The following is a 72089-nucleotide window of genomic DNA, read 5'->3' on the forward strand; positions in this document are numbered from 1 at the left end:
CCTCAGAATTCACGTGACAGGACACTACAAATCATGTTGCTGTGGCACCCTCTGAACAGGATCCATGTACAATTTGTGGAAAGATAGTGGGTGTTCTATGATACGGAAAAAGTTGTATCCATTGACAGGCTGTCAGAAGTAAGACTAAAAAAGGTAATAAGCTATTCATTACAAACCACAAGAATAAGATCCCAGAAGACCATGGAAAACATGGATAGACTGAGTATGGCACCCACTCCCTGAAGTGAAGAAAAATATACTGCAGTAAAGACCGCACACACACACACACACACACACACACACACACACACACACAAAGAGAGAGAGAGAGAGAGAGAGAGAGAGAGAGAGAGAGAGAGAGAGAGAGAGAGGTGCATGGTGGTGTGAGTAGAGAAACAATAACAGCAGAAGGGGTCTTTCAGGAGAACTCAGTGACTTAGAATGTTGACTAGTCATTGGATGTCACCCAAATAACGCATCCATCAGGCACATTTCAACTCTATCCAAGTTAACTTTGGCAATGTCACTATGAAGTAGAAGCATGGCGAAAGAAACACACCTAAACCAAGAACAGGCAGACATCGTGTCCCGATGTACAGAGAACGCCAAGAACTGCAGAGGACGATTGTAAAAAATTCCACGAAATCAGTGGAAGGAATCACTCTTGCATTCTAAAATGCTACCAACTCCAATTATCACAGTGACTATGTAATGGGGGCTTAAAAATAATGAGGCCCATTGGTTGAGCAGTTCCTCATAAGCCACACATTTCTGTAGTAAATGCTAAGCAATGCTTGAGGTGGTGTAAAGAGCAATGCCACTGGACAGTGGACGACTGGAAACAAAGAATTTGAAGTGACGAATCACACTACATCCTGTGGCAATCCGATGGAAGACTTGGGGTTTGGTGAATGCCTGGAAAACATTACCTGTCATAATATGTAGTTCCAGCGACGTACAGAGGAGATCATGTCACAGTATGGGGGTGATTTTTGAGGTTACGGTGTGGTCCCCTTATTGTGCTTAAGAAAATACTAAATGCAGAAGCAGTCTGGACAGGGTAGAGCATACTAAGGAGGAGGAGGAGGAGGAGGAGGAGGAGGAGGAGGAGGAGGAGATTAGTGTTTAACGTCCCGTTGACAACGAGGTCATTAGAGATGGAGCGCAAACTTGGGTGAGGGAAGGATGGGGGAAGGAAATCAGCTGTGCCCTTTCGAAGGAACCATCCCGGCATTTGCCTGAAGCGATTTAGGGAAATCACGGAAAACCTAAATCAGGATGGCCGGAGACGGGATTGAACCGTCATCCTCCCGAATGCGAGTCCAGTGTGAGAGCATACTAAGTTTTTGGGTGTACACATAGATGAGAATAACTGGAAAATTCATATTTTGGATCTTCTAAAGCAACTAGTTTCAGCAACTTTTGCAATGAGAATAATTGCTAATTTTGAGGATATAGAAATTAGTAAGCTAATATACTTTGCATACTTTCACTCTCTGATGTCATACGGAATAATATTTTGGGGTAACTGAACATTTAGACAAAAAGTATTCACTGCTCAAAAGAAAGTGGTTAGAATAATGTGTGGGGTTCATAGTCTCACTTCTTGTAGGCATCTTTTTAAAAGATTGGGAATTTTTACAACAGCCTCACAGTACATTTACTCACTAATGAAATTTGTTCTCAACAACATGGACCAATTTAAAAACAATAGTGACATTCATGATTACAATACCAGAAAAAAGAAAGACTTGCACTATCCTTTACTCAACCTATCTTTGGCACAGAAAGGGGTAAAATATTCTGCTATAAAAATTTTCGACAAATTACCAGATGAATTAAAATGTCTGACAGACAGCATTAATAGCTTCAAAAATAAATTGAAATCATATCTCCTTCACAACTCTTCCTATACCATAGATGAATTCTTGAATAGGAATAACTAAATCTATAAATATAATATAACTAAACATGACTGACTGCATCAGCATGACAATATACACTACCATAAAGCAGCACCTGTGAGGCAGTGGTTTGCGAGAAATGTACTGGCCTGCATGGAATCCCACCCAGAACCCAATGGGACACCTCTGGAATGAGTCAGAATGTCAACTTTACTCTAGATCCCAGGACACACTACCTTCTCTTGACAAAGAATGAGCTACCACTCATGCACAGACATTCAAACATCTCATTTAAAGTGTCCCTCGCAAAGTTAATACGAGATTTGCTCAAGGTGGACAAATCTCATATTAATGTCCACTAACAGGTGTCCACATACCTTTGATCAGCTAGTGTATAAGGGAAGGTTGCAATGAGTGAACTAGGGTGGAGCAGAAAAATAACAAGGTTGTGAGGGGGCGGGGAGTGAGGCTGTGGTTGCAAATCCGTAAGTTAAGATGGAGAGGAAATTCCACTTGCTTAATTCTGGAACTCTGGTGCTGAGGAGAAGATTCCTAAGAACGGCCACCATTTCAAACACTAGGAAGTGTTTCAAATGTAGCATGGTCACTTGAATATGTTGCATATGTAGTGACACCCAGTCTCTTTCGAAGTATGTGAAGGTCTTCCAGAAGAATTAAACAGACCAAAATCTCCCTCCAAACCTCACCCAGAAACATGTTTATTGTGCTCTACTTCCACACAGACTTAATACACCTCTTACAATTGCTGCTCAGCTGCAAAGAAACACTACCTTTGTCACTTAATATTACCTGGACAAAGAACTAAATATTTTCTGTCAAGGGTTTGACTATTCAGCATCCTGAAATTGGGAACACTGTCCCCACACCTCATGAAACCCCTCTCACTACCCTTTGCCTGATGAAGATAAACTCTGAACAATGAAAAAATTAAACATATGCAATGTACCACAGATCAGACAAAAAGGTCATACTGATGACACACCTTTGTGTTGTAGTTAGATAAAATCAGGAATATTAATATTCCAGGAAGTATAGTCACCAATGTTGATGATACCTAGATTATAATATGAGTTGTTAGAATGTATAAGATGTTTTGGTATAATTATGCAGCAGCTTAAGTGTGAGTGTGTGTGTGTGTGTGTGTGTGTGTGTGTGTGTGTGTGTGTGTGTGTGTGAGGTGTGAGAGAGAGAGAGAGAGAGAGAGAGAGAGAGAGAGAGAGAGAGAGAGACACAGAGAGAGAGAGTTTGTGTTTCAAAGAGAAGCTGCTGTATATAGCACATAAAGGAACAATGGTAGTCAAATCGGAAAACAAAAAGAAAATGGAGAGTGTTCTTGGTTGTAATAAACAACTTTTAATATAAAATTAACATGATAACTTTAGCAGACAAAAATTACTTTGACAAAAGTGAACTGATTACAGCCTGAAATAAACAAGTATGTGGTAAATCCACAGATACATATTGGCCATGCTCTTACATAAAAAGTACAGCAAAATCTATGCAAATTTATTGGAAGATTCTGATGTGCATTAAGCATAAGCAAAAATTGATAATTGCATTCAAAAGATTAAAAAAATTAAACACAATAAAATAAAAAATAATACACTACCTTCTGTGAGATAATACAGAAATGTGTGTAATTTCCTTGAGAATTTTGTACCCTATGATAAAAAGGTAATAATACTATGTGCTTCTAAAAAACCACTCTGGTAATGAATGCAGTATCACAGCTTAGAAGAAATGTATTAAAAATAGCTTCTGGCAATAACTATAGATGTTTATTGAAATAATATAGCCATCTGGTATAAAGCTTCCATAATACAGAAGTGACTTCATACAGAACAGCTCAATGCCAAGCCTAAAAAGTCCTCAAATCCAATAGTAATTACACCCCTCATTTCCTTGTCGCGGGCTCGAAATGCCTCTGTAATAAAAGAAGATATTCTGTTAACAACACTACCTTATAGGACATATCATACTAAAAAGAAAACTTTACACATTTAGTATCTACCTGTAAACCTCTGTATCTGCACACATATAACAATGAACTGATCAACAGTTATACGTTTATGTTCTCTTGGATCACTCCTTTGTACTAGAAACTTCACAAAATCTGGAGAGAAACGGAATCCCATCTGCTGAAGAGCTGAAAAAGGCATTTGTTTCTATTTCAACAGTTCACAACTTCATGAACAATTGCAAACTGGTTTAAAACTAATAATGCAAACCAATTAATGGAAAATGAGGTTACAATATTCACTGAGGAGAAGAACAGTGAAGCTTTGGTTTCTCTGTTGCTTTTACAGTAAGAGGAAGATAGTACAGAGAGTAAGGGGAGGGAGGGAATGGCTATAACAGATAGTACATTCCTTCATCAAACATCTTACTGGAGTGATAAAATTGCAAGATGGCTGTCATCTAGAAAAGCTACTATTAAAAATCCACAATTTCTAGCACTGTTTTGAAGAAACCATTAATTTTCTTCAGTCTTGATAGGCAGTGTTCACTATATAACAAAAACTTTTTTTTTTATTCTTTTACCATTATTCTGTACAATCTACAACATTTCCAACATAATCCAGATTGTATTTATCGTAACACTAAATATGTTACATCTACTGATTTGTCTAGACCCTCCTTTGTAATTATTTTTCTAAATTACACTTTACTTTCTCTATTACAAAATGTGCAATCTACTGCACTCCAAATAATATTCCAGTTAATAACCTGTGAAACCTGTATCATCATCTTACAGTAAATAGTATTTAACAATGTAACAACACACATCAGCTTTGTTACCAACACTTACAATTTAAGTCAATCCTACCACACTCGTAGCACAGGTAAGAGAGGCAGAAAAGATAAAGTCAAACCTTACAAACATTGATAACTTTTTATCATCACCTTGCTTCCTCATCTACTTTCACAAACCCCTCTACTTTTATAAGTTTATAAGTTATCTACTTTTATAAGTTTACAAGTTCACTCTGCAGCTCTTCTCTCCATTTAATAAAATACCTTGCCTAACAATGCACGTCTTATTGCACATATCATTCAAATCCATCACACAGCATTTGTGTAACTGCTCATGTCTGGCACATGCTTAAGCTGTTGCAAATTTATGTCCTTTACATCACACTCTAAATTACTAACTTCACAGAAGTGTCCCCTTATTTGTGACTACAGTTATTACAGTCTGAAGCACTGTAGTCTAACTAAACAGTGTGTAGCCCGAGGATCAGGACACACAATGACCAGATGAAAGAGATTGTCTTGGATTAAAAATTATTTCTAGAACGAATATCTCTCTCTCTCTCTCTATATATATATATATATATGTGTGTGTGTGTGTGTGTGTGTGTGTGTGTGTGTGTGTGTGTGTGTGTGAGAGAGAGAGAGAGAGAGAGAGAGAGAGAGAGAGAGAGAGAGAGAGTTTCGCCTTCTGGTAAATTGAACCAGTGTACGTACATCACTTGCAACAGAATTACTTCAATGTTTTAAAATCCAAAACTTTAAATTAAAAAGGAAATTGTTCAAGACAGGAGGCATGGCTGCCCAAGACAAGCTAGTTTTTTCAACAGTTTCAAACATGAAGAGATCAGTAATGCTTTAACAATCATCTGTGCAACATTTAGGACTGTAAATTATAATTATTATGCGCCAACAAAACATTAATATGAAGAAGACTGTGGCTGTTTTCACTTTTTTCAAGAGAAATGAATTTCCTTGAGGACCAAAAAGGTGCAATGCTCTTACAGCTTAACAACATAGGACAGTAAAACATTTCTCAAGGACTTGGCCATGAGATAGCTAAAGTCATAAAAAACAAATTGGTTTTAAAGAACTGTCATCTGATGACACAAACTAAAAATGTTAACCTGTAAGTTATTGAATGTGTCACCATTTTAAGAACACTGGAATTATATGAGCTGGGAGCACTGGGCTGTAGATATTGCACCAAGACATTGTTAAGGAAAAGGGTAAAATTTAAGATGATATCAAAGTCTCTATCATACACAAAAAATGATAATTTTTTAAAAACTTAGTAAAAATGAGACAAGCAAGCATGAGTATTATCTCACTCAGTGAAAACCGACAATTAGGAGTAGTTGGCAAAAAAAAAAAAAAAAAATAAATAAAATAAAAAACCACAATTAATATGTTTATGCCATTAAACATTAAGTAGTTTATCTATGGACTGGATTGCAAGTGAAAGAATTAAGCACATACATAAATCACAAAAACACAATGAAAGCATTGAAAAATAGGAAATTGTCAATACGAAAAAGACAAAATAATCAGTATAGGAGTTGGTTATTAAGTCAGCTCAGTGTTTTTACACTTAGACAAAGGTCAGAGGGTGATGAAGAAAGAACAAACATTATGTAGAAAATCCAATGTTCCATGTGTTTAACACTGACAAATGACTAATACGCTTTTATGAGACATCTTTCATCTTATAGCCTGACACATACAGGAGGGGCATGCTATACTGTTATTAATGAGCGTTGATTTAATAATTTGCAAATGGAACTCACCTTGGTTCAACTCATGTTCTTCAATGCTTCCAGAACCATCTTTGTCATAACTTCTGAATGTTGCAAGCCACTGATTTATGTAATTGTATAAAAGCTGAAATTCTTTGACATCAATTGTTCCACTTTTGTCTTGGTCAAACATGCCTGTGACAAAACAACAATTATACATTTAACTCTCTCTCATTCAAGGGTATGTAGACTGATAAGACATACAACTATCTTCAAATAAGTGATAAAGGTATCTTCTGCCTCAGTCACTGGTTCACATGAATGGTATTAATCTTTCAAGGGCGGGTAGTATTAAATGCTTCAATGGTGCTTTCAGTTAATGCCATGTTGTAAATGACGGCTGTAAGAAGAGGGAGACAGATGAATGTAAAAAAAGTATTTATTTCAACTGTGCAATGTAACCTAACCATCCAAGAAAAGAATTACTGGACGAGAATGATTACGTAAACGGTGTCTTCACAAAAGAAAAAGATTATATGTTAACAGAGGAATTACGTCCCCATGCAGCAGGTGGATATATAAACCATTTTCACTAACACAATCTGCAAACAAACCCAACATATCAAACATTACTGACAACCTGATAACTTCCAGGAGTAACAAACTGTTATACATGAAGATATATATGTCTCTTTGAAAACGTAATAAAACATTAGATCTATGGAACTTAGAGAGAGAGAGAGAGAGAGAGAGAGAGAGAGAGAGAGAGAGAGAGAGAGAGAGAGAGAGAGAGTTCAAAGCCACTGTATTATTTACCGTTAGGCATTCATTTGGTTTATCTTGGTTCTGATAACACTTCTGATTTCAATCTCCATCTGGCTTTCGAGCTTTATAAGGGTGCTATTATTTTTCCTTAGTAGAAGGGTTGGTACAGGATACACTCAGCCACCTCAGCCCAACTGAAGAGCTACTCAACTGATTAGTAATGCTTCCAAGGTCAAGAAACCCAACAATGTCTGGGAGCACTGTGTGCTGACCACACGCCTCTCCATACCGCATCCAATGATGCCACTGAGGAAGGATGACATAGCAGTCGATTGCGCCGAACTTTCCTACCTATTGCCAGAATATGAACTGAACTCTGATAATTAATACCTTCTAATCCATTGGGTGATCTAAATTTTACAGACAGACTCATTAATCGAGAATTTGTGGATGTTCCACATAAATGCATTAAATTAGTTGTTAACACACCTACAATTTCAAATCTCTAGAGTTCTACTGACCTGAGTGGCAAATGCCATAATTTAAGATTTTTCTGATTCAAAATAAACTAATTACAATTTTATCTGTCAACATTTAGGAATACAATATGAAAGGTGGATCACTAAGACACAGCATGTAATGTAAGAGGATCACACACTGATGTATACTTTCAGAGCAGCAACTGATATCATTTTACATAAGAAAAAGAAAAGCTATAAAATATTGGTTCACATGGTGCACACTTCCATCAGACAAGAAAGCCATGTGTCTAGATCACAGAATTTGCAAGAGGTTGTTTTCAATGCATAAACCAACAGCCAAACTGGATTGTCATTTTATGAAGTGGCAAAACAAGAAAAACCATTCATTAAATCAGGAAGTTACAACGGTGGGAATCCCATCTATCATTTTCACATGTTCATGGGTGGCACAGAAAGCACAGAAGACTTGGTACAGCAGTACAGTCACTAACCAACAAAGTTACTGTGGCAGATAAAAATCTGTTGCTCTAGAAATGAGCTTAGCCATGGATCACACTGTATTATTTACGATGCATGAGTGTGATGATTACATCACTGCTCACGGTGATTTTGCCTGACTGGCATATCAATTCTAGACTACACACCCTTCAAACAAACTTTTTGATCATCCCTTGTAATAAACCTGGCACAAAAAATTAGGTGTTTGATGTCCTAAAAAACACAGAATATTCTGAATCACCAACCACCCACATGGTTCTCTGATGGTTTCAAGAGATGAATATGGCTGATGAAGTAGCAACTTAATTCAAAGCCACATAAATATTCCATAAACCACCATACTGTTTCTGCAAATGCATGTGTGTACCTATTGAGTATCTTCCATTTTTAGTACTCATGAAGCATATTTTTGGGATAGTCTGCTGGTTGTTGAAATTTAATACATGTCACACAGCGTATTTTTTGTAGAAACAAGTTGGTTCATGATAGTTCCTGATATTTACTTTTCAACCACTGTGATATGTTTAACATAAAACCAGTTTATATTCTGAATCACATTTTTATTCATAAAACATCAATTTTTAATAAAACAAGACACATTTGTTGAAAAGTCAAACATCATCCGCAGAAGGTTCTGACCAGTACGGACAATGTCACACAGCTAATCACTGCACATCAATTTCTGTGCTAATGAAATGCTATCTACAGCTTGCTCCCATGTCACAAAACAATTCTGTACACTTATCTATATATGAAAATAAAACCACACAGAACTGTAGCATAGCCAGATGTCTAAGTTAGGTTGGAAGGTGAAAACCTGGCGAAGCCAATGAATGCAAGCACAACGTAAAGGTTAATGATCTGTGATGTAGCATGTCATCTACATCCATGCCACATTTAAAACATTTTTAATTATAGAAACTAAATCTCCAATGTACATTCAGAAAACCTACAATATACAATGGACAAGTCTCCAATTGGTATGCTGGTGCTTGTTATGTATAAATAATGCATACAAATTACGAAAAATATAAAGGGAGTCCACTATGTAACTTTTACTGGTATGGGCAGTAATGTGGGAAACTGAAGCTTTAGTAAAGTGGGTCTGAACAGAAAAAGTGGTAGGCATACTTCACTGACCACAATTTGTGTTTGAATTCTAGGCTGGCACACGTTGTCAAAAATGTTTTGTTCAAATCAAGTTGCTGCAGTTTACAATGTCAGAAAACAATAACATCATATGCAGGATGGCTGCAGATACTGTGATGAAGTACACTCAATTACAAAATTACCAAGAGGAAAAACAACTTCTAGCATAAAGGAGAGGTCTCAATATACCTGTAACAAAGAGATATTGAAAGTATACAGAGAAAGACAGTATGAAGGGTCACAAGTTCTTTTGAGCCATGGGAGAATGTCACAGACAAGATTAAGAACCTTAACCGGCAGACTCTTGAAGATAGATGTAAACTTTACCGAGAAAGCCTACTTACAAAATTTCAAGAACCTGTTTTAAATGATGACGCTAGGAATATACTACAATACCCTGTGTATTGTTCCCATATGGATTGTGAGGATAAGATTAGATTCATTACAGCAGAAACAGAGGCATTTAAACACTCTTTCTTCCTGCACTCCATACATGAATGGACCAGAAAGACACCCTAATAACTGGTACAATGGGTCATATCCTCTGCCATGCACTTCACAGTGGTTTGCTGAGTATAGATGGGGCAGTGAATATGGGGATACAAAGACATGACCATTTCAGTACTATGGTATTCTTTCTATAATTTGAAGTGAAGATGTAGTTTTACAAAATATATTTGTTTGGTCCTTTAATGTAGAGTAATAATGATTTCACAATTTAATTTGTAGCTAATTATATAGTTTTAATCTAAATATCAATCTCTATGGTAGAAATTGTAATGCTTGCCTTCATATACAATTGTCTGATAAGATGAACATTTTGTTTCATATATCTGTTGCCTCTCTGAGCTCAGATTGTGTGACTTAACACTTACAAGGCAAGCCTACAAATGTCGTGTGAGATTTATTACCATGATACATTGCACAAAACTGTTTGAGAGTTGGATACTCTCAAAAGGTTATGTAATTTACAATTTTAATAACTTTACTTATGTCTTGACCATACTTTTATTTCTCATCAACATTACGCATTTTGACTTTCCATCATTTTCAATAGATACAAAAGTACAACACAAAACTGGTATCAGACAATTATGCACTTGCATTATTTTACTTAAAGTTAACATCTTACAAACTTTGTAGTCACAGTACTACAAACAGTTTTATAGGATTTTTAATATGCCAAGATTAATATCGTGCATTTCTTCCTCCATTCTTTAATTTGTGTCATGGCATTCTACAATGTTTGTTGTTTACAGGAAAACAATTTTATGGTCATATAAACATAGAACATCTTATGTACATTATCTTAAGCATGCCGATAGAGTATTTATAAGCACCTAACACTGCATGGCAAACGTTGAAAACTGTTGACAACAGCACTACTATAACTGTTTTACAACACTTTCACATTATTTTATTTCAGATGTCATTTTATAAATATTTGTAGTCACAGTATTACAAACAGTTTACAGCAATCGAACAGTGAAAAATCCAGGATGGAATGTAACAATATTATGAAAAGGAAAGTTGCAATTCACCAAACTGTTTCACACCATATAGTGGAGATGCTGAGTTACAGATATGCACAACAAAAAGACTGTCACAAATAAATGAAGCTTTCGGCCATTAAGGTCTTCGTCAACAATAGATGCGCTAATGGTTCATTTACTTGTGACAGTCTTTTTGTTGTGCATATCTGCAACTCAGCATCTCTGCTATATGGTGTGAAACAGTTTTACAGGATTCTTTAATATTTTAAGATTAATATTCTGTTCCCCTTGACCCTTCCCCCTTTCCATAATTGCAACATGGCAATCTACAATGTTTTTTAGTAGCAGAAAGCAATTTAACGGTTGTACAACCATAGATGATTTTATGTACGGTATCTTAAGTGTGTCAACTTTAATCAATTCCTTTACAACCCTCTAGCAATCTATATAACTTCAACTTTTATTAAATATTTATGAACTTTCACTAATGGTAGTAATTTCTGTGCTATAAGTTGTAAATAAAACAATAAGATTTGTCTGTTAACAGACAGTTGGCCCCAGCACCTATCAGCGCATTCTTCCTGTGTATTAGATAAAAGAATCTGTAACACACTGTGATTGTAAACAGATACTGTACCACATACTGACTAGAGATGGGGGATCCGCTGCTGAACTGATACATAGAGTTGAGTCTTTCAAAGGAGTGAACAATCAGTGATTCAGAAAAAAAGAACGGTAGCTCCAAACGTTTCCCACGGCGCAGAGAGAGAGAGAGAGAGAGAGAGAGAGAGAGAGAGAGAGAGAGAGAGAGAGAGAGAGAGAGAGCATATCAGCGGTGCCTCTGCTGGTCAGAGCACAGTGCACGCCACACAACACAGCATATCAGCGGCGCCTCTGCTGGTCAGAGCACAGTGCACGCCACACAACACAGCCAGCGCCGGCCTCTGCCCTGCTTCTACCTTGGCTGCCTGTATTGTGCAGTGCCCCATTGGATTTTGTGTTTCACATATGCCGTGCCGTCTCTGTGCGTCGTCTGCCGCGTGCAGTGTCTGGCGCAGCTTAACTTAGCATCGCACTCTGTCGGCGATCGTTTCAGTCGCACGTTCTGCCCTCTGGGCAGTTTATGCGAGCAACAGGACAGAGAGCCTCCTAGCGGAGAACATAGGAACTACTTGCAACAACCTGCTCGCAAGAGAACGGACAATTTGTCTCGGAGTGGGTGACTGGTGGCCGTTCACCGCTCCCCCACCCTCTGAACTCGCCCGCTCAACGCTCACCCCACCGTTCTCGACTCTAGCCAGAGCATTGAGCAAAGCAACTCAGATGTCACTCTGGTCTCTGCCGTCTTAGCTCACGCAGTAATACAACTCGCGGCTCGACCTGCTCGACTCAGTGCTTCTGCATCGGAGTTCGTCTCTACTGGATATTGTTCTTCGTAGTAATACCGCTATGTATATTACATTATTATGTTATATACCTAAAAACAAAGATGATGTGACTTACCAAATGAAAGTGCTGGCAGGTCGACAGACACGCAAACGAACACAAACATACACACAAAAGTCAAGCTTTCGCAACAAACTGTTGCCTCATCAGGAAAGAGGGAAGGAGAGGGAAAGACGAAAGGATGTGGGTTTTAAGGGAGAGGGTAAGGAGTCATTCCAGTCCCGGGAGCGGAAAGACTTACCTTAGGGGGAAAAAAGGACGGGTATACACTCGCACACACACACATATCCATCCACACATATACAGAGTCTGTATATGTGTGGATGGATATGTGTGCGGAAAGACTTACCTTAGGGGGAAAAAAGGACGGGTATACACTCGCACACACACACATATCCATCCACACATATACGGTAAGTCTTTCCGCTCCCGGGACTGGAATGACTCCTTACCCTCTCCCTTAAAACCCACATCCTTTCGTCTTTCCCTCTCCTTCCCTCTTTCCTGATGAGGCAACAGTTTGTTGCGAAAGCTTGAATTTTGTGTGTATGTTTGTGTTCGTTTGTGTGTCTGTCGACCTGCCAGCACTTTCATTTAGTAAGTCACATCATCTTTGTTTTTAGGTATATTTTTCCTTCGTGGAATGCTTCCTTCTATTATAACCACATTATTATGTTATGTATACATCATTTATTTTTATTTGTTTAAACTGATCAGATTAGGTTCCTGACAACTCCTCTTACTATAGGATTTTTATTATGGACACTCGAATTTACGCTTTAATTACGAGCGAACCGATAAACGTATCGCAAAATGTGATACACCAATATTTTCCTTGTTTTATTCTGCGTAAGGCTATATGCAGCACTTTCGTCTTACAGTTAAATTTATATTTTTTTTTCTTATTCTGGTACGGATTTAGCGATTTTAGGCGTCTTCGTAAGGAAACGTTCACTTTAAAAATATATGGCATGCGATGTATTTGTATGAGGTTAATCAAATTTTAATACATTATAGCCAAATATATTGTTAATGTAAATCTCAAGTTACAACATTTTCCGATCACCCAAAAGACCACGATAGTGCAAAATAAATCAATAATCAAAAACTTTGTCATATCGTGGAAATTTCAATAAACAATACAAAATTCTTACTCATTATCTGTGTTACTTCAAAATAGGATCAAATAAGATCAAAATACAGGTATAGTACTGGAATAAACCAAGTTTAAAGGGCAATGTGCCTTCCATTTATTTTCTATTGTAAATGAGTGGTGAGTCATGGAAAAGAGCTCATTCATTTCAGGGAGTGAACAGTTCTGATCCGATCTCTGAAAAGAACAGTTTTGCCCATCTCTAATACTGACCACTGCCTAGCAGCTTAGTCCCCTTTGCTTCCAAAATTTTCGTTTGGTAGCAGTTTGCATTTGTATCGTGCTCGAGAATGTCGACATAATACAATGTATCTAAGCTAGGAAGCCATGTTCTAGTCATCGTAATGTGTCTTATCCATGGTGAAATGTATCATATTTTTGTAGCCTTTGAAAATGACAAAGTCAAAACACTTGATGAAAAAGAAATGTGTGGTCACGACATAAGTAAAGTTACGAAAATTGTATCCAGATGGCCACACCGTCTCACAGCATTTTCTTGCAAATAGCAACTTATGTATTTTAATTGCATTCTTCATATTAGCATGCTCTGATCATCTAGTTTTAAACTTTACACTTAGATTTCATGCTCATACGAAACAATGGTTTGTTGTTGTGGTCTTCAGTCCTGAGACTGGTTTGATGCAGCTCTCCATGCTACTCTATCCTGTGCAAGCTTCTTCATCTCCCAGTACCTACTGCAACCTACATCCTTCTGAATCTGCTTAGTGTATTGATCTCTTGGTCTCCCTCTACGATTTTTACCCTCCACGCTGCCCTCCAATGCTAAATTTGTGATCCCTCGATGCCTCAGAACATGTCCTACCAACCGATCCCTTTTTCTAGTCAAGTTGTGCCACAAACTTCTCTTCTCCCCAATCCTATTCAATACCTCCTCATTAGTTACGTGATCTACCCACCTTATCTTCAGCATTCTTCTGTAGCACCACATTTGAAAGCTTCTATTCTCTTCTTGTCCAAACTAGTTATCGTCCATGTCTCACTTCCATACATGGCTACACTCCATACAAATACTTTCAGAAACGACTTCCTGACACCTAAATCTATATTCGATGTTAACAAATTTCTCTTCTTGAGAAACGCTTTCCTTGCCATTGCCAGTCTACATTTTATATCCTCTCTACTTCGACCATCATCGGTTATTTTACTCCCCAAATAGCAAAACTCCTTTACTACTTTAAGTGTCTCATTTCCTAATCTAATTCCCTCAGCATCACCCGACTTAATTTGACTACATTCCATTACCCTCGTTTTGCTTTCGTTGATGTTCATCTTATATCCTCCTTTCAAGACACTGTCCATTCCGTTCAACTGCTCTTGCAAGTCCTTTGCTGTCTCTGACAGAATTACAATGTCATCGGCGAACCTCAAAGTTTTTACTTCTTCTCCATGAATTTTAATACCTACTCCAAATTTTTCTTTTGTTTCCTTTACTGCTTGCTCAATATACAGACTGAATAACATCGGGGAGAGGCTACAACCCTGTCTCACTCCTTTCCCAACCACTGCTTCCCTTTCATGCCCCTCGACTCTTATAACTGCCATCTGGTTTCTGTACAAATTGTAAATAGCCTTTCGCTCCCTGTATTTTACCCCTGCCACCTTCAGAATTTGAAAGAGAGTATTCCAGTCAACATTGTCAAAAGCTTTCTCTAAGTCTACAAATGCTAGAAACGTAGGTTTGCCTTTTCTTAATCTTTCTTCCAAGATAAGTCGTAAGGTCAGTATTGCCTCACGTGATCCAACATTTCTACGGAATCCAAACTGACCTTCCCCGAGGTCGGCTTCTACCAGTTTTTCCATTCGTCTGTAAAGAATTCGCGTTAATATTTTGCAGCTGTGACTTATTAAACTGATAGTTCGGTAACTTTCACATCTGTCAACACCTGCTTTCTTTGGGATTGGAATTATTATATTCTTCTTGAAGTCTGAGGGTATTTCGCCTGTCTCATACATCGTGCTCACCAGATGGTAGAGTTTTGTCATGACTGGCTCTCCTGAGGCCATCAGTAGTTCTAATGGAATGTTGTCTACTCCCGGGGCCTTGTTTTGACTCAGGTCTTTCAGTGCTCTGTCAAACTCTTCACGCAGTATCTTATCTCCCATTTCATCTTCATCTACATCCTCTTCCATTTCCATAATATTGTCCTCAAGTACATCGCCCTTGTATAAACCCTCTATATACTCCTTCCACCTTTCTGCTTTCCCTTCTTTGCTTAGAACTGGGTTGCCATCTGAGCTCTTGATATTCATACAAGTGGTTCTCTTCTCTCCAAAGGTCTCTTTTAATTTTCCTGTAGGCAGTATCTATCTTACCCCTAGTGAGACAAGCCTCTACATCCTTACATTTGTCCTCTAGCCATCCCTGCTTAGCCATTTTGCATTTCCTGTCGATTTCATTTTTGAGACGTTTGTATTCCTTTTTGCCTGCTTCATTTACTGCATTTTTATATTTTCTCCTTTCATCAATTAAGTTCAATATTTCTTCTGTTACCCAAGGATTTCTATTAGCCCGCGTCTTTTTACCTACTTGATCATCTGCTGCCTTCACCACTCCATCCCTCAGAGCTACCCATTCTTCTTCTACTGTATTTCTTTCCCCCATTCCTGTCAATTGTTCCCTAATGCTCTCCCTGAAACTCTCTACAACCTCTGGTTCTTTCAGTTTATCCAAGTCCCATCTCCTTAAATTCCCACCTTTTTGCAGTTTCTTCAGTTTCATTCTGCAGTTCATAACCAATAGATTGTGGTCAGAATCTACATCTGCCCCAGGAAATGTCTTACAATTTAAAACCTGGTTCCTAAATCTCTGTCTTACCATTATATAATCTATCTGAAACCTGTCAGTATCTCCAGGCTTCTTCCATGTATACAGCCTCCTTTCATGATTCTTGAACCAAGTGTTAGCTATGATTAAGTTGAACAATGGTAAGGTGCACTTAGAGTTTTGGTAGCTCCTCTGCTACGTGGTGTGGTTAGCAAATCATTTCTGTTGGCCATAGTCAATTACACGATAGTATACAGTAGCCACTGAGAATTGGTGAATCTAATGATTTGTTTTAGCTGAAGATGCAAACTTATTACTCCTGTTTTTGATACAGAAATCACGAGATTGACAATTACTAATATGTCCATTGTGGATTATAAAGTTGGTTAGTGGTTTTCATATGTATTTATCATATTGTATGTTTCTCAAGATGTACAGGACTTTAGGAATACTGGTTTGTATTCCTAATGTTACAGTTTGGTTGCAGGTTGGCAAAGCGAACAAAAATATAACTGGAGGGAAACCGGCTGTGGTGATGGACTGATGTTTAGTGTAGCCCAATCATCATTTCAAAAACTCTGTGGGCTATTTTGAAGTGTCCTGGTTTCCAAGGTAGTGGTTACACAGGAACCTAAGACTACAGTTTAAATTTTATTGAATATTCTATTTTACACGACAATATTCTGCACAGTATATTCTATTGTGCCACCGCATAATTTCATACACTCCACACCATGACGAAGTTTACTGAACACCATTTTCTCACTGGTTCTGCCACCATATCTAACCATCAGACTACTCATTCATCATGTTCACTTCCCATATTCACGCACAAACAGTTACCAACTGCAACATTAAATGCAAAAACCACTGATACTGTAAGTGCATGTTTATCCAAATGATTACTAATGATTATGTTCAATCCCAACGTGTGGGTGTGTATGTTGATATTGGTATCGGGAGAGTTTTTGAGCTATATAGGCCAAGGGAAGTGTTTGATCCTAATTTATGGGATCGGGAGCTGCTGTTGAGCTATATAGGTCAAGGGAAGTGTCCGATTCCAGATGATACTGTGTTCAGTGGTATTTGGGGAGCTTTGTGATGTCGGTTTTTCGTCGTTTTGTGTGGTTTTGTATGAGGGTGGGTGTCTAAATTTGTTTGTATTTAGTTTGCCCCTACCTAAAAACACCCCATTTCCCGCACTTGTCCCGTTAGTGTCATTAGGATTTTTGTGGAAAGTGAGTGTGTGTGTTTTTTGATGTATTTTAGTCCTCATAATGTGTACGTACAGACTTTATATGCGTCATATTGGAATCGTGGTTTATGGTCGTATCCGCCATGTTTGTGACGTCATGGGTCAAAGCAGACGGGCGGGATCGGACGCTTCCGTATTTCCACATTATGAACAATTGACAATAAGAAGAAAAATATGAGACAAGTCACAGTTACACTTAAAATAAATTCATAATAAGAAAAAGCAACAGTTACATTTGAACAATGAAATAAATCATCTACCCCTAATAGTATCTAGGGAAACATTTAATTTTATTATTTTAGATTTGTAATAAGTATATGTAACATCTGCAGAGTGAATTAATCATCTACAAACTTACAGTAAGAGAATACTCTGCTCTGTTAGTTTAGGCTAGCAAACTAAATTATTCTATTTTATAGATACAGTTCTTCTTAAGTAACATTTCAACTTTTTTTCTGAATCTTTCTCCATTAAGGTTTCAGCTAGCTTGTATAGAAACTCCCATATGATGATAAAATCTTCTCGGGTTGACAGCTGAGTCAATGCGTTGTTCTCTGGCAACATTTCAACAAGTTTCTTACTTGTGACTTACAGGTGACTGTCAACCCAAGACGATTTTATCACCGAGATTCGCTGAGAACACCTGCATTCTCATTACTCCTATGTGCCTTACACTGCTGTGTCCTTTACAAAGCCACTGAATACGCGTACATTCTGTATCCTTTACGTAGTCATTGACTATTTATAGATGCATCATTGAAAAAGGCTGGTCTTATAACAGATTTGTGGTAAATTTTCATGAATAAAGCACACTGTTTTGTAAATATAAATAAATGGCAAGATACTGAACTCCAGAAAAAGATGATTAGTGATGGAGGAGAGAGGCACTTGACTAAGTATTCATATCTATGTAATAATTATATCCCAGTGTGCAACACATCAAAATGGAAGGCAGTGTACAAGCGCAAGGAATACACATTTTAGTGTCTCAGTGCCATGGGACGCCAACAATTTTGCCACACCATAAACACTGGTTCTCCCCTTGTCACTGAAGTTTAGCAATGTCATGACTGTTTTGTAGCTGGATGGGTAACCATCTGGCTACAAGTACTGTCAGCTCAGGATATGCAGGTCAGTGAAGTGCCGACCACTCTAAACCCTCAGGATATGAAAAGCGTAGAGCAAAATCCTCAATCTATTTACCAACCTTTTTTATGTATCCCACCAGAGAGTATCATATTTACATTCCAAGGAATTTAGAGGTTCTCTCTTTGTTTACATGTAGGTTTTCAAATCTGACATTGTTTATCCTGACAAAACTACATGTGATGGGCGAAAATTCATATACACTGTTTTGTCCTCATTCAATAACAGTTTGTCTGTGTTTAACAACCAGATTAGTGTTTGTAACAAAAATAGTGTTACACAGTTCATTAACACAGTGGTTCAAAGAAAGTATATCGATGTCAACAGCCAACATTACTGGTAGACACTTTAGAATGCTTTGGGACGGAAAACTGATAAATACAATACACTGAAGTGAAGTGGATGAAGTGAGGAACCTTGTCTTATGTCAAACTAATTTGTATGCTTCCCACTTTTTTTCAGGTGATTATGACTTTTTTCGCTGTAGTGTCATTGTCAGGACACTATTACTAACACATCGCCAACTGATACAAAATCATATGAGAAACATTGTTGTCTTAACACATTTACATGAGAAAGAAGTAAGCTACTAGTGGACCATGCAACATTTAACGATCCCACAGACTAAATTAGGATCCTACCAACGAAATCTTACTATAAATAATAGTGGGTTCGACATTAATATTGGACCCCGTTGAAATCTTCGATACGGTGAGGTACAATGACAGACTGATCTGTAGCCCAGCCCGAGGTCTACGTTAGATTAGAAGGTGACAATTTCGTTTTGAGTCTACAAAGACACACACAACTCTGTTACATCATAAAGCAGTTAGCCTAATGAGAAGTAATTTGTCACTGTGCAAGCTGTAACAAAATGAAAATACAAATTTTTACAATAACTAACAGAACACACAATTGTAAATATTTACACCTTAGAGACATTGACTATAACTCACCTATCATTAGCGCACACGCTGTCTCACTAAAATTCTTTCCCTGGCCATTTACAAGCGCCGCCTGTAATTCCTTTGCTGATATTTTTCCTGAGCGGTCAACATCGACGGCATTGAACCACTGTTGTACTTCAGGACTTACTCCGTCGTATCCTCCTGGGTAAGAGCCATAATTCGATGGTTGGCCACCAAATCCGGCCTGTGGCTGTCCTCCAGCATAGGGCTGCTGTGCGTTTGGATAACCTGCACCGCCAGAGTATGAACCTGGAGCTTGCTGTCCAGGATAACCAGCTGAACTTGGAGCTTGCTGTCCTGGGTAACCAGTGTTACCGGGATAGCCACTACTGGGTTGAGCGCCTCCATAACCAGCATAGCTCAGATTCTGCTATGACAGAAAATCACACGTAACTGAATCTTTCTGTCAGTACCCACTACCAATATTTATAAGCAACAAATTGTGACTGACAGATGTAGCGGTTTCAATATATATGATCCTTATTGAGGACTTTATCATACAACGGCTATTGTACTCACCGGGTATGACATTGCGGCTTTCAAACTTTAGTAAACCCGAATCAATTACATACATCCAGCAAAGCAACAACTCTATGATAATACTGTCGCAGAAGTTTAACCATAGAGTCAGGTACGACTAATATCTATGGTGGTGGCAAAGTGCCTTGTACAAAGTGATTCGGTATTCTACTCCTTCATCTTTAGAGATTACGTCATCTGGCTCGTGCACGGGAGAAGCTAAATAGAGTCACCCAATGAATTCCCTGTTAAGTACTGACCTCTCTGGATTCACCTCTGTAACACTTGTCCTTGATGTCACCATGACGTGTAAATGCTCACTGCTCACTTACGCTTTCGCCCGTCGGGGTCTGGGATGTTTATCGACTTTTGTGGTCGTATCGAGTATGAGCGCGGTGAGCAACATTTCCAATTTCCTGTTTTTCGTGTTCCGTCGGAAATACGGATTTCCTCCGAAATCTTACGATTTTTAATTTTAATTTTTTATGATGTAATACATGGTATTGCTCGAACGATGTAATACCATAAATATAAATCCCCAGCTTGTAACTGGTAATCGCCGATGATCGGAATAAACCAGAGCCGATTGCAGTTGCACACATTTTCCTTTGAGCTGAAAGTATCTCCGTTCAGATGGCTATGTAGGTTCAGCATCAAACAGTTAAATACGGATACAAGTAGTGATTCCGAAGTCTCATAGAGAAAGATACGAAATAGAACGACAAAATACAATACGAAATATAATTAAAGAAGGGGGAAAAAACCTCTTTTTCGTGGGTTAATCACACAGAGGTTCCGTTTGTGCTTATTGTTCAACGTGTGATCATCACTTGAGTCTCAAGTCCGGGAAGAGTGATCTAAAGAAACATATAACAGTGAAAATTGTAGTACTGTCGCCATATAGCTTAAATTAACTGAAATGACCTTCTGTGAACGTTAGAGCCAAATTAAGTGAAAGTGCCCATGAAGGTGAAATACGTCTCGCTAGTTTTGTTTGTGGACACGATCTACCAATGGAGCACTTGCCCTATCTGATAAAAGAAGTGTGTCCAGAATCTGAAATTGCAAGGTACGTCGAGTGCGAGACAACAAAATTAACAGAAATTATACACTGAAACGCTAAAGAAACTGCTAAAGGTATGCGTATTCAAAGACTGAGATACTGTATGTAAATAGGTGGGATATGGCGCTGCGGTCGGCAACGCCCATATATGACAACAAATGTCTGGCGCTGTAGATAGATCGATTACTGCTGCTACAATGGCAGCTCATCAAGATTTAAATGGGTTTGGAAGTGGTGTTATAACCGGCGCACGAGAGGTGGACACAACACTCCGAGGTAGCGATGAAGTGGGGATTTTCCCTTACGACCATTTCACGAGTGTACCATGAATATCGGGAATCTGGTGAAACATCGGATCTCCCACATCGCTGCGACCGAAAAAGATCCTGCAACAGTGGGATCAACGACGACTGAAGAGAATCGTTCAACGTGACAGAAGTGTAACTCTTACGAAAATTTCAATGCTGGGCCATCAACATGTTTCAGCGTTCGAACCATTCAATGAAACATCATCAAGATGGGCTTTTGGAGCTGAAGACTCGCTTGTCCACCCTTAATGATTGCACTACACACAGCTTTACGCCTCGGCTGGGCCCCCTGGGACTGTTGATGACTGGAAACATGTTGCCTGGTCTGAGGAGTCTCGTTTCAAATTGTATGGAGTGCAAGGACGTGTACAGGTACAGAGACAACCTCACGAATCCATGGACCCTGCATGTCACCAGGGAACTCTTCAAACTGGTGGAGGCTGCATAATGGTGTGGGGCATGTGCAAGTGGAGTGATATGGGAACACTGGTATGTCTAGATACGACTCTGACAGGTTGAACGTACATAAGCATACTGTCTGATCACCTACATCCATTCATGTCCATTGTGCATTCCAACAGACTTGGGTAATTCCAGCAGGACAATGCGACCACCCACACGTCCAGAATTGCTACAGAGTGGCTCCAGGAACACTCATCTGAGTTTAAAGACTTTCGCTGGCCACCAAACTCCTCAGACATAAACATTATTGAGCATATTTGGGATGTCTTGCAACATGCTGTTTAGAAGAGATCTCCATTCCCTCGTACTCTTACGGATTTATGGACAGCCCTGCAGGATTCATGATGTCAGTTCTCTCCGCCACTGCTTCTGACAGTCGAGTTCATGTAACATCGTGCTGAGGCACTTCTGCATTCTCTCAGAGGCCGTACACGATATTAGAGAGTTGTACCAATTTCATTGGCCCTTCCGTGTAAGTAATGTGACTGGGAAGGAAACTTTTATTCAACTCACTGGACTTCTCAAAAGAGACACATTTCCCCTTATTGTACACGAGTCCATTGGCAAGGGTTGAACAAATCATATATGTATGGTAGCTCATGTAATGACAAATGATAAAATCAATGGCGAGTTTCTTGGGCCTATTCCTCTGAATGACGCTAACAGCAGTTCTCTGAATGAAAGTATTGTCACAATTTTGAATCACCATGAGATACAATACAAAGGGAACAGGTTTTGCTACAGGAGGTGCAAATGTAATAATAGGGGCCTAACATTCCTTAAAGACATTGCTGAGAGAAGGACATAACACATCTTTCCATAATGAAATGCATGTGTCATTCATTTGCATTTTGTGCTTCCTATGTATGTCTCAAACTGCCTAGAGGAATTGAAGTCATTGCAAGAAATGTTTACAGCTGTTTTCAATCAAGTCCTAAGCACATAGCTGAGCTGAGGGAATTTCAAGATTACGTAAACTTGAAACCTCACAAGATGATACATCCAGGTCAAACATGCTGGCTTTCTTTAAAGTTAGTTGTTGGTCGACTTCTGGAGCAATACAAGGCCTTTAATCTGTATTTTACCAATGTCGTCTTGAGTGGATAGTTTCTTTCCTGTGAAACTGTATTGCTGATGTCGAACAGTCTAACTACAAAACTGTTTCTTCAGTTTCTGGATTTCATATTACCTTTATTCTACAATTTGAATTTGAAAACGCAGTGTGAATCACCATAAATTCATGTTATTTACTGCATAGTAGATAGTACACTGAGGATAATTTTGCACTGTTTTATAAAAGATGAATACCTTCCCTAAACAATGCTGGGGGACATGCAGTATAAAAACAATTAGATGATATTGTTTTGGTGCAACAGTTCCTTTGACAGTAGCCAAAAGCCGAAACCCAAGCATCTAGGAAGTGAAAGATTTCAAGTTTCTATTCTTAGATATATACATCGAAGGTGTTGGACAAATATACAAGAGTTTTCATTTTGATGACAATTAGTTCAAGGACTTAGAAGCTCTTGACCCTGAAAATGTAAACAACAAATCTATTTCATCAAGATTTTGGCTTCCATCGCAGTTTCTGAATTTAATTGGAGACAATGAGGAGCAACAGCTAGATAAAGAGTGGAGAAAGCTGCGAAATAATGTTATTAATATTGTCACCACGGATTCAACCGTATTATCTATTGCAGTTCGAGATATAAAGAATGTGGACAGAGAACTATTGTTTCCAAAATCACCTAAATTAATGACCGCACTTTTGTGCTTGCCTCATTCATCAGCTAGCACTGAAAGAGCGTTTTCTGCAGTGAATAGGGCGAAAACCATGACAAGGAATCAATTGACCAGTGGAACAATTTCAGGACTTCTCAATTCCAAGGGGTTAGCAGAAACAGTTGCCTGTTATGACTTCAACGTAAGTGCTGAATTTATCAAACTAATTAGCCTAACAATGAAATGTACAAGAAGAGGATGATAAATAAGCTCAAAATTGTTGAAAAAAATCAAAGTGGTATAAAGTCATACCTCCTATCGACTCCTGATGAGCGGGCGCTTCAGAGATATTGGATAAGTTTACTACAGTAATTTCACAAGTTTTATTTCTCTCCTCTTAACAGGGCAGACTAAAGACGGGGGTGCAGGATTTGGTCCACCCCAGGCATCTTGTCTTGGGGGGGCCTCCAAATTTCGAGGGCCAACTTCGAAATAATGCCAAAATACGTTCATTAATTACGAGGCAGTCTGGACGTCATGGCACTGATGTGGGAAGAGGGAGTCCAAGACTAGGGCCTCATTCTGTTTTGCTGCCCCAGGCTTCTGGGGTGGGGGATGCATGACTGGGAACCTTTTTTTCTGTTTTGCCTCAGACAGCCCGCCTCTGCCTCTTTCTAAATATTTGCTATAGCATTACTGAAGTATTTCTACGTCACAGTTATAAAATAACGTTTTTTCCTGCAATATTCTGACTTTTTATTATTAAATTTTCGATTTTTTTTACATTTGGCAACACTGGCAGTGATCCCCCAGTAGCACGAAGCTCACATCTGCTATACTTGCTGCCATAACTACATCATTCTTAGAAATAATGTGACTTGTTGCTGTTTCCAGTACCTAATTACTCCAAGCATGAAAGTGCTTGCGACATGTTCATTTCGGAAATGCTGTCGACAAACGCAAGGTCACTGTGTGTGCCTCCTAAGAATTAGAAATGGAAACGTATTTATAAGTTGCACACCAGTGGGTAAATCACATCTTGCCTCATCTTATTTGATTTGACCCATTATTGACCCCACTGTAATTGATCTGTTTATTCATTGAGGACCATATACATAATATTATGTCGTATAGTTATATGTTAAAAATAAAATGTGCTTTGCATAGCAGAACAACAAATGTAGTATTACCATAAGACTGTTCCAAAACCGTAAAAAGATTGTAAATACAGAGTATTATTGTGACTGTGGTAGCCTCTCTTGTAAAGCATTAACTCTTGTAAAGCATTAACTCTTGTAAACTCATTATACCAATTTTGGAATCTATTGCTGCCTTTTCTTTCATTGAAAATGAGGACCTACCTAATTCGCACTTGCTATTTTCATATGTATTATGAAAATTACTTAGCAATAAGCTCCCCCAACGGTAAAAATGTGCTAGTTGTGTGAAGTATGTTCTAGTTTGTGCGAAAAATTATAATTCACTGCAAGAAAAATGAATTTCTTCCTCTGAACTACAAAGTAACTAAAAAAACAAGGGGGGAAAAGCAGCAGCATATTCCTTACAAATACCAGTACCAGAATATATTTCGTCTGTATACATACTTTAACCAAAGATATTGTTGTTTGGAAAAGAAGTTTTCTAAAATAACTAGGTTGTACATTTTCTTTCATACTTTATAGACGATAGGGATTAAGTTATCTCCTAATTCTTTTTCAAATGTATCAGTCGTTGCTATGCTTTTTATTCTGAGTGGTACATACTTGTTGTTTTACCAGATGATCGTTGTGTTTCGAATTTGCTGGCATCTGCATGTTCCATGCTTCATTTATAAATTATTGACGATGACAACTTACTCATGGAAGAGAGAGCTCTTACATGTAAAAACACCGAGGATTACAGAACATACTTTTCTCAAATTGATAAGACGGTCCCACAATCTTCTAGAAAAGCGAATTTTTTTTTTTTTGCAGAAGCAGGATTCTAGCTCCCATTCAATCTACATTCTCCACACAAACACAGTATGTCTATCTACTGTGCACACTGTTGACTTTTTTTATTTTTTATTCAGCAAAAGGTATCACAACACTCTTACATTGACTTTAAAGACAATATTTAAATTATATTGAAATAAAATTGGCTAAATAAACACCAAGAATATAATGTGCATGAATGCGAAAGTGTTTCCAGTATCCTAGGCAAGATGTGTGCTTCATATATTGTTTTATAAACTACATCTTCAGCAAGGGAGGAGGGACTATAGATGACGTCTTTGCATGGTAAGACACCATGTGCTGTTTTCACCTTGATCCTCATTAGCTTCACTCCCCTTTGCAACGCTTGATGTTATTTCTCCTGGTTTGATTAACCCTGTAGGCGACATCTGTAAATAATTTACGAATACTGGGTTTTTACAAGGTTCTCCCACCACCTAATCGCATTATGGATGAAGCGTTTCCGGTGAACCCTCGAATTGTAATTAGCAGTGGACTCCACACATACTCTTGGCATGTTGAGAAGGTTACAATGTAATTTCCATTGTCCTCTGCCAGTTATTTTGGGATGAAGTAGACCTTTTGCTTTAACGATTACAGCATGATGGCCAGAAAAGCTGACAGGGATTATATCGAATCTTGAACAGTTACTCTCGTTGTGATGTAGATTCTGTCACGGCTTGCTGCTGCTACTGCCAAGACAAATATGTAGTGAGTACATGTAGAGGCAGTCGCTCAACTATGTCTGTCATGTTCAATCACATTTTGCAGGGTATCACAAAATTTGTTGTGCACTTTGAATCTACCTCCCTTAAAATGCAAAAATCATCTGTGATGACGATGTTGCCTTTTGCCTGTCTCAGAAAATGTGGGACTTCATTGTTGAAAAACTTTCCCCTTGCAACTCTGTTATTTGATCCAGAGAAAGTGCAGAGCTGTCACTGCATATCCATCTGCACTCACAACAAGAACAATAGCAGTAGAACACACTGAAGCACCGCCAGCAGAAGAAGAGGAAACAATTGTCTGCACTCACAGCAGCAACAGCAGTAGAATATACAAAAAACCATCAGATGAAGAAGAGGAAACAACTGCAAGTGAAATGTGTAGTGTAACAAGCAGGTGAAAAACAGTGCCACCATCTCATCTGAAGGATTTTTTAATGTCAGCCAAGAAGAGGAGAAAAACCACTATAAGTAGAATTAAACGTTTAACAGTATTTCATCAAAATATAGAATCCATAAAGAATAAAGTTCAGCAACTAGAATTAGAATTGCAAACAATGGACAGTACCCTTGTATGTATCACTGAACACTGGTGTAAGGAAGACAGAATTGTATACATTGCAGTAATATCAAATGATTTGACCTGTTCTCATAGTAGAAATTTCATGAAAGGTGGGGGTTCATGTATTTATGCAAAAAAAGCTACTGCATTTAAAATCAGAAAGGACCTTGTAGCATTAAGTGAAGACAAACATTTTGAATTATCAGCAGTTGAAATATGAGAAAAGATGTGTCAAAAAATTAATTGTACTTTGTCTAGATCCCCTGATGGTAATATGGACATTTTTTTCTCAAAACTCAATCAGATCTTGGACAAGGTATCTAGTCCAAAAATTAACGTTTTCATATGTGATGACTTAAATATCTACACAATGAAATCATACGATATTAGCAGTACATACTTATGGCAAAATGTCACTTGTAAACTGTCCAATTAGAGTGACTAAACAATCTTCCTCAATAACAGACTATGTGGTAACAGACACAGAAAGAAAGCACTGCACGTTTACTTGTTCAAAATCTAGGCCTATCAGATCATCTCTGTCAGACATTAAAAGCAAATGTTTATCTAGAAAAGACTGCTAAATTGAATGCATGCAAAAGAGTCTCCTCAGAACCAAACCTTTGTCAGTTCTCATTCCAGCTACAGCACAAAAGATATGAGGAAGTGTATGCAGAAACAAATGTGAACAAAATGATTAATAAGTTCATGATAATATTTCAAGTAACGTTTGAGGAAGCATTCTCCAAAACACTGCTTTCCATTGGAACATCAAAAAAAGTATATAGGCGATAGAGGTGCCAACTCTCTGCTCGTGTACACCGTGTCTAGTCTGCTTTTCCCCCTGTTGTAGTGGAACGTGAACTCTGTGTTTTCTTCTCTGAGGAGACGTCACGAGTCGTCAAGTTTGCTACGCCTTATCAGCTCTTGCAGCTCCACATTGAGTGCTCGCCCTCCTAGTCGGATCTGAGCTGACGTTTCTCCCCCATGCTGGTCATTGCCGTGGCGGCCGGCTGGGCCTCTGTCTGCATGGCTGGCGGTGCTGCCGCTGCGGCGACGGCTACGGCTACGACCGGTTCCTCGCTTGAACATGGCGCTCCGCCTGTTAACGCTCCGGCGTAGCTGCCACTACTGTTCTGTTGCTTGGCATTCGTGTTTTCTGTGCGTGGCAATTCTGCCAGTCGTTTGCTTCTGCGGCAGTTTGCTCGCATGCGCTCTGTGGAGTTGCATATGGAGTATGTCTGGGGCTGGCCGTTATACTGCCCACCCCCCCCCCCCCCTGTGTCTTTCAATCATTACGAAAGACGACACGTGTTTCTTTAGTACTATCGCCACAGATCTGACTCCCAAGTCGACCTTCTACCTGTGTCCTGCCCCCTAGAACACGCGGTTCACAGTTAGCACATCCCTATATACACTCCTGGAAATTGAAATAAGAACACCGTGAATTCAATGTCCCAGGAAGGGGAAACTTTATTGACACACTCCTAGGGGTCAGATACATCACATGATCACATTGACAGAACCACAGGCACATAGACACAGGCAACAGAGCATGCACAATGTCGGCACTAGTACAGTGTATATCCACCTTTCGCAGCAATGCAGGCTGCTATTCTCCCATGGAGACGATCGTAGAGATGCTGGATGTAGTCCTGTGGAACGGCTTGCCATGCCATTTCCACCTGGCGCCTCAGTTGGACCAGCGTTCGTGCTGGACGTGCAGACCGCGTGAGACAACGCTTCATCCAGTCCCAAACATGCTCAATGGAGGACAGATCCGGAGATCTTGCTGGCCAGGGTAGTTGACTTACACCTTCTAGAGCACGTTGGGTGGCACGGGATACATGCGGACGTGCATTGTCCTGTTGGAACAGCAAGTTCCCTTGCCGGTCTAGGAATGGTAGAACGATGGGTTTGATGACGGTTTGGATGTACCGTGCACTATTCAGTGTCCCCTCGACGATCACCAGTGGTGTACGGCCAGTGTAGGAGATCGCTCCTCACACCATGATGCTGGGTGTTGGCCCTGTGTGCCTCGGTCGTATGGAGTCCTGATTGTGGCGCTCACCTGCACGGAGCCAAACACGCATACGACCATCATTGGCACCAAGGCAGAAGCAACTCTCAGCGCTGAAGACGACACGTCTCCATTCGTCCCTCCATTCACGCCTGTCGCGACACCACTGGAGGCGGGCTGCACGATGTTGGGGCGTGAGCGGAAGACGGCCTAACGGTGTGCGGGACCGTAGCCCAGCTTCATGGAGACGGTTGCGAATGGTCCTCGCCGATACCCCAGGAGCAACAGTGTCCCTAATTTGCTGGGAAGTGGCGGTGCGGTCCCCTACGGCACTGCGTAGGATCCTACGGTCTTGGCGTGCATCCGTGCGTCGCTGCAGTCCGGTCCCAGGTCGACGGGCACGTGCACCTTCCGCCTACCACTGGCGACAACATCGATGTACTGTGGAGACCTCACGCCCCACGTGTTGAGCAATTCGGCGATACGTCCACCCGGCCTCCCGCATGCCCACTATACGCCCTCGCTCAAAGTCCGTCAACTGCACATACGGTTCACGTCCACGCTGTCGCGGCATGCTACCAGTGTTAAAGACTGCGATGGAGCTCCGTATGCCACGGCAAACTGGCTGACACTGACGGCGGCGGTGCACAAATGCTGCGCAGCTAGCGCCATTCGACGGCCAACACCGCGGTTCCTGGTGTGTCCGCTGTGCCGTGCGTGTGATCATTGCTTGTACAGCCCTCTCGCAGTGTCCGGAGCAAGTATGGTGGGTCTGACACACCGGTGTCAATGTGTTCTTTTTTCCATTTCCAGGAGTGTATTCTGATGCATCGTGCCACTTCGTCGTCCGGCACTTCGAAGCGCAGATTGCACGCCTTCATGTGCCTCACACCGTAGCCGGTGAATGAGTTTTTTACGTTGCTCATGACACCGTCTCTGTCCTTAAATTTCCGTAATCCAACATGAGTGGTGACTAAGGTTTCACACCGTACGAGTGTTTTTAACTTAATGAAAAGGCTGTATGCTATAAAGTCCAGCATTAGTCCTTCATTTTCATCCTTCTCTATCTTCAGTTCGTGAAACATCCACTCCTTAAATTCAAAGGACGTTGGCCTAACGTATTCTCAGTCATATTTCAGTTGCAGCGTCGTATTAGATCGGTTGTACGTAGTCATGTTGACTCACCAAATCGTTGATATAGACGTTAACGGCGAACAGTTACGGCTGGCGCAGCGATGGGGCTGGCAGGCGGCGGGCGTGGGCGCAACGCGGTGGAATGTCGGGTGGCGACGGCTCGGATGCCGGTAATCCTCGGCTACCTGCGACTCACGATGGGCAGCGGCACACGTGTTTACAGGTGAGCAGTTTACCAGTTGGCGGGTTTCGAACCCAGGACCGAGGGCGTTTTGATTACTAATCAAAGACACAACCTCTAGACCACAGGTTTTGGATATGTGATACACAAGGTGAATTTCACACACTATGCAAGGAGCTCCAGGAAACGGAATCTGTATTTTATAACTATATTAGAAAATCAAAGCACCAGCTTTTTCATTTGTCACGTCAAATTGCACCCAAATTTACTAAAAGGAACACAGTGTCACAAGCTGCCATCATATCCTCTGAAATACTGATTTGTTTAAATTTAATTGGCAGTCGAGAGCAAATATTTATGCAATAGTCATAGTAAATAGAAATATTAAAAAAGGTAGGAAGATTTTTCTGTTTAGCAAAAGTGACAAAAAGCAGATTTCAGAGTACGTGACAGCTGAACACAAAAGTTTTGTCTCGAGTACAGATAGTGTTGAGGATCAGTGGACAAAGTTCAAAACCATCGTACAATATGCGTTAGATGAGTATGTTCCAAGCAAGATCGTAAGAGATGGAAAAGAGCCACCGTGGTACAACAACCGAGTTAGAAAACTGCTGCGGAAACAAAGGGAACTTCACAGCAAACATAAACATAGCCAAAGCCTTGCAGACAAATAAAAACTACGCGAAGCGAAATGTAGTGTGAGGAGGGCTATGCGAGAGGCGTTCAATGAATTCGAAAGTAATGTTCTATGTACTGACTTGGCAGAAAATCCTAAGAAGATTTGGTCTTATGTCAAAGCGGTAGGTGGATCGAAAGAAAATGTCCAGACATTCTGTGACCAAAATGGTACTGAAACAGAGGATGACATACTAAAGGCCGAAATACTAAATGTATTTTTCCAAAACTGTTTCACAGAGGAAGACTGCACTGTAGTTCCTTCTCTAGATTGTCGCACAGATGACAAAATGGTAGATATCGAAATAGACGACAGAGGGATAGAGAAACAATTAAAATAGCTCAAAAGAGGCAAGGCCGCTGGACCTAATGGGATACCAGTTCGATTTTACACAGAGTACTCGAAGGAACTTGCCCCCCTTCTTGCAGCGGTGTACCGTAGGTCTGTAGAAGAGCGTAGTGTTCCAAAGGATTGGAAAAGGGCACAGGCCAACCCTGTTTTCAAGAAGGGACGTCGAACAGATGTGCAGAACTATAGACCTATATCTCTAACGTCGATCAGTTATAGAATTTTGGAACACGTATTAGGTTCGAGTATAATGACTTTTCTGGAGACTAGAAATCTACTCTGTAGGAATCAGCATGGGTTTCGAAAAAGACGATCGTGTGAAACCCAGCTCGCGCTATTCGTCCACGATACTCAGAGTGCGATAGACACGGGTTTCCAGGTAGATGCCGTGTTTCTTGACTTCCGCAAGGCGTTCGATACAGTTCCCCACAGTCGTTTAATGAACAAAGTAAGAGCATATGAACTATCAGACCAATTGTGTGATTGGATTGAAGAGTTCCTAGATAACAGAGCGCAGCATGTCATTCTCAATGGAGAGAAGTCTTCAGAAGTAAGAGTGATTTCAGGTGTGCCGCATGGGAGTGTCGTAGGACCGTTGCTATTCACAATATACATAAATGACCTTGTGGATGACATCTGAAGTTCACTGAGGCTTTTTGCGGATGATGCTGTGGTGTATCGAGAGGTTGTAACAATGGAAAATTGTACTGAAATGCAGGAGGATCTGCAGCGAATTGACGCATGGTGCAGGGAATGGCAATTGAATCTCAATGTAGACAAGTGTAATGTGCTGCGAATACATAGAAAGAAAGATCCCTTATCATTTAGCAACAGTATAGCAGGTCAGCAACTGGAAGCAGTTAATTCCATTATCTGGGAGTAGGCATTAGGAGTGATTTAAAGTGGAATGATCATATAAAGTTGATCGTCAGTAAAGGATATGCCAGACTGAGATTCATTGGAAGAGTCCTAAGGAAATGAAATCCGAAAACAAAGGAAGTAGGTTACAGTACGCTTGTTCGCCCACTGCTTGAAAACTGCTCAACAGTGTGGGATCTGTACCAGATAGGGTTGACAGAAGAGATAGAGAAGATCCAACAGAGAGCAGTGCCCTTCATTACAGGATCATTTAGTAATCGCGAAATCGTTACGGAGATGATAGATAAACTCCAGTGGAAGACTCTGCAGGATAGATGCTCAGTAGCTCGGTATGGGCTTTTGTTGAAGTTTCGAGAACATACATTCATCAAGGAGTCAAGCAGTATATTGCTTCCTCCTACGTATATCTGGCGAAGAGACCATGAGGATAAAATCAGAGAGATTAGAGCCCACAATGAGGCTTACCGACAATCCTTCTTTCCATGAACAATACGAGACTGGAATAGAAGGGAGAACCGATAGAGGTACTCAAGGTACCCTCCGCCACACACCGTCAGGTGGCTTGCGGAGTATGGATGTAGGTGTAGATGTAGACCTCCCTCAACAGCTTTCCCTTCAATATTTATTGGTTTTGTTTACATCTTGTATTTGGCTTTTAATAGTTCAAGTGCCTTATTTGTACTGGGATTAGCTGGTGAAACCACATAAACATTGATCACTGATGCTTGCAAAACTGCTTCACACACAACTAACAACAAAACATGTTAAAACAAACAAGTCTAACACATTGCTTGATGTACACTTCACAAAAAAGTATTTTGCTAGCATTACAGTGTCTGAAGGTTTCTGTCCATTTCTTTATGAAATGTTAGAAATGCCAGACAACATGCAAATAAATTCCACTTACTAATCAATGTGATTCTCCTCACATTACTATTTTTATTTCAGTTTGCAGAGATATTGCAATCCATTTGAATGTAAAATATTAAATACAGCACTGATATGTACAAAAATCCAGTTTATAAATATAGTAGATTGCAAGTAATTTATTATGCGATATGTCGTACAATTCAGATTGATGCCTCACTGCTTCAACTGATCTTTCGTCATTTATTACAAAATCATAAATTTTAATGAAAGAGACGACGAAAGAGAACAATTTATAACAATTATAACGAACAACAGACAACTGGCATCAGCCACGAAAACGACGATGAAACGAAACATGGCCATGTGTGCAGGGCCATGTATTGGGAGGATATGACCTTGGGGTCACGTGATCAACACGCACAGATGACGTCAGCCACCAAAATTTTCTTCCCAAGAAACTTTGTTGGTGCCGTGCCGAAACGTGACAAGATGGGACGGCAAGGGTGACTGCTGCCATTTGAAATGCATAGCAGACTGTTTTGAAGGTATGGGTCATGGCATGGGGTGATGGCCATTGTGAATTGGCCTATATTCTGAAACAGACAGCCAAATATTAATTTCATCCTTTGTTCTCCAATCAGAGGGAAACGTTAAATAAGATCTAATGTTGCAGAACATATGTGATCTACATTAATGCCCAGAATGTGTTAAGAACACTAAGCGGCAAAGAAAATATTGGGATGTAGCAGGATGCGAACCCACCACCTCTAATCAGTATACTACAATGATAATTTTTGCACTACGGATTTTGTGTCAGGTCTTGGTTATCCTTACACCTCTTGAATCCTTATATTTTTGGTGCTATATTATGTAACATTTAATGATAATGGTAACGTGTCTGTGATACATTTTTAATCTCTCGTTGCTTTGAAACGGCATACTGTGGCATACACTACAAAGGAAATGTGTAATCGAAACACACAGTTCACACTGGGGACATTAGCACACACTCTCGAAAATCGTTGGTCACAAGCTCACTAGTGGTGTCACAACTGCAAAAAGCAGTGCGAAGTCTGCTGGAGGAGGAGTGTTGTGAAAGTGTTCCAACACAGTGTTGCCAGATACAAAAAAATTAAATCAGAATTTTACTAACAAAAAGTCGGAAGGTTGCGGGAAAACGTCCGTATTTTGTAATTGAGAGTTAAAATGCTTCAATCATGCTATAACATATGTTAAGACGAGAGATAAAAATTTGTAAAATTACTGTAGTAAACTTATCCAATATCTCTGAAGCGATAGTTCATCAGAAGCCAATAGATAACCATTATTAAACACCAAATTGTTTACGATGATTTAGCACTGTCACACAACTATTTTGCATATATTTCATAATTAAAACGCTTTAAAAATACAACTTTGTCCCACTTTGAGTTTTCTCCACAATATTGAGCTTATTTATCGTCCTCTTCTTGTACGTTTCACTGCAATCAATTTTATAAATTCAGCACTACTTTGAAATCGCAACATGCATCAGTTTTTGCTAACCTCTTGGAATGTAGAAGTCCTAAAACTGTTCCACTGGTTAATCAGTTCCTTGTCTTGGTTTTCATTCTGATCACTACAGAAAGAGCAAGTATGAAAGTGAGATCATTAATACAAATAATTTTGGAAACATTGTTTCTCCATCCCCTTTCTTTACATCTCGAACTGCAATCCAGAAGACTGTTGTATCTGTAGTGACAATGTTAATATCACGATTTCGCAGCTTCCTCCACTCTTTGTCTAGCTGTTGTAACTCTTAGTATCCAATTAAATTTGGAAACTTTGATACAAGTCCAAAAAATGATGAAATGTATATGTTGTTCAATTTTCAGGGTCAAGTGCTTCTAAACACTTCAACAGATTATCATCACAATGAAATCTCTTGTATATTTGCTCAACACCTTCAATGTAGATGTCTAAGTGCCGGAAATCAAATATTGCAGTTCCTGGGGCTTCAGTTTAGCATTTTGCTAATGAGAGTGGAGTGTTCATCAAAATAAATATCATGCAAAAGTTTAAAATTACTGCAAGTTCCCCAACGTTGCCTTTGGAAGGTACTCATCTTTTATGAAGCAGTCCAAAATTGTTCTCAGTGTACTGGCTACTTCGATGTAAATAACACGAATTTGTGGTGATTCACTCTGAATTTTCAAATTCAAATTGTTGAATAAGAGTAGTGCGAAATCCAGAAATTGAAGAAAAAGTTTTGTAGTTGTACTGTTCGATATCAGAAATAAAGTTTCCCAGGCAAGACATCACTCAAGATGGCATCGGTAAAATACAGATTTAAGGCCTCATCTTGCTTTAGAAGTCGAGCAACGACCATCTTTAAAGAAAGCCAGCTTGATATGAATGCAGTATCTTGTGAGGTTTCACATGTACGAAATCTTGAAATTCTCTCAGCTTAGCTACATGCTTAGGACTTGACTGAAAATAGCTGTAAACATTTCTTGCAAAATCTTCAGTTCCTCTAGGCAGTTTGAAGCATGCATAGGACGTTGTGAAAAGATATGGTATGTCCTTATTCAGCAATGAACATAATGAATAGCGGCCATCTGCAGCAAAACGTATCATGTTCCATTTGTATGGTATGCCAAGGTCGTTCAAAAATGTAACAGTACATTCACACACAGTATCGCTAGTAACATCATCTGGAGGAATAAGTACAAGGCACTCATCGTTTATTTTACAATTTGTCATTATACGAACTACCATACATGTATGTTTTATACAACCCTCGTCAGTGGACTCACACACAATAAAGGAAAATGTGTTTCTTTCAGAAATTCAGCGAGTTGAGCCAAACTTTCCTTCCCAGTCACATTATTTATAATGGCTGTTAATTTTATTCTATTGCTCTCAATAAGCCTTGCAATTTCAGAACCTGGACACACTGTTTTTATCAGATTGTGCAAGTGCTCGATTACTCTTACTGGTAGATCGTGTTTACAAACAACTCTAGCGAGAAATATTTCACAATTTTGACAATTTTATTTAATTTGGTTTTAACGTTCACAGAAGACATTTCAGTTAAGTTGAGCTGTTTCACAATACTACTACAATTTTTCACATGTTTCTTTCACACTCTTCCGAGATGTAAAACTCAGCTGTTGATCACAAGTGGAACAATAAGAAAACAAGAACCTCTATTACTTTTTCTAAACCACCCATGAAAAAGAGGATCATTTTCCTATTCTTTGTTGTATTTTGTGCTGTATTTTGTCTTTTTATTTCTTGCCACTCTCAATGAGGCTTCAGAATCATTACATGTATCCATATTTAAATATTTAACAGTCAACCATTATAGCCACCTAATCTGAGGTACAATCAATACAAACGACATGGTGTACAAGTGGAGCCAGCTTTGTTTTATTCTGATCATTGGCAATTACCAAATACAAGCAGGGAATTCACAGATACTATTATTACATAATCCATTCAAACCATGTATTACTTCATTAAAAATTCATTGATAAAAAGAAATTAAAATGAATAATGAAAAGATTTGAGAGGAAAAACTGCATTTCAGCCAGATGCAGACAAATTAAAGCAGAAGCTCCTTTTATGTTCAGCTGGTTCAGTCAATGAAAATTGGAAACTATTGCTATCTCTTCTTTGTTTGAAAGTGAATTCTGCCCACTTCATACTCGTTATTCACATAGCAGCACATAGAGTGAAAATTACTCAAGACGCTCCGCCAATGCCAAATAAATATGCTGATTGTGTGAAGTGTGTTCTAATTTGTGCAAAAAATTACAATTCACTGTCGAGAAAGTAAACTTCTTCCTTTGCTCTTGAAAGGAACTGAAACAACAAGTAAAAACACCAGCAGGAACGTGCCTGTTCCAGTACCAGTAAGTATGACATCTGCATTGTGCTTCATTTGAAGACATTTTTGATTCGAAAAGAAGTTTCCTAAAATAAGTAGCTTGTAAATTTTCTTTTGTACTTTACGGGCTGCTGACAGTGAGATTAAGTCACTTGTAATTCTTTCCCACATGTGTCACTCTTTTTTATGTTTTGTGGTCTAATAATGAGCGGTAGTTTATTTACACCAGACAATAAACTTGTTTTGAATGATTACTCGCGGCTCCATGCTTCCTGCTTCATTTGTAAATTACTGACAATAACATGTCCCAGAAAGTTTCAAAAGCGTGAACAAAATTTTTACTAATAGCAGGACACGAACTGCAAATGAATGTGTCGTTGCAGAAAGGTACCTAAATCACCTCTTGGGTGGAACTAAGTTATAATCAATTTCGGTCTCCATGCACACAGGACACATTCTTAACAGAAAGGTGGTTATGTCATTGCTACACAAGGGTGACAAATCCAAAATGAAAATAAGCTGTACGGCAGAAAGGTTTCTAAGTCGCTGACTTGGGTACTTTTCTGCTTTCCCATGAGTGAGCGCTAATATCGCCAAAACGTCCATAAAGCTGTCAAATGGCGGAAAACGAAACTGAGCTTGATGTTTCTCTAACAAAAGGAGGGCGAGTGTTATAAGAAGTGAAGAATATAAAAGATATTCTATTAAGAAGGCACGTTTAAGACGTGAAGCATACATTTCCTATAGTGAATAGATAGTACCTCACCAAGAAACAGGCTCAAAATGCAGATAAATATCAAGAAGTTTAATCACTTTAAACTAGGTGCAACAACTGGTATATTTTGGGAACAATGCTTGTTGTTTGTTATCACTCAAACTAAATAATTTTAAATTCAGCAATATTACAAGAAGTCCTGTATGCCATGGAATGTCTTTCCATGAACTGGTCTGATGGAGAAATTGAAAGTCAGAGAGAGGAGAATCCTCAGGAACATCCTAGGCCCGGTAGAAGAAGATGGGGAATTCGGAAGGTGACATAACTCGGAACTCTATGAATATATCGAGAGGCTCTCTGACTGTGCAAGAAAACGAAGGGTAGCTTTCTACAGCAAGATTGCCTCCAAACAGATTGACCAACCATCTGTTCAGCTTGTGGCAAAAGAAGAAGGTTCACACCACTTGGCTGATGGAAACTAAAAAGGACATTAAAGAAATGGGAATAACTGATCTCCAGAACAGACAGTCTGTGAGATGTATGCTGAAGGAAGCCTGAAGATTTCAGGAAAAGCCTTGAAGGAATAGTACCACCTGGACAGAAGAAAGGAAGGAGTTACATTGACAGTGGATACGACAGTTCAGGGCAAAGATCAAAGTCCAACAGTTGAACAAGTGTGTTCCAAAGCATGCCCATTCGAAACAAGAAGAAGAAGAATAGAAAATTGCGAGACATTGTTCAAATGTAGGCTTTTCAGATTGTTGTTGGGGTTGGGTTGGATTGTTTGGGGAGGAGACCAGACATAGGATTGTTGTAAGAGTAGGCCTATTTGTAAGGTTTTGTTTTTACAACAATGTTTAATCATCAGTGTTGGTCACGGTGGCTGCATTCACTACTAAAATGCACAATGAGAATAAACAAATTGAGTTTAGAATCACACTACATTTGACTTCTTTGCCACAATTAATAACATGACATAACAGCTTTCCAGTTTTAGTGTTAAAAGCTATATATGACACCTGGTTTTATAGGATTGTGTTTGGTTTCTAACTTAAAGATGGCATAAGAAATGTTTTGAGATTTTCACTGAAGAGGAACTGGAAGAGCCGCGCGGGATTAGCCGAGCGGTCTGGGGCGCTGCAGTCATGGACTGTGATGCTGGTCCTGGTGGAGGTTCGAGTCCTCCCTCAGGCATGGGTGTGTGTGTGTTTGTCCTTAGGATAATTTAGGTTAAGTAATGTGTAACCTTAGGGACTGATGACCTTAGCAGTTAAGTCCCTTAAGATTTCACAGACATTTGAATTTTTTTGAACAGGAAGAAATGTTGTTAACTCCCTATAGGATGAACACAAAGGATGAACAGTATCTTCATTTGCAATGGATGATTGAAGTGGTGAATTCAGCACAACATAGGCAATTCAAATAAGAGACAAAGCATACAGTGTATTGTTGCACGAGAAAAAATTGCATGTATGCAGGAAATCCGTCTTCTCCTTACACAGTGTGTCTGATAAATACATAAGAAGACTTCGGAGACAGCTACTTCTGGGGCAATCACCACAAGATGCAAGGGGCAAGCCATTCAGCGGAAGCACTGTAAAGGTATAGCAACTGAGGTTTATTCGGGAATATATTCAAATGTTTCCAGTGAAGCAAAGCCATTATTCTGCCAAAACTATTTAGATGCTTCTTTGACTGTGAGCATGATGTACCCACACTTTAAAGAGACACATCCAGATACTAAGATTAACTATAAGTTTGATAACAGACTAGTGTGAAAAATTTCACTGCATTTTGGATGCCTGAAAGTTGATGTGTGCTGCATTTATGAGGAATGAAACAATAAAATTAAGGACCCCAATGTGAACAGCCAAATGGGTAGCAGTAGGACAACTAACGATTCATGAAAGGTAAAGTAACAAATTTTATATTGCCTCAAAGGAAAGCAAGGAAAAATGTAAGAATAATCAAAACGCTGTGGCCTTAGTGTTTGGCTTCATGCTTAGTGTGGTGTCACCGCCAGACACCACACTTGCTAGGTGGTAGCTTTAAATCGGCCACGGTCCATTAGTACATGTCGGACCCGCGTGTCGCCATTGTCAGTAATTGCAGACCGAGCGCCACCACACGGCAGGTCTAGAGAGACGTACTAGCACTCGCCCCAGTTGTATGGACGACTTTGCTAGCGATTACACTGACGAAGCCTTTCTCTCATTTGCCGAGAGACAGTTAGAATAGCCTTCAGCTAAGTCCACGGCTACGACCTAGCAAGGCGCCATTAACCATTTCTAGAGAGAGTCTCACTTGTATCATCCAGAATGCTGTATAAAAATGATGGATTAAAGTTAAGTATTCCAGCAGCTACGTACTTTTCTTTATAGCATTCATTACGTATCCTGTTTCAGACCTAACGCCAGCCGGCGTGTGTAAACGCGTGCCTTTCGGTTACCCGTCACTGTGGACTGGCTGTCTTGTCAGTCCACTACACTTAGTGTCTGACTTCATGCAATAGCAGTTCAAGATATCTTCTGTTTGAGGCAGTTATCCATCAATGTGCTTTCCACTCACAATCTGAAGGCAAAAAAAATGCATTTCTATTTGTACCACAAGGGACAGAGGAGAAAATGTGCAGATGAAGTGGTGCCATTTTTTAATGATTATATTAACCAATTTGTCCCAAGGAACATTCATTCTTGCCGTATGATTGGAAGTTTGGAAGGGTAAAATGTGCTCTTAAGGAAGAAAAATTGGATTGACACCTCCTATGAATATTGCGAGTTTATTGTTGCATCTTCCAAAAACTGTGCATTTACTTTAAAATAGTTGAAACAAATGATATTAGGGATTTTACCAAATGGTTGCCCCAGTTTTATAAGAAGATGATGGTATCCCAAGAAACAACACATGTTTCTTGAGAGAGAAAACAGCCCTTCAATGTATCCTAGTTTAGTTATTTCAGGCATTCGTCAAAAAAGAAAGGATGTGTTGTACCAAACACCTGAATTGGTGGATTGATCGAAGACACCTTTCCTCCGTCTGTCAGGAAGAGCTGTTCCATCCATATTTCCCACTCAAGCATTATATCAAGACGTTAAAGTTCCTATAAAACTGAGTAAGACAGAAGATGTTTGGAAAGTCCTATGATATATCCCTGAAGAATGCATGAACTTTTATGAACAGATTTTATCCTGGTTACATGTTAACATTTAAAGATTCTGCAAATGACAAAGCACAGCTATTTGGTTCAGCTATAAGCAAAATGTTATCAAGATAACAAACAAACATACAAACATTAATCCTTGTTCCATAGATCATGAATACGGCATTTTGTAATGATGTGGAACGTGTCACTTTAACATAAGTTTTCTTTACACAAAATAATTAATTAATTTTTTTCATCTACTGAGAATTCATCTGTTGAGTAGATGAGTTATCATTCATAAATTCTTTTAATTTGCTTTTAAATGTTGGTTAGCTATCTGTAAGACTTTTTAATACTATTTGGCAAATGACCAAAGATTTCTGTGGCAGCATAATTCACTCCTTTCTGTGCCAAAGTGAGATTTAATCCAGAATAGTGAAGATCATCCTTTCTTCTAGTGTTGTAGATAGCATTTTGCTGTTATTTTTCAATTGCGATGGGTTATTAACGACAAATTTCATAAGTGAATATATGTATTGTGAATGTACCGTGATTATCCCAAGTTCCTTAAATTAATGTCTGCAAGGTGATCTTGGATGGGCTCCAGCTATTATTCTGATTGCACGCTTTTGTGCAATGAATATTTTTTATCTTAATGACGAATTGGCCAAAAGTATGATGTCATATGAAAGCAGCGAATGAAAATAGTCATAGTAGGCTAATTTACTGATATGTTTATTACCAAAATTTGCAATAACCCTAACAGCATAAGTAGCTGAACCTGTTTCAGCAGATCATCGATGTGTTTCTTCCAATTCAATTTCTCATCAATGCAGACGACCAGAAATTTAATGTATTCTGCAACAGACTTCTGTTCATAGTCTATATTTATCAATGGTGTTATGCCACTTATTGTACAGAATTGTATAAACTGTCTATTCTCTAAATTTAGTGAGAGTCCATTTGCAGAGAACCACTTAATAATTTTCTGAAAGACATTATTTGCGATTTACTCGGCTGATTCTTGCTTTTGGGTGTGATTACTATACTTGTATCATCAGCAAAAACCACTAGCTTTGCATCTTCATGAACATAAAGTGGCAAGACATTAATATATATTAAGAACAACAAAGGACCCAAGACTGAACCCTGTGGCATACCATTCTTGATACCTCCCCAGTTACAGGAGTCTGCATGTTTTTGCAGACTATCTGTACTATTAATTTCAACCTTCTGCATTCTTCCAGTTAAGTATGAATTAAACCATATTTGCACTGTTCCATTCATACCACAATACTTAAGCTTATTTAGAAGAAATTCATAATTCATAGAATCAAAAGCCTTTGAGAGATCACAAAATATCCCAATGGGTGATCTTCCATTATTCAATACATTTAATATTTGATCAGTGAAAGCATGTATAGCATATTCTGTTGAAAAGCGTTTCTGAAAACCAAACTGACATTTTGTTAGTACTTCATGTTTACAAATATGTGATGCTTCTCTTGAATACATTACTGTTACAAGAATTTTGGATAAAGCTGGCAGAAGTGAGATTTGTTGGTAGCTGTTAGCATCAGATCTACCCCCTTTTTTATGCAATGGTTTAACAATAGCATATTTCAGTCTATCTGGAAAAATGTCCTGTTTCAGTGAGCTACTACGTATGTGGCTGAGAATCCTACTTGTTTGTAGGGAACAAGCTTTTAGTACTCTGTTGAAAATGCCATCAATTCCATGTGAGCTTTTACTTTTGAGTGAATTTATTATTTTCCTAATTTCAGTAAGACAGGTGGGTTGAATTTCAGTTTTATCAAATTTTATAGGTACTGCCTCTTCCATATACTGCCTTGCAATTTCTAATAAATAGCTGGATCCTATTTTCTCTACAACGCTTAAAAATGATTATTAAAATGTTTTCTTCTTCTGACTTCTTGTTGACAAACTTTTCATTGTGTTTGATAGAAATACAGTTTCCTGTGCTCTTGATTGCCCTGATTCCCTTATAACAATATTCCAAATTGTTTTAATTTTACTATCAGGTGTGCTAATCTCAGACATAATGCGCATACTTCTGGACTTTTTAATAACTTTTCTTAAAACAGTGCAGTAGTTTTTATAATGTTTCACTGTTTTGGGATCATTACTCCTCCTTCCTCCTAGCTATAAGATACATTTATCTTTTTTGTTTATGAGCTATTTTTATCCCTTTAGTAAGCCATGGCTTTTTACATGGTTTCTTACAGTTATACACTCCTGGAAATGGAAAAAAGAACACATTGACACCGGTGTGTCAGACCCACCATACTTGCTCCGGACACTGCGAGAGGGCTGTACAAGCAATGATCACACGCACGGCATAGCGGACACACCAGGAACCGCGGTGTTGGCCGTCGAATGGCGCTAGCTGCGCAGCATTTGTGCACGGTCGCCGTCAGTGTCAGCCAGTTTGCCGTGGCATACGGAGCTCCATCGCAGTCTTTAACAGTGGTAGCATGCCGCGACAGCGTGGACGTGAACCGTATGTGCAGTTGACGGACTTTGAGCGAGGGCGTATAGTGGGCATGCGGGAGGCCGGGTGGACGTACTGCCGAATTGCTCAACACGTGGGGCGTGAGGTCTCCACAGTACATCGATGTTGTCGCCAGTGGTCGGCGGAAGGTGCACGTGCCCGTCGACCTGGGACCGGACCGCAGCGACGCACGGATGCACGCCAAGACCGTAGGATCCTACGCAGTGCCGTAGGGGACCGCACCACCACTTCCCAGCAAATTAGGGACACTGTTGCTCCTGGGGTATCGGCGAGGACCATTCGCAACCGTCTCCATGAAGCTGGGCTACGGTCCCGCACACCGTTAGGCCGTCTTCCGCTCACGCCCCAACATCGTGCAGCCCGCCTCCAGTGGTGTCGCGACAGGCGTGAATGGAGGGACGAATGGAGACGTGTCGTCTTCAGCGATGAGAGTCGCTTCTGCCTTGGTGCCAATGATGGTCGTATGCGTGTTTGGCGCCGTGCAGGTGAGCGCCACAATCAGGACTGCATACGACCGAGGCACACAGGGCCAACACCCGGCATCATGGTGTGGGGAGCGATCTCCTACACTGGCCGTACACCACTGGTGATCGTCGAGGGGACACTGAATAGTGCACGGTACATCCAAACCGTCATCGAACCCATCGTTCTACCATTCCTAGACCGGCAAGGGAACTTGCTGTTCCAAAAGGACAATGCACGTCCGCATGTATCCCGTGCCACCCAACGTGCTCTAGAAGGTGTAAGTCAACTACCCTGGCCAGCAAGATCTCCGGATCTGTCCCCCATTGAGCATGTTTGGGACTGGATGAAGCGTCGTCTCACGCGGTCTGCACGTCCAGCACAAACGCTGGTCCAACTGAGGCGCCAGGTGGAAATGGCATGGCAAGCCGTTCCACAGGACTACATCCAGCATCTCTACGATCGTCTCCATGGGAGAATAGCAGCCTGCATTGCTGCGAAAGGTGGATATACACTGTACTAGTGCCAACATTGTGCATGCTCTGTTGCCTGTGTCTATGTGCCTGTGGTTCTGTCAGTGTGATCATGTGATGTATCTGACCCCAGGAATGTGTCAATAAAGTTTCCCCTTCCTGGGACAATGAATTCACGATGTTCTTATTTCAATTTCCAGGAGTGTATTTTACTGTTTTCTTAAGGAAACTGTTTTCAAATATACTCACAGAGTTATTATGAAATAGGTTAAACTTTAAATTAGCGTCATGTTCCCTGTACTCCTCATCCGAGTCTAACTGTTGCAAGCAATCCATAAAATTTTGGACTGTTAAATCGTTAATTGAATGCACTATTTTGGAGGATTGTTTTGCATAAGGGGTGTATGGAGCTATATCATATACTGTAACTAGCTGTGCATCAAGATCAGACAGACCATTCTCAACAGGAAAAGTTGTTATTTGATTAAAATTATCTTTGTCTATGAAAACATTATCCATCAGTGTGATGCTTTCCTATACCACACGAGTAGGGAAATCAGTAACTGATGTCAAATTGAAAGAACCAAGTATTACTTCAAGGTCAAGCTTTCTATCGGACTCTTTCAGAAAATTTATGTTGAAATCACCACAAACAATAATTTGCTCCTCTATCTGACAAACATCACAAAAATAATCCAAGTTTTTCAAAAACAGTCGAAAATTTCCCAATGGGGACCTATACAAGGCTACAATTATATAAGTGCCATTACTTAGTTTAAGCTCACATGCACATGCTTCTATATGTTGCTCTTCGCAAAATTTTTTAGTTTCCAAATTTTTCACACTGTGACAGATTTTAACATATATGACAAGACCTCCTCTCTCCATAGAGTATATAATTACATGTGCTGAAAGCTTATACCCACCTACATTTACAGTCTCCATACCTGTGACTATATGATGTTCAGACAGGCATAGTACATCTATTCTTCCCTCAGTTTCTAAATCTTCTAAACAAACAAGAAGCTCATCTACTTTGTTTTTTAATCCCTTGCTATTCTGATGCAATATATTAACATTATTTTTCACTGTGATTTTATGTGAATCTTGTGACATACTAACATTATTTTTCACTGTACTGTTATGAGAATCTTGTGATATTTTCACATCTCTAGTACCTGCCTGTCTGGACTTCTCATTAAGCTTAATTTCAATCAATGTAGGATGATTGGACACGATCTTAGCCTAAAAAAGTACTCCCATGAGTTTCAGTGCCCCCCCTTAAAGATTTTGCTATCATTCCAGCCAGTTTACCCTTCCCTTTCCTATTGAGATGCAGGCCATGTCTTGTGAAGTCCCACCTACCAATACCATCACCAGGAACCAAACTTATGTCTGACAAATTAGCCACCCAAAGCAGATGATCTAGTTCCATATTGACCCTCCTGACAGAGCCGTTCAATTGGAGCTGATCATACCACATGAAAGCCGGAACCAAGCCAACATTTGTATGGTTCTTTGAAGATGCTATTTTTACCAGGTCACACTCAATATTTTGGCCCTGATCTCTATCAATACTGTTTCCTGCTCCACCCACTACCACAACATGATTCCTGCTGTGTAAAACCCTTTGCACAATGATCCTACATCATTTACCACTTGGCTAAGACATGCACTGGGCTTGAAAATACTTGCGACTTGTTGCCTATCACCTAATATTTCCTGCTGGATCTGGCCCACACCCCTTCCATGGCTACTGCCTAACAGCAGAACTTTCCTCCTACTTTCTACTTTTCTTGCAACAGTGAAAGTCTGTTGAGTGTTGACTACACTTACTGTACATCTACTTGAGCCTCTTTCTTAGTTGACTGAGGTAGCAGGCAAATCTATTGTTTGTGCCAATGATGAAATTGTCAGATACTGTTCTCTTTCTGTGGCCCCTGTTCCTTGCTACCACTTCCCACCTGTCTTCACCTTTCTTCCCCCTTAACCTCAGCAATTCCTCCCTAGCACTACCCAGTTCAGCCTGAAGGGCTCTAATCTTGAGTTCCTGTTCTGCTCTTTTCCCATGCCTTGAACATAATCTACAATACCGTGGAAGAGACCCATTTACTTCCCTGATCCTCATGCCACTACATTCACCCCAATGTAACCATCTGCCACAACAGGTGCACAGAACCCCAGAACTAACTTTCCTACAGCGGCTCAGACACTTCTTGCTCATGGTTTTTTGTAGTATTTTTACAAAATTTATCTAGCCAATAACAGTAATAGTGTATTATTTACAAATCACAAAAGTAAACACCAACTTAAAGTTTTAATTTTGTATCATACCAAACTGAAATAACATTTTTTGAAATTATGTTTTACTAGCAGTGACGTTATCCTATTAATTTATGTGCACAGTACCAATGTTCTTCAGGTAATAAAGTTAATCTGCAAAAATAATTTAATTTTAGAATGTCATCTAATACTTAAAGTGCAGAAAGGTACATAAGTCACCCAATTTTGTATATTTTTGTACACTAAATTATTTCATTATCTTTCACTTGTCTAAACAACATCTATTTCGTTTTATTATAAAATTAACTAGTATTTTCTCTGTTATTGTGTATTGCTTATTTATTGAGCTGGGCAGTTTTTTTATGTTTCTCAAATTTGCTTCAAGTGACTTTCTGCAGTTACACATTCAAGTAAAATATTCACATTCCCACCTGTTCATCCACTGCTCAGGACATTACACACAATACCACAATAATCATGTACAGCTTCTAACATTAACCCATGTCGTAGTCCTCCTGGAACCTTTAAAAGCTGATAACTCATTATCTGACATTTTATATCGCAAACTGTACCTTTTAATGAGATCTTCAACGTGCTAGTGTTTGGGGATAGCATTTATTTTAGCAAATAAGTTATGATGTGGTTATAATGTAAAACACACCAAATATAAGCATGATGAATTGTTTACTGTTACACATTTCAAATACAGTCGATCCCGTTGATTGTGAGTTCGTTTTCAACAGTGCATTGGTTATAACCATGTAATTTACTGGCCACATCTAAATCCTATGTAAATGCTTTATTTTAAAAAATCGCATAGTACGACATTGCTTATTGCGACTTATTATATAAAAAGCGTATTTTTTACTACATTTTCAGAGAATTATATCGGCTATAACGTCCATTGTTCATTTTTGTTTGATATTAAATCAACGTGTATGGTATGTTAAATAGTCAGAGCAAACATTGCTTTAAAGATGCAAGAAAAGGGGAAAGGATGTAATAATGAAGAAGTCACATGTAATATGGCGATTACAGAATGGGGAACAAACATCAGCATTCAAAAGGGATTACATGTTTCACACTTTACGATTTCTATAATTTGGATGGACAGAGAGAAAATACAGCCTGTTTTAGAACACAGTTCTTTAAAAATTAAGTAGGGGAGATCATCTGACCACAGATATTAGAGAAGCTTTTCTTACATGGTTTAAGTGGCATAGATCAAATAAAGTTCTGATCATTGGATCTATTTTTCAAGCGAAAGCCAATGAATTAGCGTGTCTTGGGGGAAATCCAACTTCAATTGTTCTTCATCTTAAATGTACCATTTCGGAACTTTTCGTCATATTATTGTCAGGAAAATTTGTGACAAAGTTGCCAGTGTACCTGATGGTCTTACAGACAGAAGTGGCCTCTTTTGTGTGAAGTTTATGTGCCACATGATATTTCAGTGCGGAGGGAACTGACTTGTTTTATAATCAACATTTTATATCATTCATTATCCAAGACCATGTTCGACATTACTGAACAATTTACATTGTTGTTACTTCTTTCTCACTTATTTTACATTTTGCTGTCATGTTATTGCTGTAAGTACTGCACAAACATAAGAAAATTCCTTGTCAGTCCCTCATCACAAATACTATACTATAGGAGTACTGTAGGTGTAGTGTATTTCTGCTACTTTTTGATGTTTTAATTCTAAAGCAACTTAAAATTTGCAAATATATTTTTTAAAAAAACAAAGTGAATGCCTGGTTCATGCGACTATCGTTTGCGACTGTAAACCATCAGTCCCAACGATGTGGTTATAACTGGTTGCGAATGTATTAGCTTGAAAGAGAAATTTAAGCAATACATACTAAATGAAAAAAATTGAAAACAGGCATACATTATAACAAAATTAAAATGTGCATGGATGGAAACATAGTAAATTCAAGATGTGTTCTCAAGTTTGGTAGATTGCAAATAATATGTGTATAGGTAGACTGAACAGTAGATTCAAAATATGTAATTATATATGATGCTATTGTATTTACAAACGAGATAGCTTGACAATTAAATAGTGTATATGATCATTATTGTGCTACATTGACAACGCTAATATGTACAAAGGACGATCAAAAAGTTTTGCGCTGTCGTCTGTAATTTTTTTATTTTTTGCAGGAGCAGAATGAAATTTTTTGTGAACATACTTGGAACATTTAGCTATAAGTTGTTATGTAAAAGTATCTTCTTTTATTTACAGGTGAGCCACAATGGACCGTGAAGTAGATGTCAGGTTGCGACAACGGTCGGTGATGGAGTTCCTCTTCAAGACAGGCGATGACTTTGGCACATCGATTCATAGGAAGTTGCTCCCTGTTTATGGGGAGGACACAGTGGATCGCAGCAGTATCCAGCGGTGGTTGAAAAGGTTTAAAGAAGGTGATTTCTCTGTACTGGACAATCCACAATGCGATAGACCATTGATGGCAGTGAGTGATGTGAATAAGGAGGCCATTGATCAAATCATCCAAAATGACAGATGTGTGATGACACGACAGCTAGCTGAAATGACTCGTTTGTCACTGTGCACGTTGGGTACCTATATTATTGACAAGAGAAATGAAAACTATGAGGAAGAACGTATGTGAGGGTCTCATGAAGACCTTTACTGGAGAGTTTAAACAGTTTTTTGACGGCGTCATTATCCTGGATGAGACATGGTTGTTTTTTTTTTTTTTTTCAAACCCGAGAGCAAAACCCAAACCATGGAGTGGCGTCATCCATGTTCCTCTCGGAAGGAGAAACTAAGACTTTCACGAACAGCAGGCCGAAAGATGATGGCCTCCTTCTTCTGGGATCAATGTGGTGTCATTTTAATGGATTTTTTGGAACCTGGCTCCACAATTACCTGGGACCGTTACTGTTTGTCATTGGACAAGCTGCGACATGCCATGAAGACCCATAGACGACAGCTTCAGGGTCAGCTCATCAGACTACACCGTGGCAATGCCAAACCCCTTACAGCCCTTATGACGCAGGAGAAAATCAGGGAAATGGGTTGAAAAATTGTTCCTCATCCTCCCTACAGACCGGACTTAGCTCCATGTGATTTTTACCTCTTTGGTCGTGGTGGTATAGCTGTGTGGTGAAACATTTGATATTGAGAAAGACCTTATTTCCTGTGTCAAGTTATGGTGTAAAAGTCAATCCACAGAATTTTACCGAAGTGCATTTACATCATGGAAAGAACGTTGAGTCTGATGCGCCACAGCTGCTAGAGGCTAGATTGAGTAGCCTCAATGTATAGCTAAATGTTCCAAATATGTTCACAAAAAACATACACTCAAAGAAATGTTATGATTAAAGGTTTGGACGGCCTGTGGCAGGCGAATCTTGCCGACATGAGGGAATATTCACAAGTGAATAATGAATTCAAACATTAAAATACTCATTGATACTTGTTTTAAATGTGCCTGGGCATTACCCGTGAAAGAGAAAACAGGGAAGGATGTTGGGCAAGTGTTTCAGGGGTTGCTGTATACGTGGACGAATTGAATCCCAGACAACTTTCAAACAGATCAGGGTGGTGAGTTTTACGATAGATATTTCAAGACTGCAATGGAGCGGTATGGAATATATCAACACTCGACGATCACCCACCTGAAGGCGAGTATCGTGGAATGTCGAAACAGAACAGTGTAAACCCAAATGTGGATGTGATTCAATCTTCGTGACTCACAAAAATGGACCAATATCCTCCCGCAAATAATTGCAAGTATAATTGAACCAAACATCGCACAAGAAACACGAGACCAATCGATGTTCGTGATAATAGACTTCTAGACACAGTATACAACCGTATTAAAATGTTAGATCTGCGCAAACAGCAATTTAATGTAGGTGATTTACTACGTATTTCAAAACACAAGACAGCATTTGAGAAGTCATACATGCCAAACTGGTCAACCGAGATATTCACAGTTACCAAAGTGCAGAAAACGAATCCTAGAAACTGCCCCTTAAAGGACAGCAGTGGTACTGAAATTGCAAGATGCTTTTACACGGAAGAGTTACAGAAGAGCTCGGAACCAGACGTGTATTTGTAGAGGGGATAACACGGCGTTGAGGTAATAGAGCGTTAGTTAAATGGCTTGGTTTTCCCTCGTCACGAAACAGCTGGATCGTCGCTGACGATTCGCCGTGTAACAGGGGGCGAAGATAACAACCACCTCAGTAGCATGATATTGGTAATAGAAGACGCATTAGAGGAGGAGGTGGTACTCTCTACAAACTACCTGTCGAATTACACATTCCTGAATATAACTATTGTGGACCTAGAAGATAACTTCAAAGACGATTGGCAAGTGGTGATACAGAGATAATTCTGTTCGACGAGGCTTATATGGGGTATGGCATCGCATACGCAGCAAATAAAGATCGTCACACTGCCAATCAAATTTTAGCTGATAAAGCTAACGCAATACGTGAGAGAAGGGATATTGGTGTAGATCAATGCGTTGCACCATTTGCAGTGGAAGAAACTGCGTGGTGAAGTTAAGTTGGGCCTGGGGATGAAGAAGTTCAGCCACGTTATAAGCACTGCACGTAGGGCGCTAAGGAAGAATATGACGACCAAAGTGTGCACGAAAAGCTGTATCCTGAGAGCATTGTATGCAGCTAAAAGTGCCCTGAAGCAGAAAGGAGCGAGAAAAGAAAGAGGTATTAAACCACCCAGGGTTCTACCAATACCCAGGACGTCGGGTGGAATTATTCCCTTCCTCATTCCTGCCCTGGGTGGTCTCTCAGCGGTGGGTTCACTGGTTGAGGGTGCTGCAGCAATTGCCAATACAGTCAAGAATGTACAAAACTCTCAGGAGCAACTGCAGCAAGCACAAAGACATATCAGCGTGATGGAGACAGCGGCCATTGGAAAAAGGCTGTACTCGAAACCGTGCAAGAAAGGACTAGGTCTCTTCATAAACAAAAAAAAGTCCCCTAGTGATCCTATCAGACAGGGCGCTTACAACATACAGATCTGCTTAAGTTTGTTAAGAAATAACTCAACATTCAGAGACTCCGAGGTGTGTTTATGCGGAATACATTATCAAAGACTATATGGAAATCAGGAGAATGCGGAACTGTGAATATGGATGTAGCAGGAGGACCTTGAACTCACTGGGTAGTATCTGAAAAAAAAAGTGTCTGCTACTTTCACTCATTCAGTGACCTGTAATCCCGATTACAACGATACTTCACAGGCAGACGACATGTGTTCTACAATTTTCGACGCTACCAAGACTGTAAGACATTCCTGTGTGGTCATCTACGCATCGTGTTCCTCCGGACGTTTATGAATGAAATGTAAGGTCGGGTATTAAGCATCCATTCACCAGTCGACGTTTAGATGCAATGTCGTACACGCTGACTTTTAAAGAACGATCGTCTCTGTTACATGCGAATTACTTTCCGGCAATTGATTTAAGCATTGGAGATTAGAGTATCACGCTGACTGAACTGAAGGTATACAACACCATCCCAAATATCATATAGGCCAACAACAAACTGCATCCGGAAATTGATGGTAAAAACGAAATTGTGGAAATTGAACCTGGTGCATATGATATTGACGATTCAAACGAAGTTTTAAAACAGTCTGGAAAAGAGACTGAACATCGTGCAAACATGAGTACACTTAAATCCCAAATAAGAACTTTGAATGCATCGATTGACTTTAAACAGACAGGTTCAATACGCCCACTACTGTGTTTTATAAAAAGGACAGGTTTTGAAGAAGGATCCCAGTAAATTTTACAAATCTGATCAGACAGTGAATATTCTCCCTGTCAGTACAATACATATTGAGTGTAACATTGCAATCAACTCATATCTCTTATAGGTAAGAAAAGGGGGTTACTATACTTTCAACTACATAGTTTCAACTACTTTTCATGGTCACTGACTACCCACTCTCCCCATCCGAAATACACGCACAACGATCGTTGTATACAGGAACTACTTAGGATTTTTGGTAGTACAAAATCTTTATTAACTTTTGAATATAAATTTACATACAGAAAACAACTCTTTCCATATTTTTGTTAGGTGTGTTTTTATCAATGTCCAATTTACATTTTAACTAAGAACTTAAATCCAAATCCGAATCATCTATTTCTTTCTCCAGCCAGTAATTTGACAATTCAGAGAAGGTGTGTTCTCGAATTCCAGAACGTATGTAATTTTTTTTCGCGTAAACTACTTCTATTATAGCTTTATCAATTGGTTCTGTTGCTTCCGGCAGTTCTTCAAGACAAGAGCATTCGGAAATTTTAATTTTTCCTCTTATTTCCTGCATAACACTGTTGTTATAAGACTCCACATCTTCCTGCGAGCGGGCTGCCAGTTCTTGTGCTGCACATTCTTGTGGAATCTCGGTATAGAACTTTAAATTTACAACTTTTGCAAACGACTTTCCATTAAAGGTTGATATTCCGTTTGTTTTAAGCCCCGCAAACGATTGTTCTGTTGCTAAGTGTATGAATCAAGCCCACCACACTTTGATATAATGTAACCATCCTTTTTAAGCAGATCCAAGGAGCAACGGAGTTTGATAAGCAGATTTTTCGTGTGACCTTTAACATAGTAAAAGTGCTTCAGTCCGCCGTTTTCAGCCAGTACTCTAACATTTGGCCACTTACCACTACTCTGTACAGTAAACGCTATTATCTTCCACTCCCAAATCGTAGCCAGATTTCTCCATATAGTGTGTTTAAAGCCATATGTAAACCTCAGCTGCACATCTACAATAGCTTCTTCCTTTTCCATTTGCAGCTTATATTCTTCCTTTATGACAGTTACCTTCTCCATACACTCCAGTTTTCTTTTCTTTACTTCGATAACCTCCATATCCAGATTCTTTTTCCCTGCGCATAACACATTAACTGTACTTAAAGGTGTGATTTCTGTAATGGGGGAAGGTTTAAGTCTGTTCGACAAATTGGTTTCTTTTCGTAGGGTTTGTGTTATAACATTTTCTGTGTCAGCCACTCCTTATTCTGCAATATCTATAACGGGCTGTATTGTGGAGACCAATTGTCTATCTAAGAAACGTAAGTTTCTCCTGTTTAACGTAACACTTCTGTATAATGCTTATATCGTCTCTATTGAAGTCAGAGTTACGAATCTCCACGTAGTTTACAGGTAGGTAATTAAAACAGTATGCAGGCAGAACATCGCTGATGAGCTTCTCTCGGTCCTGAGTATCTGGAAGACTTACTTGTACACCAGTCAGTTTTTGGATATTCTTATTACCCCAGTACACAAACTGCAGATAGTTATTAAACACAACACAACAACTGTTCTATAGGTTATCTGTTAACTGACGCCACATGGACGCTACTGGCACAGAGTAAAATGGAGCACACTGTAAATGCTATTTGTTGGCGTCTAATACATGTAAACACTCTTACACAGGGTCAAATACACGATCCATTCTGCTTTCCTAGTGGTTACTGCCAATTCAAGTGCCTCTTGTGGTATAATTGTGTTAGGGTGGTGCACTTGTGCTTTCCTTCCAGGAGGACCGGTATCTGAGTCCTGGAAAGGGCACTGCAATTTTTAATTTCCCACCAATTGCCAGGTGTGGGGTTGGGCTAATAGCGTAAGTGCGGGTGGGGGATGGCGAGGGGGGCGGGAGGGGGGGGGGAGTGCGGGGACCCTCAAGCAGATTAAGGAAAATACATGACGTCATCTAGAGGTGGAGATGGATGTGGTTGGGGGAGCATGTAATTAATTGATCAATTTAATTAATTTGCATATCAGTTTGATATAATGCCCTCATCTCCCTACTACTCTTACGGTACTCTCAATGCAGGACAGTACCGTGCCTCTACTTTGCGACTAGAATTTCGTGCTACAAGTCGTGATGATTTTTACTGTATTGGACTGCGCTAAACACAGGTATCAGTTACAGAGGAAGAGATCCGAGGACGGCAATTGTCACCCCTTTTGGCTTATTTGAAAGCAAGTACGTGACACTGAGCTCGAGGAACGCCTCACAAACATGGCAACGTTTGTCGACTCAGTACTGCAAGAATTTTCATGCAGTTTCGCTTATCTACATAACGTTTTAATTTTTTCATTGACCACAGAACAACATGAGCAACACATGTTACCAGCTTTAGAGCCGCTCAACAAATACGGGGCAGTGTTAAATACAGCCAAATGTGTGTTTAGGCAGTCGCAGATTGATTTTTTTGGACACAAAATCTCGTCTAAAGGCTCACTTCCCCTACCAGAAAAAGTGGAAGCTATATTACAGATCACAAGTCCGCGCACAGCTCTTAAGTTACATCGGTTTCTTGGCATGCTCAGTTTCTACCGTCGACATCTGCCATACTCTCTTGAAGTGCAAGAACCACTCACTGCAGCATTGGCCGATTCGAAAATCAAGGGAACTTCGCCTGTTCAGTGGACCGACTACATGAATTCAGCCTTTGAAGTGGCGAAACGCAGATGCAGCGCTCCACACTCACCCTGTATAGACACACTGCTTGCTTTAGAAGTGGACGCAAACCAGACAACGATCGGAGCCAGACTGCAAAAATTACACGAAGGCTCGTGGAAACCTTAGGCATTTTACTCACGCAAGCTGTCGGCATCTCAACGTTTGTGGAGTGCATACGACCATGAACTCCTCGCGATATACTAGGCAGTAAAATATTTTCGACCTCGACTAAAAGTGAGAGAATTCACTATTTTCACTGATGATTAGCCATTGAGGCTTGCGTTCAGACAGAATAACACCAGGTGTTCACCATGCCAGCACAACCAACTAGTGTTTATTGCACAGTTCAGTACCGACATCAGACATGTATCCGGCATCGACAACATGGTAGCAGATTGCCTGTCGCGAGGTATCAGGTTCTGACGTCAAGCTTTATTGTGATCTCTTGACCAAAAAACCAAGACCATTCTTGCTGGCAGGGTTTTGTAAACCAGCTTTCCAGAAATTACAAAATTTAAATCATCCTGGTGTCAGAGCAACAGTTCCCATCGTCTTGCACCGTTTTTGTGAGGCCCAGAGAGCAAAAAGACTGCCGAGAAAGATCACGTACTTGAATAAAATGTCAACAAAGCAAGATTCATCGCCACGTTCATGTGGCAATTGGAAACTTTCCAGGGACCTACGTGTGAGTCACGAACGTCCGCATCAACGTCGTAGGCCCACTGCCTCCTTCCAACGCACAGAGATACATTCTAACAATGACTGATTGCCTGACACATGTGACGGAACCGGTTTATAATATTTCGTGACTTTAATTACTTATAAATGATATTTCAATTTAGCCAATCGAGGCGTCGCGCGCTCGCATTCAAGCGGCCTGCCAGGGGCGGTGTTGCCCAACGAGTGCTTTGTCTCGTTAGCTGAAACTTGAATTTACGCGCGCGACGATCTGATTGGCTAACTTCAATGCTAAATAACTCGGAAACGGCGCAACGTATCGAATTTTTTTTGTAACATTCATATCTCAGTACAACCTGCCCTGCAACATCCCTACCAGCGTTTCAGACATTTTCTGACCACACTGTATATATCCAGTTACCTATTGTCAGCGTAACAATTCGTTTGGTCTCAAAAATGATTATCCCGGCTAATATTTGTCACTCTGCTAAAGAAATCTCCCCTTGACGTTGTCTGTAAAGCTGTGTGAGTGGCACTAAATTGCATATCATTTATCAGATTTTACACAACTGTTACTTAAGATGGAAGCACTTTTCTCTAGCAAAAGGAACATTTAGTCACAAAATACTACCTAAGCACAACACTGAAGTATGTCTCCTATTAAAATATTTCATGTAAATCGTTCGAAATAATTAGGCTTCATACATCAGCAAATAAGAAATTGATATTACGTAACGTGCTGTGAGCACTACTTTTAAAGATTCAGTCTGAGTTGAATTCTGTCTTTCAAAGTAGATTCGAGACCACCGGTGCACATTTACTTCCATTCATTTATATCTAATAATATTTATGTTTGTTAAAATTCTCGATTCAAAACTGCCGCGGAGATATTGGATAGGCCTGGAAAAACTGAACACAGATCAATCAAGAAAACAGGAAGAAGTTGTGTGGAACTATGAAAAACAGAAGCAAAATATACAAACTGAGTAGTCCATTCGCAACACAGGCAACATCAAGTATAGTCTGAGCTGAGGAGTGCTGTGGTCCCGTGGTTAGCGTGAGCAGCTGCGGAACGGGAGGTCCTTGGTTCAAGTCTTCCATTGAGTGAGAAGTTTAATTTTTTATTTTCAGACAGTTATTATCTGTCCGTCCGTCCGTCTGATGCGATCACTTTCTTTGGGAGTGATTATCACATCAAGAAAACCTAAATCGGGCAAGGTAGAAGAATCTTTTTACCCATTCGCCAGGTGTACAAGTTAGGTGAGTCGACAACATATTCCTGTCATTTGACGCACGTGCCGTCACCAGTGTCGTATAGAATATATCAGACGTGTTTTCCTGTGGAGGAATCGGTTGACCCATGACCTTGCGATCAAATGTTTTCGGTTTCCATTGGAGAGGCACGTCCTTTCGTCTACTAATCGCACGGTTTTGCGGTGCGGTCGCAAAACACAGACACTAAACTTATTACAGTGAACAGAGACGTCAATGCACGAACGGACAGATCATAAGTTTGCGAAAATAAAGAAAGTAAACTTTTCACTCGAGGGAAGACTTGAACCAAGGACCTCTCGTTCCGCAGCTGCTCGCGCTAACCACGGCACCACGGCGCTCCTGAGCTCACATTGTCCTTGATTTGCCTATGTTGCGCATGGACTACTCAGTTTGTATATTTTCCTTATTTTTTTTTATAGTTCCACACAACTTCTTCCTGTTTTCTCGATTGATCTGTGTTCAGTTTTTCAAGGCCTATCCACTGTGCCAACTTATAACTAAATCTGAGGGGGTTGCGAGGGGGAGGTTCCCTTGTAAGATGGCGGCAGACAGACGATAGTCAATTTGTCTATTGTTATTCTCGATTCCTTTTATACCAAGTTAATATATTTAGATAGAAGTCTTTAAGCCTTTTGTTCTCTATTCTTTAGCATTTAAAATTATTCTCAACGAAAATGTTTCATACTTTTTATACCAGCTACTAGTAAACCCGTTGTAAGTTACTAGCGCTAATGGTTGCGCTCCTAATTGCGGAGCTGAAAATTAACACTTAAAAACATTAATTGCATTGGATTACAATTGAAATAAATACAAATCCACGTCTAGACAATAGCGACTCTATTTTACAAATAATAATTAAAAATATAGTTACAGACTTTCTCTTTACAGACATCACACGTCTCATGTACGAACAGTTCCTCGGTTAGCACAGGAAGAACAACTTAACCACAGTTATCACAGAGAACAAAAAAATCATAATTGTCACTGTCTATGAATGTAGTTCTCTGATAATAGTTTCAATTAACACAGAAATTAAATTATTGCTGAAATAATGAAATAATTATCATTTTTACACGATACAGTCTTTTTTATACGTAGTACCGATAATATTTATTGAAGTTTGTACACTTAGTTCATTTTAACATCTTGTGGCTAAAACATAGTGTCGTGGGTATTACACATGCTGGCCTGTGGCAACTCCGACAGACAACATAACAGCAGAAACAATAGTTTCTGTGTTTACCTTGTGGCAGTGATATTTTTCATGTCTGGTGCAAAGTTGTATCAAAAGTGCGCGAGAGTTTTTTTTCTGGTCATGTGTTGTTTTTTATCTTTGCCGTAAGACTATAGAGTCTCCTAGTTTTTGTTACTTCTCTGTTGTTTTTTTAGTTTCTTCTCATTGTGAGTTTTTGCGAATAAATATTTTTTCGTTAACACATTATACCGGACGGCTATGCAATTATTTGTTGCAGGCAAGTCGCCTACATAATTGGTGACCTCCGATTAAGGAACTTTAAACCTTTCGTTAGCTACGTCGAACATTAACTGCAAAAGCAATGAACGGCGTCGGCAAACGATACGGTTATATAACGGAAGAAATTCATAGGCTTCAGAATGAGATAGAAACTTTACAGTTGCATATTTCGAAAGATATGAACTTCAAGCATATACCGGACCAAAGGAATGACGTTGGTTCAACAACCATGGCACACACCAGCAAGGCAACATCATCGAGAACTGGGACTACTGCAGCACAACCACAGCAAGTAAGAGCAATGGAACTACCCGCTGGTTTCAACGCTTCACCAACTCAACGGTTGCAATTACGAGCGCCCCCATTCATGTCAATGGAAAATATATTTCTACAACAAAGAATAGTCAGTGATCACGAGAAGTTCACCTTGGTGATAAATAATTTGGACCATCAGACCTCGGCTTTGATATCTGACATTATAGTGAACCCAGCTACAGAAGGAGCATACTGTAGACTGAAAGAAGAATTTTTCTCGGTGTGTGAAGTCAGTCGACATAAGAGTCAAACAAGTACTGTACCAAGAGAAACGGGGAGATAGGACTCCGTCAGAATACTGGCGTCATTTACGCAGCCTGGTAGATAATTCGACAGTCTCTGATAAACTGTTACTCCACGTATGGCAACAACAGCTACCAACGCAAGTAAGAACTACACTAGCTATATACAACGAAAGATCAGTTGACAAACTGCTGCTTGCTGCAGACAGAATCTACGAGACGCACGAGCCTACTGCAATAGTAGCAATGATGTCGACAGATGCCACGTACGATAACTACCACAACCAGCAAGACCAAACTGACGATATAACAATAAACTGTGCCGCGGTCGCAAAGCGACAAACAACAAAAAGTTCAAACGAGATTAGAGATTTAAAAACTGCAATAGAGGATTTGCGAACGCAGCTACACACGCTACAGCGACCACAAGTTATCTTTAAGCGCAAGAGAGACCGGGCTGGGCATGAAACACGAAGTCAACAAGAGGACGAGCGTAAGGTGTGTTGGTACCATAAACGTTTTGGGAGAGATGCTACAAGATATACATCACCGTGCGCCTACTCAGACAACCAAGGTATGTACAGAAACAGTGCAGTGTTTTCATGTCAGCGACAGCAATCGTCAATACATGTGCCTACTGCTTCGAAAAGATTGTATGTATCAGGCGTACTTACGGGTACAAGGTTTTTGGTGGATACCGGGTCAGACATTAGTTCGCTTCCTGTCAGCCATGCGCCACACAACGAAAAAGACATACAGCCACGTTTGAAGGCAGTGAATAACTCGGTGATTAACACGTACGGATGTAAAGTGTGCAAGATTGATGTGGGTTTTTTCCAAACAGTTTCCCTGGTCTTTTGTGATAGCTGGTATATCAGAACCTATTTTGGGCGCTGATTTTCTGGCACATTTCGAGTTGGCGGTCGACTTAACAAGGAAAACGTTTGTTAAACCTGACAGACAACAGTGCAATATCAAGCACTAAAGGGCATACAACTTGTGAGAAGCTACAGGCGATTGGCAACTCTGTAGCCGAAGAGCTACATGACGAAGAGAAGATCGGAGATGTTCTGACAGACAGACAAAAGAAGTTAAACGTAGTACGGTTCACTATATTCTTACCACGCCAGGACAACCAGTTTCACGACGAGCACGTAGAATCGCACCAGAGAGATTGACAGAAACAAAGGCGATATTCGAGGAAATGTTACAGTCGGGAATAATTCGCCGGTCAGACAGTCCGTGGCCTTCACCCCTACACTTAGTACGTAAGAAGGATGCATCATGGAGACCGTGTGGGGATTACCGATCATTAAAATCAAGAACCATTTCAGATAGATACCCAGTACCTAATATACAAGACTTCACATGTGCTTTGGCCGGCGCGAAAATTTTTAGCGTCCTAGATTGCAAGAAAGCATACAACCAGATACCGGTGTCGCCAAGAGATGTTCAGAAGACAGCAGTGATTACACCATTTGGATTATTCGAGTTTTTATTTATGCCTTTTGGCCTTAAGAACGCAGCACAGACTTGGCAGCGTTTTATCGATGAAGTGATAAAGGGATTAACATTTTGCTTTGCTTATCTTGATGACATCTTGGTTTTCTCTGCGGATAGTCAAACACATGAACAGCATCTGTGTCAACTTCGCAAGCGTCTATCTGACTACGGAGTCGTTTTAAACGAAAATAAATGCATCATGTAAAAGAACCAAGTCACTTTCCTCGGCCATACTGTGTCATCAGAAGGTATATTGCCTCTGCCAGAGAAGATCGCAGCGATACAGGCCCTTCCGAAACCGACGAACTACCAAGAGCTACGACGATACATGGGAGTAATAAATTTTTATACACGTCATCTGCTAGCAACGGCTACGGTGCAAGCACCACTCACTGATGCACTCAAGGGACGCGACGCCAAAGGTCGACGAATAATTAAGTGGACACAAGAAATGGACAAAGCATTTAAAGATCTTCAAGCAAGCCTTAGCAAAGCAGTGTTGCTCGCTCACCCAGTTCACTACGCACAGCTAGCTATTGTTGTAGACGCGAGCCAGTCAGCAATAGGGGCGGCGCTGCACCAGCTTGTAGAAGGGCAATGGCAACCACTACGGTTTTTCTCTAAAAAGTTACAGGCTGCACAACAGAAGTGGAGCGCGTATGACAGAGAATTGTTCGCGATCTACGAAGCAATTCGATACTTCCGCCCACAAATAGAGGCTAGACCAGTGACTGTGTTTACAGACCACAAACCCATAAAATCGGCTTTTAAAAACACCAGTGATAAGTGCTCACCAAGACAGTTCCGTTATATTGAGTTCATAAGTCATTTCACGACAGATATACGCCATTTAAGAGGCGCAGGAAATTTAGTGGCTGACTAGTTTTCACGTATTTGCGGGATTTCAGAAATTATAGACTATGATAAACTTGCAGTGGAACAGACCAAGGATGCAGAGCTATGACAGCTGTTAAACGACCCGTCTACAGGTCTGAAGTTCGAGCAAATTCTGGTGGCTAACTCCAAGCTGAAGCTGTGGTGCGACTTTTCTTAAGGCAGACCAAGACCATTCATTTCAGAAATATTGCGAAAGACGGCATTCGACAGTGTCCACACACTGTCGCATCCAGGAGCCAACGCTACAATCAAGCTGCTGACAGACCGCTATGTGTGGCCTTCTATGAAAAGAGACGCGCGCCTTTGGGTACGTTCCTGCATTCCTTGTCAACAAACTAAAGTAGGACGACATGTGCGTGCTGATATTGGAGATTTTCGAGGTACCTCTGCTAGATTCGCACGCGTTCACGTGGACCTGGTTGGACCTCTCCCATAGAGTGTTACATATATTTGTTTACAGCCACAGATAGGTGCACAAGATGGGCAGAAGCAACTCCAATAGTCGATATTTCAGCCAAAACTATTGCGAAGACGTTTATGTGTACGTGGGTTGCCCGTTTTGGACGCCCCCTTCATGTCACAACTGACCAAGGACGTCAGTTCGAATCTACGTTATCCCTCGAGCTATCCAAAATGTGCGGTTTCCAACGCCAGCACACGACTACCTATCACCCTGCCAGTAATGGTATGGTTGAACGATGGCACAGAACACTCAAAGCAGCATTGATGTGTCATCAAGAGAGATGGACGGAAGCATTACTATTAGTGTTGTTAGGCCTGCGGACAGCTCACAAACCCGATATTGGTGCATCAGTTGCCGAGATGGTTTACGGTGAGCCACTACAGATTCCTGCAGATTATTTAGTACCAACCTCACTACCTGGATCAGAGGGCCTCACACACTGAGTGCAGCAGCTAAAACGTCACTGCACAAATATACGTTGCCCGCCACCTTCTCGCCATGGCAACCGTAAGGTGTTTGTACACAAAGACTTATACGATTGCGCTCATGTAATGTTGCGAACAGACTCAGTCAAATCGTCTTTACAACCACCATATACGGGACCATTTCAGGTGCTAAGTAGAAATAAGCATACCATGTACATAATGTACAATGGTGTTCCGACAAAGGTATCGATTGAAAGTGTCAAGCCAGCATGGCTTTTACCCTCTCCGACTTCTGACACCACGCCTGTGCATCAACACTTGATGGACGCAGAGCATATTGAAACACCGCTCAGTACATCGTCCGAGGCAGGTGAATCACCACCACAACAACGTCACCGCCCCCGAGACACCCGACGCATACCAGCGCTGGACGTCGAATAAAATTCAAGTATCAAGATATCCCTGGGTCTCCGCACTTTAAGGGGGGGGGGGGGGCTGTGTGGCAGTGATATTTTATATTTTTCATGTCGGGTGCAAAGTGATATCAAAAGTGCGCAAGAGATTTTTTTCTGGTCATGTGGTTTTTATCTTTGCCGTAAGACTATATAGTCTCCTAGTTTTTGTTACTTCTCTGTTGTTTTTTTAGTTTCTTCTCGTTGTGAGTTTTTGCGAATAACTATTTTTTCGTTAACACATTATACCGGACGGCTATACAATTATTTGTTGTAGGCAAGTCGCCTACAACCTCAAGCTGGATTTCTCGCTCTGGCCGCCCACTACATGTGACGACAGATCATGGCTGCCAATTTGAATCTGAACCATTCTTGCAATTAGCCAAGTTCTGCAGCACAGTGCACCACTGGACTACTAGTTACCATCTGGCCAGTAATGGTTTAATCGAACACGGGCTTCGCACAAAGGCGGCAGCGATTATGTGCCATGGATCACACTGGACTACTGCGTTAGCAGTAGGGCAAACTTCGTTCTGCCCCACGTTCCATTGTTACCAATTTTTTTTCAAGATGGCGGTGATAGATGTCACAACGTCCCCTCCCCTCTCCTCTCCTCTCCTCTCCTCTCCTCTCCCCTCCCCTCCCCTCCCCACCCCAAGAAAATGGCAGGGAGATCAAATTTTAGCTGGAAAAAGGTCACTTGGGCTACCTCCACTAACCAAAGAAAACGGCGGGACAATTTTGGTGGGAAAATAGTTCAGTTGGGCTACCTCCACTAACCTAAATCATCCAACGACCACCTTGTTCTTGGAATTGGCGGGAAAAGGACTCAGTCTGCGCTGGGATGCTGGAGAGGAAGAACATAAGTCTTTATTTTGCATGCAGTGTTAATTTAAACAATTTGATTTGTCATAGGCAGTAGCTCCATCCAGTGTGTTCACCGTGAGGTCTGGAGTCCAACTCACCTAATACACAGTACCGCCACCAGAAGGCGTTGTCGTCCTAAGGCAATCTGGGGAAAAATGGTGGGAACAGGACTCAGTCTGGGTCCAGTTGCTGGAGAGAGGAAGGAGTGAACTTTATTTATTTTCAGTGGGAAGTTGGGACAACTTAAGGAGAACAGATTTCATGTAGTTTGTTTATTATGCTGATAAAAAACACTCGCTCTGGCGTGCTTGGTGTCATAGTAAATAGCCTACAGGCCTGCAAACTACTCGTGAATTACCGAAATAACGCAGTACACTGATGTACAGACACGGAAACAACTCGTAAATTCTCAAAACAATGCATGTATAACGCTCAGCAAACATGCTCACAACGCTTTAACAGACGAAATAATGGAGTGCACAAACACTCATTGCATGCAAAACTGCTTTCGAACTATCGTTAAGAAATTCGACCGCAACATATCAACGAACTGTTCTCTGCAGAGTTCACAATGCGTGCACGCCGGGGCAGTGCGCTCACACTGATCCAATCTGTCCCACATGTCAGACGCCTCTGGCAACGCACGTGTGTTTACCTAAGCATCATTGCAGGCACGATGATGCATAGTCGCGAGATGTTTCGTTAGCGACTCACCATTGCAAGTGTAGCTAAAAGGTGACAGCGTTATTCTGACGTCTCATGTCTACGTAAACAACAGTCTAGTCCCCCTCTGGAAGCGCTGTAGAAATCTTTTGCAATGCTTCCCAGAATAACACAGGATGCATTCTTCCTAGCGATCCTAATGGGACAGCTCTTCTGACATGCCAGACACCTCTTGCCACGCACATGTTTACCTCCGGTCCAGCGCTGTCCTAGTTGCCGAGTGAGATGTTTCCCTAGCAACTCAAGCACACAGGTGCAGCCAGTGCTGTTTTCCTGGGGAAACGCTGGGGGATGCATACCCCTAAACTTTTTCATCGACAAAGTAGTTTTTTACAATGTTGAAAACTTGGAAGAGTGCCAAAGATTTATTTCATGGACGTAGATTTTTTTTTATTCCATTTTTTCGTGTTGGTAATTGCAATACGAACGATACAAGTGCAGGTTTTGTTGGTAAAAGCTATGTCATTGACTGTTTCAAGCATTTCGAAGCTGCGGCAACCGTTCTCGACAACTGAATCGCTGGCAGCCAGTTCGACAAGGATGTAGTGCCCTCGCCTGCTGATATTGGGCGATGGTAGTGGTAAATGGATATGCGTACGCTCAAACGCCGAGCTATCGATAGATGTCTCTATGGTCCCACTACCATGATCCTTCGCGATTCACTGCCATCTTTGTTTTGTTGTTCTTTATTCGGTTGTGTGAAGTTTTACAGTTGTCCTGTCTTTCGTTGCAACTTGTAAGTTAAGTTGGAGGTGAGATATGAGCAGAAAACTAACAAACTTGTGGCGACGTCATTTATCGACTGCGCCAAAAGCAGCGGGTGAAAGCTGCAGCTGATAGATATTTATCTTTGCCGTAGTCGGCTTGGTTACGAGTTGTTTATTCTTGTTAGTTTTTGATCTGTGCTTAGAAAATAAAATGTTTTCTCATCTCATGAGAAAGCTGTTACTTCGTAAAATATAAAGGCTCCCATAGTGGTGACCCCGACGTGATCGTAGCAGAAGCATAAAGAAAATATATATACCGACGAGAATAATGAATTCAGAGACAAAAGCATGGGCAGTGGAATCAAGATTGAAGACTACAGTCTGTTCGACCAAGGATCGCGGTCCACGCCCTTTGATTCGCCACAAAACGGAACGACAGATGTTAACGCAAAAGATGGGAGTACCTACGCGCGACACGGAAATGTTAAGCTTTCCGCGTTCTGGCCGACGCGCCCCAGCTTTGGTTTACGCAGGCTGAAGGCATATTTCGGCAGCGTGGGGTATCTGACAACATTGATAAATTTAATATAGTGGTTTCACATCTAAATTTAGAAGTGATAGAGCAAGTAGAAGAAACCTTGTCGCAACAAAATTACTTTGTGCTAAAGGAAGCTCTCATACAGCATTATACGTTGTCACCAGATTTGCGACTACAAAAAATTTTCGCATACGAAGATTTGGGCGACAAGACTCCGTCACAAGTACTCAAAGCCTTACGTACATTAGCCGGCCCGGAACTCCTACCTGAAGAGTTCAAATGGCTCTGAGCACTATGGGACTTAACATCTATGGTCATCAGTCCCCTAGAACTTAGAACTACTTAAACCTAACTAATCTAAGGACAGCACACAACACCCAGCCATCACGAGGCAGAGAAAATCCCTGACCCCGCCGGGAATCGAACCCGGGAACCCGGGACCTGAAGAGTCTTTACGTCTAATATGGCTTCGTAAACTTCCTGCCAACATCCGTGCCGTCATTGCAGCAGAAACAGACTTACCATTGCAAGTCTTAGCAAAAAAGGCAGACACCATCGCAAACACCTTAACCGAAGTTTCTGCGTGTTCCGAATTCAACTACAGCCAGGATAGTGGCCCAAGAACGTGTAGTGTGATAGAATCTGACGTCAGTGAGCCAGGAACATGCAATAATATTTCCCAACAGCAGTGCTCATCGACCGAACCCACCATACAGCACCTGGCAGCACAAGTGGAAAAACTCAACGTGCAAGTAACTTCACACCACCAGCAGCTACGAAGTCGCAGTTGGAAAAGACGAAGAAATGCTATCCAACAGGATTTGACAGATCAATGGTGCTGGTACCACAGACGCTTCGGTAACACTGCCCGTCAATGTATTCAACCCTGCAGCTACCCAAACTTAAGAGGCGGGCGTTAAAGGGCGCTAACGTTCGTCAACAACAACATAGGCGCCCGAGTCATAGCGTGATTCAAAGAGGTGAAAACGCCACGGTATCTGCAGTCAACCAATCACACCGATTGTTCGTGTTGGACCTCTCTTCAGTTGAGAAGTTTCTGATTGACACAGGTTCAGAAGTCAGTGTTTATCCAAGAAAGAGAGGTGATATACTCACGGCAACAACGCAACATGTGCTGACTGCGGAAAACAATTCCAGAATATCTACCTATGGTGAGAAACAGTTGGCATTACATCTGAATTCCAACTTCCATCCAAAATGGACTTTTGTGGTTGCTGATGTGCCGAGTCCTATAATTGGAGCGGATGTTTTACGGAACTACCGACTTATGCCCGACCTGGTTAACCGTCGTTTGGTGACAGTTCCCACAGAAGGGATACTGCCTACTGCGTCTTCCGCGTCGGTTCAAGTGCAGTGCGATGTGCCCGTGTCTTTCCGCACGAAGATTTCCGGCTCCTCTACCGCGTCATCCGCGTCGGGATATTGTGATACGATTTCGTACCCGCAACTAAGCGGGGCGCACACGTGTGCGTCACGCAAGAAGACACCCGACAGTGGTAACGATTCGTATACTGTAGGTAATATCAGAGCACTGTCGGAGGAATCACTTTTTCGTAAACTGCTTCAAGACTTTCCAGCACTTACCGAGCCCGTCAACGCAACCAGGAAATGCAGACACAATACTCAACACCACATCAGCACGACACAAGGTCAACCCGTTGCCTTCCGCCCGCGGCGTCTGCCTCCAGAGAAGCTGCTCGCGGCGCGAGCTGAGTTCGACAGACTTCTAAAAACATGTATTGTAAGTAGGTCCGATAGTTCATGGGCATCTCCAATTCACATGGTCCGTAAAAAAGACAATTCATGGAGAGTATGTGGAGACTACAGGGTGCTCAATGCCCGCACAATTCCCGACCGCTACCCAGTACTCAATGTGACTGATTTTAACAGTACGATTAGCAATGCCAAAATATTTAGTGTGATTGATTGCGCCAAAGCATTTTCCCAGATTCCCATGGCTCCATCTGACATTAAAAAAACAGCAGTTATCACACCATTCGGTTTGTTTGAGTACAATTTTATGCCATTTGGCCTCAGAAACGCTGCCCAAACATGGCAAAGATTCATGCATGAGGTGCTTCGAGAATTACCATTCGTATTTTGTTATATGGACGACATTTTAGTATTCTCTGGTTCTGTATATCAGCATGTCGAACATCTGCGGCAGCTTTTCCGCCGTCTGACAGAGTATGGCATAATTATTAACGAAACAAAGTGCACGTTTGGAAAACGCGAGGTTAAGTTCCTGGGATATTTGGGTTCAGCAGCAGGCCTGTCACCTTTGCCTGAGCGGGTTGAAGCAGTACAACAGATGCCCCTTCCCACAACTTACAAAGGACTTCGCAGATTTTTAGGCATGCTCAACTATTACAGACGTCACTTACCTAAATTAGCTGCCGCCCAAGAGCCACTCACAACGTTACTTGCAGGTAAAAAAACAACAGGAAATCGTAAAATTCCATGGAGTCCAGATGCTGAAGCAGCTTTCCATGACTTAAAGAAATGTCTTTCTCGGGCAACACTACTGGACATCCAAGATTGAGCGCTCCTTTAGCGCTCATGGTTGATGCGAGCCAAACAGCAGTGGGTGCAGCGCTACAGCAAGAAGTTGATGGCAGGTGGCAGCCGCTCGCATTTTTCTCTAAAAACCTGACTCGACAGCAGCAAAAATGGAGTGCTATTGACCATGAGTTGCTTGCTATTTACTTAGCCATAAAGCATTTTCGCACGTCTGTCGAAGGGAGGCACTTTGCAATTTTTACCGATCACAAGCCGTTAGTAGCTATATTTCAACGAGACACAGAGCTCGATTCACCACGTCAGTGCAGGCAAGTCGAGTACATTGCACAGTTCACAACTGACGTGCGTCACATTTCAGGAAAAGACAACCTGGTCGCAGATTGCCTGTCTAGGAATTGTGCCAGTTTAAATTCAGTTCGTTGGACCGAGTTAGCGTCTAAACAACGAGAAGATCCTTTCTTGCGCCGTCTAATAGAGGAACAGAGAATTGCGCTGCAGCTCAGACGTGTGTCTGTGCCAAATGTTCCAGACAGAATTTGGTGTGATGTAGCAAAAGGAAAGGAGCGACCTTACATACCAGAACAATATCGTCGCGAGATTTATAGTGCACTACATAACCTATCACATCCAGGAGTACGAGCTACAGCCAAGTTAGTTTCCTCCAAAGTAGTGTGGCCTGGAATACAAAAAGATTGTTGTGCATGGGCACGTGCATGCCTAACATACCAGCGTAATAAAATCAGCAGACATGTCTTTGCACCTATTGCTGACTTCCCGACGCCATCTGCAAGATTTTCACATATACATGTGGACATTGTGGGCCCGCTATCATGCTCTTCAGAACAACGCTATTCGCTCACAATCATTGATCACACACATCCATGCCTGATGCATGATTCGAACCTGCAACCATAACAGCCGTGTGGTTCTGGACAGAAGTGCCTAGAACCGCTCAGCCACCATGGCCGGTTCCTCTAACTTAATTTGATAGAGAATTCGATAACATTTTTACTGCATCTCGCCTATCATATATCGAAAACAAATACTGTATGCATGCCGGCACCGAGCACGTAATGATCCTATTAAATGTATCCATCACCTCTCATAGAAAAATATACATCGCACGCATTAAATTATGTTGTTGCTGCTGCTACCACAAAACAAACAAACAAACAAACACACACACACACACACACACACACACACACACACACACACACACACACACACACTGGATGATTTTAAATAAAAGACAGTTACAACATAAGGAAACTTGAAGAGTTTTGTGTCGTGGGGCGTCTCTGAACTGCTGTCTGGAGGTGACTGTCGACATTTACATTTTAACTCATCTATCAGAGTGACAGGATAGCTCATGACTTTTTGTTCCGTTTCGATTGATTCCTCATATTGCAGTCATGTACACGATCACTGTTTCGGTGGTAGCCATCCCCAGAAGGTGTTGACCCTCCACCAAGACTCTTTCTCCATCTCAAACATATGATGTCAGTCAATCATTATGTGGTAATCAACAGCATACCAGTGAACAGAAGGGATGGAAAAGACACCATTGATGTACCATAATAATAAGCATCACAGTTGATAGTGCGAACAATTTTAGCAGTCTTACAGTAATTTCAACATCGACCAATGATGTGACAGCATGCTTCCCAGTTGCAGTATCATCGCTAAACTGCCGCCTCCTCTACTTTGTGAGTACCCTTGTAAGGGTAGATAGATGACTGTGCAGTACGTCCATTCATTGTTAATTCTCGAACATTACATCATCAAAGTATACCAGACAGTGATCTACATATTTCTAGCACCTCGATCATAGTGCGTAATTTACGATCTGTTCACTACATGGATGGGAGTCGCAGGGCGTTCTGGCATTCTTAGGATTAAGTTAAAGACTGAAAGATCATCTCGCACTGTCTTTAACCAACCCACCATACAGCCCCATTACCGATTTAATCTGCAGCTGACCAGAAGTATACCACTACATCCTGCATCTCGTGAATGAATGGAGTTTGCCAAGTGCGCACCCATCCAAGTGTACAAGATTTCTCCAAATGCGTGCAAGTCGAGGTAATTAGCACCTCTTATTGGTAAATAATATTAGATTTGAAAGTGTTGTCATGAACAGCAAAAACAGAAGAGCAAGAAACAAATTGTTTCTATGCATGACGAAGTTCCAGACACATGGAGTTCGGAACATTTTACATAAATCAATTACACTACACTATTCTTCAAGTGTCTGGGATCAGTACCAGGAAGGTACTGGTAAGAGAGAACATAAACACACACACACACACACACACACACACACACACACACACACACACACAAACACACACACTCCTAAGGCTACATGGTTCTGCACTTAAAACAGTCTGTAACTTCAGTTTCCGACCTATTAGTTGTGTGGAATGTAACGCTGTTAATATTCCAGTATACGAAATATATTTCCAGCCCATGACATACATTCTTCTTGCACGTTTCTCTACGATTAACTATGGTAACAGACCGTAAAATAAAAAAAAACTACTCCCTCAAAAAATCGATTCCATGTGATATGTGCACAGTATAGCTTTCCAGAGCATATAGCATCCACTGTTCACATCTGACCATGATTCATAAATTATACTATGATCGCATCAATTCTTTATAAAATGATCTTTAGTAACGGAGAATACCTCTTACAAGGAAACATATAAACGCACTGCAAATGCGTTTGACGTGTAAAATTACACATCATGCCGCCACTAACTCTGTAAACAGGACATCTGACAAGCAGATGTATACACGGGAATTGCAGTGCCTTACAAGCACCTGTCGCTAACTTAGCATCATCTTAGTTACGAAACTGAAGTCTCGATTTTACACCAAAGATGCAACAGGGGAATGAAGTATGTTACATAAATCTTCGTTCGTTTAGAGGAATGTGTCGAAACAGGATGGTCATGTTTCAACACACGTTAAGATGGAAGTCCTCTGGTGACCGAGGGGTTTGCTGTTAACGATCGCAAGTAGGCAGTGCTCTAAGTCACACACAGAACACATGATTGTATACGAATCATACACAGGCTATGTCACACAACTGACGCATCCTGCCAGAACGGTAAAAAATGGTCAAATGACCTGTAGCAACAACTCCCACACCTCTCAAGAATGCATCATCAGTCTGCCACTAAATCGTATCTCATTACAGCTCTATCTCAACTGATCACTCGATCCACTCCCTGTCATCCTTTGATGCAGATGGATGTAAGTTCAGAGGCAGATGGTTCTCTGTTTACCTGCAAAGCGTCAGATACAGTCGTCAACTCGCGTGTATCACTGTTGCCTCAACAGATATGCAGTATAATTCTGCCTTGAAAGAAAAAAAAGTCACTATTTTCCTGCTTCACGGCACTTCCATCTCAAAGTTTTCTCAGATTCCTCTCACTGTCACATACTCGTTCCCATGTACAAGAATTGTTCTGCGCCAACCAGAACACTTCCTCAATTTCCCCGCATTTCGGTGTATTTTCCCTCAATTCACGAGTATTTTCCGTCATTTGTCGTAATTCTATCAATTTTATGTCACTTCTACCCATGCAATAATGATATCACTTCTCGTTCCGTGTTCTAAAATTGCTTGTAAATGCAGTGCAGCTACCAACACCTAGCACAAATGCACTATTTTTCTGGTCAGGCAGCATAGTGTGGCACTGTACTCAAATGCATCCAGTCGCCTCCACCCACATATTCTACATTTGCAGTGCGTTTGTTCTGTTTTCTGTATGCCTGTGTATGTGCAAATAATTGGTAACATACTGCTACGTGCTTGATATCGACAAGCATCGCGAAAATGGTCACGCGTCGGGCCAGTGTGTGTGTGTGTGTGTGTGTGTGTGTGTGTGTGTGTGTGTGTGTGTGTCGGCTGCGGTGGATGACCACCGACCTCGCGGGAAATATCTAGTGCTGTGAGGACTGTAAACGGTCAATATGCTTATCCTGTC

The 72089-nt window shown here is 40.6% G+C and overlaps 1 protein-coding gene across 2 annotated transcripts; it reads right to left on the reverse strand.

Annotated features, from left to right (window-relative positions):
* Nucleotides 1-3280: 3280 nt before the first annotated feature.
* On the reverse strand, nucleotides 3281-20316 carry LOC126175452 (peflin). 2 transcript variants are annotated; one of them, XM_049922254.1, is made up of 5 exons: nucleotides 20072-20316; nucleotides 19541-19922; nucleotides 6464-6607; nucleotides 3937-4071; nucleotides 3281-3849 (listed from the first exon to the last, which is right to left on the reverse strand). In XM_049922254.1, exons 1-5 carry the CDS (start codon nucleotides 20081-20083, stop codon nucleotides 3758-3760), a joined length of 765 nt encoding a protein of 254 aa, XP_049778211.1. In that variant the 5' UTR covers nucleotides 20084-20316; the 3' UTR covers nucleotides 3281-3757. The 2 variants fall into 2 exon arrangements, with proteins under 2 accessions (XP_049778211.1, XP_049778212.1); XM_049922255.1 differs by having other exon boundaries at nucleotides 3282-3849; nucleotides 19541-19919; nucleotides 20072-20312.
* Nucleotides 20317-72089: the final 51773 nt, after the last annotated feature.

This window comes from Schistocerca cancellata, chromosome 3, assembly GCF_023864275.1.
Source record: "Schistocerca cancellata isolate TAMUIC-IGC-003103 chromosome 3, iqSchCanc2.1, whole genome shotgun sequence".
NCBI lineage: Eukaryota > Metazoa > Arthropoda > Insecta > Orthoptera > Acrididae > Schistocerca > Schistocerca cancellata.

Coding starts and splice junctions, on each gene's coding strand:
- LOC126175452 (XM_049922254.1), bottom strand. Junction 6,608..19,540: donor AGCGTGTGCGCTAATGATAG/GTGAGTTATAGT, acceptor GTTTTGTCACAG/GCATGTTTGACCAAGACAAA. Junction 4,072..6,463: donor AGAACATGAGTTGAACCAAG/GTGAGTTCCATT, acceptor TGCCTTTTTCAG/CTCTTCAGCAGATGGGATTC.